Source organism: Hyperolius riggenbachi, chromosome 9 (assembly GCF_040937935.1).
Source record: "Hyperolius riggenbachi isolate aHypRig1 chromosome 9, aHypRig1.pri, whole genome shotgun sequence".
Lineage (NCBI taxonomy): Eukaryota > Metazoa > Chordata > Amphibia > Anura > Hyperoliidae > Hyperolius > Hyperolius riggenbachi.
The window spans coordinates 47,937,103-48,009,191 of record NC_090654.1 but is presented as its reverse complement, the minus strand read 5'-3'; the positions used below and the strand labels follow the sequence as shown (position 1 = coordinate 48,009,191).

Genomic DNA, 72,089 nt, shown 5'->3' with positions numbered 1-72,089 from the left:
TGCATTTTTTTTTCAGTTTTGCATCCGGAACATCACTAATTAAAAGCCCTTATTTTCAAACATAACAGTAATATACACTCTTGACATACATCTTAAAAAAGTTCAGCCCCCTAAGTGAACTATGTATATATATTTTTTAATTGACCTTTTTTTTTTAGGCAAGAGGTTTTTTGGGTAACCATAGGAGAGTGTGGGAGGTAAGGGGTTAATTTTAAATGTAAATGTAAGTCATTTTATTTAAAAAAATGTATGTAGGTGTAATTTTACTATTTGGCCACAATATGTCCTCGCGCATTACTTTACCGTGCGTACTATTAGTAAGCAAAAAAAAAAGTAATGTATGGATGTGTTTCTTCCTTAGTTACAATGACCACAGGCATCTCAACGATGCCGGCAATCATTGACACAGGGACTTAAGCTGTATACACACTTGAAAGAATAATGAAAGATCACAGACCAATTTTACCACCTTCCATGTAGTATGAGAACATACTCTACACAGTCTATTCTGTTGAGCTGAACTCCCCATCAGATAAAAATCTTTGCAAGATGCTGCACACACAGATGATGTACACATGCAAAAGATCAGTATCTGCAAAAGATCTGTTCCTGCAAAAGATCCGTTCCTGCAAAATGCATTCACATCAGCCCGAAATCAGTGATGTACTTCCTGTCCAGCAGGAGGCGGAGCTGTGCATATTACCCTGTTGCCGCTGTCTGCGCTGGGCAATGTGCAAGAGGTAATGGTGTGATGCGATTGGCAATTGCACTGCACCATGTGTGAAATGACCCTCAGTGAATGAGGCTCTTCCTATCAGTGAAATGCACCAGGGCACGCTTTGAGAAAACCAGACTACGCTATTTTCAGTTGATTTAATATGTGAGTTTTATTGTGCAGTTGTTTGCTTGATGCATTTAGGGTTTCAATGTGTCTTTTCAGAGTTTATGTTCTGAAATTCCATTCATTAATCAGCAGAATTCATGCCTGTTGCCATGGAAACTGAGAACTAGTCATGGCCCCTCTCCCCCAACTGTATTATTGTGATCAGCATTTGATTGCACGGTTAAATATATCTTGTTTCACTGTGTTCTTTCTTCTGAAAGGAAACTGATAATAACTAAACAGGAAATGTGCCAGGTTCATGCAAAACAGCTTCTGCACAGCTCGCGTCTGCAGGAATGCTGTTTAAATAAGTATTTTTTTTAATAATCTACAGAGCATGAACCAGCCTGTGTAGCTTTCAGACAAACATTAGATGTGACAGTGCTCCAGGACCAGGGGTGTTGCTAGGATCCTAAGAGATCCACTGCACTTTTGGGAACTCCAGCTGAAAATGGGTGTGGCCATGCACCAGAATGTGGGTGTAGTCATGGGTGGAGCAAAATTTACATGAACTTTACCGTGGTCTAAGTAGGCCTGCCCAGAAAAATGTTGGATGAAGCCCCCCCTCTCCATTAATACAAAAAAATTGCATGATGCAGGGTGCTGTGCGGCGCCATGCTGGGTGCTGTGGTGCCATGCTGGGTGCTGTGGTGCCTCTATGGGGCATGCTGGGTGTTGTAGTGACATGCTGGAAGCTGTGGAGCCTCCATAGGGAGCATGGAATGTTGTGTGTGTCCTCACTGGTCCTCCCACTGAACCCCCCTTCCCAGCAGAGTAGCACAGCAGGAGCAACTACTCATCTCCTCCATCTACTCTCCAAGTCTGGAGAGGTCCTCTCTAGCTGGCGATTCTCCCTCTAGCATCCGAGAATCAGACGCTAGGAGCTCTAATGACTGATTCCTTCTCAGACGCTAAGGGGAGAAGCACAGAAGAGCTGTCTGCAGAATCTGGAGACCAAGTGGCCGGAGGTGGCTGCTGCCTGGGGGACATTCAGGGCACCACAGAATAGATCTGGGGCACGTGACACTGATCTTTGGGGCTAGCAACGCCCCTGCCCAGGACACCATTTATCATTGCCCTAACCCTCCCCATAATTGCCAGACTAAACAGGTGGCTTTCCAGATTTGATTTCAATGTGTCCAGGGTTGGAGCTGTCTTGATTAAGTTTGGTAAGGCATTCCAAAGGGTAGGGGCAGCATGACAGAAAGCTCTGGCTCCAAAGGTTTTTAGTTGAACTCTAGAGGTGGTCAAGTTATTGGATCCTTTTGATCTGAGGTTGTGAGAGGTGTGATGCAGTTGCAACAAATTATTCAGGTATCTGGGGCCTAGGTTGCGTAGGAATTTTAATATTAGCATGCCAATTTTGAAAAGGATTCTCCATTTTATGGGTAGCAAGTGTAGTGAGCAAAGGGTTGGTGTTATGTGGCAATGTCAGGGTTGGCTTGTTAACAGCCTTGTGGCAGCATACTGTACTAGCTGCAGGAGCTAGGAGGTGTAGGTCTTTATTTAGAAGACCTGTATAGAGGGCATTGCAATCGTTCAGCCGTGATGTGACGAAGGCATGAACTATGGTTGGAAGATGCTCTGAAGGAATGAGGTGCTTAATTTTTGAAATATTCCTTAGGTGAAAGGAAGAATGTTTCAGAACAGCTGAAACTTGATTCCTGCAGTTTAATTCCCCATCAATCCGTAAAACCAAGCTGCGCACAGTGTTGGAGCTAGTAAGGTTCCCTAACTTCAGTGGTGTTGACAGTGTCTGGAGCTGTTTTGCTGCTAAGCGATGACCTCTGATGACAAGAAATTGTTACCTAAAGAGGGAAGCCTCAGGATCCTTTTGAGACTCTCCTCAGCGACCTCTGCCGAACCCAGACCCCCTCCACATTGGGGCCACGCATGCGCAGTAGAACAAAGCCACGTGAGCGGCTTACTGCGCATGCGTGGCTGTGCTCATGTGACTACTGCTTATGCAATAGGAACAGAGCAGCCCTGATAAGATTGCAGACAATGCCTTATCAGCAATCTTCCAGGGGTCTGCATTAGATGAGGGGAGATAGCAGAACAAGAAGGGAAACCCCAATGGGATCCTGAGCAGAGGTGTAGCTAGAAGTCATGGGGACCCATTGCAAAATTTTGATTAGGTTCCCCCCCCCCCCAGAATTTTAAGGTACCTTTGTGCCCCAGGCAGCCCCGGGTAGCCAGATCACCCCCCCCCCCCCCAGTATGGGTAGCCTCCCAAGTAAATGGTACCTAGAGTAGCCCTACCATGTACTATAGCTAGCTAGCACCCCACAAGTATAGGCAGCCAGATTAGCCCCTCAAGTATAGGTAGGACCCCCAAGCGTAGGTAGCCGTATAGTATAGATAGCTCCCCCAGTATAGTAAGCCAGATAAGCCCCCAAACTAAAGGTAGTTGGATCAGGTACTCATATGCAGCCCATATGTAGCCCACGTGATGAAAGAGGGTGCAGTAGTCAATGATTTGAGTACACTAGTAGAAAAGTATATTGTCAGTGGAGCCCTAAGAGGTATGTCGCTTCTCTATAGTGCTCTGCTCTAATAATCTGCAATTCAGGGGGCACGCTGTGGATCTTCATGAGGCCCACTGCAGATCTCGTTATTGCCTGCATAGACAAGTGGGCCTCCTTTGGCTAAGGGTTCCATAGCAACTGCTATGGCTGCTATGGTAATCCCTACGCCCTTGATCCTGAGACTTCCTTCTCTTTAGGTAAGTACCTCCTTTTGTTCCCGAGCTTCGGCTTGGGTAAGCTTAAAGTAAAGCCAGGCCCGGATTTACATCACTGGAGCCTATAGACACAGATCTCCTGGCACTCTAGACTTTGCCCTCCATGAATCTACAAACTCCTGCCGAACTGCAAGTGTGCTGACTGACCCAGCTGTCATCTCCCCTCTGCTTCTTGGCGTAGGTAGCCACAGGTGCCCCTTAGTATTAAGTATAGGTAACAAGAAGTACCCTCAATATTAAGTAGCTAGAGGTGCCCCCAAGTATTAGGTAGCTAGAGATGCCCCTGACTAAAGGGAATGCAGAGAGCCGGTTGAGTAACCTGTCATTTATGCTTTGCTCGGGACTCTGCATAGGGAAGGCGGGAGAGAGGCGCTGGGGAAGGGAGTGAGCCACCTATCCATCACCATGCGCCTGTAGGCACATGCCTACAAAGCCTTATGGTAAATCCGGCCCTGAGTACAGCGAATACTTACCTAAGAAGTGTGAAGCCTCTGCATCCTGTAGAGGCTTTCCATGCCGCCCTCCGGTCCACCGTTGCTGAGTGCTGCACTTCCATTGTGTATGAACTATCAGTACTGGGCAAGTATAAGTATGGATGATTATGAACCTAACATGCGCAGGAGAACATTGCTGGGCATGTGCAGTTCATACTCATGCATGCCCAGTATGAATGCACTCATAAAAGACGGTAGCCTGGCCATAATATCATATTTGACAAGCTCTTGTCGTATATGTACAGAGGGACCCAGTGCTGGAATGGGGGGCTCTAAGAGGATCGGGGAAGCCTCTGGTCTATCCAGAGACTTCACTCTACTGAGGAAAGTATCTATTTTTTAATCCACTCCTCACTCCAGGTTCACTTTAAATTGCAGCAATGCAGCCATGAATGAAGTCTCTCCAGTCACCAATAGTGATGGTCGTGTCTAGGAGAACTCACGGAGAAGCATGTGATCACTTTAGTCAGGTGATAAATATGCAAGTCTCTGATTTTCTAGTCATGATCGTGTGCTAAAGCAGGATGTGATCACAGCAAATCAGAGCTTTATAAATATATCAGCTGATCCAACAAGTCACAAGCTTCTCCATGAGTTCTCCTAGACATGACTATCACTAGTCACCAATAGGTAACATTATCATAGATACATAAAAACCCGAAATAACTTTTACCCAAGAATGATTGTTCAGATAGCAGACAACAGTTCAGACAGCCGCCATTTTGCATTACCATGGCACATGTTTATGGGAACCTTACCATAGCCAGAAGAGTCTAGAAAGTCAGCGTTACCCTTTACACACACAACAAGAAGCACACATTGCCACGTTGCTGTTATGAATATGTTCTTGTATATTTCTTTTAGTCTTAGTCTTTACTTTCACAGCATGTATTCCCATGCAGGAGGCCGTCAGTGGTTTTATCCAGCTGCTATATATTTGTTTTCGGTCACCAGCGCCTTTGTGATTACGATCTGGGATAACCTCTCAGTGTCTCCGACGTCACAGTTTATGCTGGAAGAATTCCTAGGCTTCCAGAGTTCCACCAATGCCGTGGGATCTGAGACAGCCTCAGTTAGATCTTTGTCATAGAGGAGTTATGCTCTTGGAGGAAATATGCTAATGGAGAAAGCGATGGGGGGCAATGTATAGGGGTTTGTTTTAAGTTTAAAGGGTGGTCTGAAAATAGTTCAGACAAAGATAGGATATTGTCTTAAATGAACACTATGAAACCAAGTGTTTTAAAATAACAATGTACAAATAATGTCTAAGTAGCTGTGTAAACATTTTCCTACTTTTTCATGTTAAATATCAGAGGCAAAAGCTTTAATTCTTTGTGTGTAGGATTTATCTCTATCGGGACAAATCATTTTGAAAAGGGGTGTCTGCATAGCCAGTATTTTTTTTTTTTTTTTGAATATCAGACTACAGAGTATTTTTCTCTGAAAGGAAAAAAAAAGTGTGATAAGCTGTGGTGTCACAGACAATTATAAATGTTTATAACAAGTTAAATTTCCTCTGCTCTCTTCAGACACTTCAGTCAGAGACACAGGACACAGGCAGCTGCAGCTGCTGAGAGCTTTCTCACACACTCGGGGTTAACAGATGCACTGTGAGGGAATTCCTCCTCCCCTCACGGCTTAAGGGGCCCATACACTCAGCCGATTTTCTGGCCGACCGATCGATCCCGATCGATCGATCGATCGTTTGCAAATCAGTTGGCCAATCGACCGATCGATGGCCGATTTCGATTGATTTCGATGGATTTCCATCGAACTGGCTGGGTGGAAAATTTAGGTCGATCTGATGAGATTGCTTATCAGTTTGCATTGGCCTTAATGGAAATCTAATGGCAAAAAAATGCCATCAGATCGAATTTCAATAGATTTCAAACTGAAATCTATTGGAATTCTATCCTGGTAAAAAATGTTCTAAAAACACATCAGATAGATCATCAGATGCATTTCTTATCTATCTGCTGCCAATCTGACGAGTGTATGGGCACCTTTACTCTGCTGTCAGATTAGAGCTGACTTGCCCTCAGTTTAGAGTGAAAGGAATTTGATACACTAAACAAAATAGATAAGCAAGTGAATTGTATACATTCTTATTTACCAGCACTTCAGGAACTCTCTCAATCCCAGGTTAAAAAAAATGTGAAGCAATAGTGTTCCTTTAAATATGAACTTTACACAAAGATAGGGGGAAATAATATAGCAATACATGCATCTTCTTCATCTACTTGTGAAAAGACAGCTATACATCATGGAATGTATGGCCGGATTGACCATTAGATGGATCCCTCTCAATTCATCATATCTGATCAGAGAGGGATCTATAGCCTGCCCATACACTCCACATCGATTTACAATAGATTTTAGCATTTGGAAAGTAGTGGTGGAGCACTCCTCTGTTTCCCAAGTGGGATGTAACCCGGTGGATCTGGCAGCACTCAGATCAATGTATCCAGCAAGAAAGATTGACCAGCACCATCCAGGGAAGTATAAGCTCTTTTATTTCAAATAGGCATCACAGTAACAATAGAGTGATGTTTTATCAAGTTGTGCTGTGTGTATTCCACAGCTTGATAAATAGGCGGTTGCTTTGAAACGTCGCTCTATTTGTTGCTGTGATGCTTATGTAAAAAAAGAGTATATACTTACCTGGATGGTGTCGGTCAATCTCTCTTGCTCAACAGATTTCAGCAAGAAATCTATTGTAAATCACCCTAGCCCCCCACCCCTCCCCTAAGTGTAAATGTGACCCACCCCCTCCCCTGGTGTCCAATGTCACAGCAAGCACCATGTGACAATGACACATGTAGTTGCGTCGTTACAAGTGCCACATGCTACAGGGACTGGTGGTGACGGACACCAGAGGAATTCGGGATTTGTGGCATTAGAGATGAAGCTTCAACACTGCACACTGGCATGGGGGGCACATATACACCTGGCGGGACACTGGCAAAGGGTCCGTCAGTTGTCATGATATCAAAGGCCATAACCACCGCTCACCCGATTCAGCCCATCCGACCAAGATTTTCCATCATTCCCTAGATTTTCCATTATTTCCGAAATCAATCGAAAGATCGATCGGGTGGTCAGGTTGCGGTACCAATTGTTCTTCGATCCAATGAAATTGTTCGATCAAAAGGTTGATCAGCATACAAAATCCAGTGATGTATGGGCACCCTACAAGAAGCCTAGATCTAGTGATGTTATCTGGATTCCATCTAGTTTCTTTTGCTCCACAACAACTAACTCTAATCAGATTTGGAATGTTAAAGGACACCCGAGGTGAAAATAAACCAATGAAATAAAAAATTGTATCTATCCTCTATCACTAAAAAATTACTTTTTAAGATATTCCAAATCTACTTTTTAAGTTTTTTTCTGTTTTATTGTTTTTGCACAATGGCACATTCATTGAAGTATGGAAGAGCTAAAATCTATGAACTATTAACCCCTTTTTATCTCTTTCCTGCTCTCAGAAGCCATTTTCTGCTAGGAAAGTGTTTTATAGTTGTAATTTCTTATCAGTGGGGATCAAACTGTAGTCTGACCCAGTCCTGAATCAGACAGGAACTGCCACTTACATACCTGATGTGATTTCAGGCAGAGAAAGAAAAAAAGGAACATAGCCTAGTTATTTGTGTGCTAGGCACTGTACATACACGTCTATCTCATCATCTCACACGTCACCTCGGGCATTTAATGATTGATACCTGACAGCTTATTAATTAATCAGCCGTCAGATAATTAATAATTAGTTTCTGTAATGGATTTGCCCCATTTAGAGTTCTGCCCAGGAGAATTCTGCTTCCTGTAGAGCAAAAAAGAAATGGCTCTTACGTCAGAATTCACATTTATCCCTTAAAGAGAACCCGAGGTGTGTTTAAAGAATGTTATCTGCATACAGAGGCTGTATCTGCCTATACAGCCCAGCCTCTGTTGCTATTCCAAACCCCACTAAGGTCCCCCTGCACTCTGCAATCCCTCATAAATCACAGCCGTGCTGTGAGGCTGTGTTTACATTTGTAGTGTCAGTCTCAGCTGCTCCCCCGCCTCCTGCATAGCTCCGGTCCCTGCCCCGTCCCTTCCCTCCAATCAGCAGCAAGGGAAGGGATGCAGGCGGGGACTGGAGTTCTGCAGGAGGCGGGGAGAGCAGCAGACTGACACTATAGAGATAAACACAGCAAGCTCTGACAAGCTGTTTGTCAGCAGCGTGGCTGTGATTTATGAGGGATTGCAGAGTGCAGGGGGACCTTAGGGGGGTTTGGGATAGCAACAGAGGCTGGGCTGTATAGGCAGATCCAGCCTCTGTATGCAGATAATATTCTTAAAACCCACCTCGGGTTCTCTTTAATTATAACAAGAATATGGGGCAATTTTTTCCCCTCTAATGTTAGTGTTAGTAGAAAATACCTCCTGGGCTAATCCAGACTTTGCACTGGGCCAATCAGACTCAGGAAGCTGATTATTATTTACTTGGCATCTTATTAATTAATCTAGCTGACAAATATAAATGATCAAATTAGCCCTCTGCCATCCAGTTCAGCCCAGGGGAGCTACTATTCATTGGAGATAAAAAAAAAAAAAAAGAGCTCCCAAAAAAATAACTCAGAATGCAAATAACACCTCTAATTATAGCACACTCTGGAGACCTTCTTTGTAGTCGTGGTTGAGCTTCAATTTTTATAATAGAATTACAAAGAATTGTAATTATTTTTTTTTTAAAGTGCATTTTTTGGACGTAGGCAGGACGCGGCTACAGGGGTGCAGCTTGGCTCAGGCAAACCAAGCAGCCGCTTGGGGCCTCACCCACAGCAGGGGCCTCTTATGTTGCCAGGGCTGCCCTGTCTGTGACTTGTTTGGACGTCGCTGCCTGACCATCACTCACATACAGACCTCAGATCAATAGCCATGAGAACAGAGGGGACAGTGGCGGAGTCATCATGGAGTACACTGTAGATGGGGAAGTGAGGTCATTGGTCACTTCCTGCATTTGAAGTGTGCCGCCCAGTTACTGTTTGCTACTCTTCTTGCTTTGGGCCACTGCTGATCCACAGGTCTGTGAGTATTGGGGATGGGGAGACAGCAGAAGCTACATTTCCCCACTGACACTATTGCCCTATACCAGGGACACCTTTGGCTACCTATACTGGGGGTGGCTACTTATACGGGGATACCTTTGGCTACCTGTTATTATGAGAGAAGGGGCCTCTGCCTAGGGGGAAGGACCTCAAATTATGTGATGCTAGCTTGGAGACACAAAATCATTAGTAGTACCCCTGTGCGGCTACATGCATACAGGCAGAGCGGTAACGGTTCAACTGGAAACCAGCAGCTGTCTGATAGAAGCCTCTGCAGGCATCTTAGCAGCAGAGCTCACATGTGAGTACGTTTTTTGTATTGGGGCGGAGCTTGCTAGTGCGCTAGCGCTTTGTAAACCTTCAGCCTCCGATGAGCTGAAAGAGTTTGGTGTTTTTAACCATTTTTAACTTTTTTTACATAAATGCAGTAAAGCCCTTTTATGCTATGATGGCGTTATGTCATTAATTGGAAGTGATCCCGAGGACCTGGTCCTGGAAAGTGGAGCCCAGCTGAGTTACCAGAGATGTGAGGAGCGGCCTATACTCCACAGGTGCAGATGGCCCTGTTTTGGCTGCTGGATCCCGTGAGTTGCTAATTGAAGGGGTGGGGGGGTCCCCTATTGATGCGAGTGTTGATATGAAGAATGCAGATACCTGAGCTCCGTTTATTCTAATCTTCTTAAAGTGAACCTTAACCATGTGAACAAAAAAAAAAATCACTTACCTGGGGCTTCCTCTAGCCATCTGCAGACGTCCTGTGCCCACGCCATCGCTAAAAGATGCTCCGGTCCCCCGCAGCCAGCCAGTTTTCACGAGTAGTAGTTGGGGCCCCTCACAGCACTCCGCCCTCTTGCGATCGTAGGCGCTGCTCCCCCGCGCGCCGCAAAAATGGGCGTGGCCATGACATTGTATGGGCGGAGCTAACGTAATGATGTAACAGCGAGGCATAAGAAAGCAGTGTTTACGCCATGATGTGGACAAACGAGACTTTGTATCATGGGTGTGCAGAAACTGTGTGATGCTAATAGTATACCGTAACCACAAAGCAGCAAACATAGCCATCTATGACCATTAAATAATAAATGCAGTAACAGTTACCCCGGACACCAGAAAATAAACGCAATAGGCAACATGTCAGTATAAAATAAATGCAATGCGGGCAAACATGTCAGTACAAAATAAACGCAATGCGGGCAACATGTCAGTACAAAATAAACGCACTGCGGCCAAACATTTCACCAGAAAAGAAACGCACTGCGGCCAAACATTTCACCAGAAAAGAAACGCACTGCGGGCAAACATTTCACCAGAAAAGAAACGCACTGCGGCCAAACATTTCACCAGAAAAGAAACGCAATGCGGGCAAACATTTCGCCAGAAAAGAAACGCACTGCGGGCAAACATTTCGCCAGAAAAGAAACAATGCGGGCAAACATTTCACCTGGAAAAGAAACAATGCGGGCAAACATTTCACCTGGAAAAGAAACAATGCGGGCAAACATTTCACCTGGAAAAGAAAGCATTTACTCACCTGGCAGAAGTGTCCGGCCTCTGGCGCGCTGCTCCGTCCCGGGACCGTCTTCCTCCTCCTGCTCTTCTCTCCCGCGCTGACAGGGCTACGGCAAGATGGCGCCCGAAGCCCTGTACTAGTGACACAAATAGGTCTCCAGTACAGGGCTTCGGCAGCCATCTTGCCGTAGCCCTGCTCGCCTGCCGGTGTCGGAAACAGACACCGGAAGACGAGGCTGGAGCGGGGCTGCGGGCAATGAACTGGCACGGCGTCTATAGACGCCGCTGCCAGTTCATTGAGGAGAGAGTGGCCAGAGTCCCGAGGCCGGGACGTCCCGCTGCTGAAAGCGGGACGTTTCCCGGGACCTCATTAAGCCTGGGACAGCGGACCCCGAATCCGGGACGTGTCCCGGGCAATCCGGGACGTCTGGTCACTCTAGCTCTGACTGAAGTCAGACTGGATTAGCTGCATGCTTGTTTCAGGTGTGTCATTCAGCCACTTCTGCAGCCATAGAGAGCAACAAGGCTGCCAGGCAACTGGTATTGTTTAAAAGAAAAATCCATACCCCTCTCAGTTTAGGTTCCCTTTAAACAGCGGGGGGCGGGGCAGACTGCGACAGGAATCCAGTTGTTAGCCAATTCAATGCAGGCAGAAGACAGGGAGGGAGGGGAGCAGTAGCAGCAGGGCAGAGCAGGGCGGCGGTGGGCCGAGGACGGAACACTGATGTCACATACTCCCGCAGCTGGGACGTCCTGCATCTAAAAGTGGGACTTTTCCTGGGACCCAAGCCAGCCTGGGACAGGGGACCCCGAATCTGGGACCCGTCCCAGGTAATCTGGGACGTATGGTCACTCTATGTTAGGTATAGGGTCTCAGAGAAAATAAACACATATATCAGTAGCTAAAGATTGGCTGTACTTACATTACATATGCATTTCACTGTCCACGTTTGGATTTCACAGATTTTGTATATAGTATATGCAGAGATAGATGCTCCTGACAGCTCATGGCAGGCTCCATGTTTGTGAAGCCAAATGTGTCGTCATGTCCTGCCTGCTTCTGATCACAGATAAGCTCGTTCTTGAACAACACGGTGTGCAGTGAATATTAATGAGCCATGTGGCTAGAAACAATAGCTGACTCCTGCAGTGTAGTCTGCCCGAGATTTATCAGTGCTTCGCGCTGGACTGATTAGAAGCTCCTGTACCGTCTCATTAGCAGCCGAGGGGAGGGCCCCAGAATGCTTTGCAGTTTAGCTGCGGCTTGCGTCTTTATGGGTCTATAAGCACACATCAAAGGTAACTGAAATGTTTATCTTCACTAATGGCTTTTGAGCTTCCTTCTAAACTGTTTAACACAGGAGAATAGAGGTTTAAATTAGCTTCTGCAGCCTGACAGTTACTCTTTAAAGCACATCTGAAACAAAAATGGTCTTATGCGATAATGAATTTTATGTGTAGTACAGATAATAATTAATAAATAAAGCATCAAAAGCAAAGAAAAAAGTCTCATATTTTGAGTGATATAGTTTTATTTATCAGACTTTCCTGGTTGCAGTTTAGACTTCACACTGTATTTTAAGATGTAAAACAAAGCAGAGCTAATGACTCTTTGAATTTTCCTGCAGTAAAACCTTATCTCAAGCTGTCTCTCACTGTTTCTTGACTATTTCAGGATCTCCAGAAAAAACAGGACTGAGTTCCACCAAGTTAGTCCCTAGCTCAGAAAAGCTCTTTTGCATAGATACCAACTCAAATTTTTTACTCTACCTGTACTAGAAAACAATTAGACTTGTTTTTTTATTTTGTTTCCTATTGATGATCTACTTATCATCCATACTACACATACAATTCATTATCTCGTAACTTTTTTGCTTCAGATTTGCTTTAAGCTTCAACACTGTAACACATTACAGGTAGGTGATTAATGCTGTCACTCATAACAGTGTAACAGATTGAGGATAAGGGATTATATTATTTACAGCACACACTAAAGTGTAACAGATTACAGATATGCGAGTATTGCTATCACTAGGGATGATCGGAAAGAGCAAATTCCGTTCCGCCGGAAATCACGGATTCCGACAGTGTTAAATTCTGTCGCTATGAAAATTCCGCCAGATTTGTACGAAATTCCGCAGAATTCCGGATTCCGTTGGAAAAATTGAAAAAAATCACTAAAGTAACCTTGTTTATCCTATATGGTGGCCCATAGTCCCTATTAACTTAGTCCTTCTCTCCTCCCTTCCTCCCTGTTCCCTCCTCCCGGAGGGAGGAGGGTCTCATCTTCCAGGGAATTGTAGTATTTCAAAAGCCAGCTTACATACAGTGTCTGGGAATTGAACCCAGGTCTCAGTGTGTGGTAGGTAACTCAAGGCCATGCCTGGCTACAAATCCTTAAGCAAGCTAATTTTCTCTTGGATTGATCATAATGGTACATGCTAGGCTGGCTTCAGCATGTAATGTTGGTGGTATAGTGGTTAAATCAGTTACCTACCACACACTGAGACCTGGGTTTAATTCCCAGCCAATGTGAGTTGGCTTTTGACATGCTACAAATCCTTAAGCAAGCTAATTTTTCTCTTGGATTGATCATAATGGTACATGCTAGGCTGGCTTTAGCATGTAGTGTTGGTGGTGGTATAGTGGTTAAGTCAGTTGCCTACCACACACTGAGACCTAGGTTCAATTCCCAGCCCAGCCTGGGTTTAATTCCCAGCCAATGTGAGTTGGCTTTTGACATGCTACAAATCCATAAGCAAGCTAATTTTTCTCTTGGATTGATCATAATGGTACATGCTAGGCTGGCTTCAGCATGTAGAGTTGGTGGTGGTATAGTGGTTAAGTCAGTTACCTACCACACACTGAGACCTGGGTTCAATTCCCAGCCCAGCCTGGGTTCAATTCCCAGCCACGGTATGTAATCTGGCTTTTGAAATACTACAATTCCCTGGAAGAGGAGGAGGGAGGAAGGGAGGAAAATAGATAGGTGAGGAAATAAATTTGAATTGCGTAAAATTCTACGGAATTAAAAACATTTCCGCGGAATTCCGTTTTAGAGCTATAGCAATTCCGTTCCCGACCGGCGGAATCGGAATTGGCCCAATTCCAGCCGGAATCCAGCGAGCATCCCTAGCTATCACACAGAACATTGTAACAAATTATAAATATGAGAGTAATGCTGTCACACACAATGTTGTAACACATTACAGATATGTGAGTAATGCTGTCACACATAATATTGTAACACCTTACAGATATGTGAGTAATGTTATCACACATAACAGTGTAACACATTACAGATAGGTGAGTAATGCTGTCATATACAACCATGTATGTAACACATTACAAATAGGTGAGTAATGCTGTCACACACAACATTGTAACAGATTAGACAAGTGACCATTTTCGCCACACTCTACACTATAATGCTGATGGCTCGATTGATAATATCCGACAGGTCCGATGACCTGCCGAATAGATTTCCTGCTCGATCCCCGCCGGCGGACAATAGCGGGGAATCGAGCAGCTGATAAGGAGCGACGGCAGGGATGAACGGTAATCGATCCGCGCGCACGAGCAGGGACGCGGCGGGGATCGATCCGGCGGCTAATCGGCTGCCGGATCGACCCATGTATGCCCAGCATAACAGATTACAGATATGTGAATAATGCTTTCACATACAATATTGTAACACGTTACAGATATGTGAGTAATTCTGTCACACACAACCATGTAACACATTACAGATAGAATCAGAATCAATTTTATTTCGCCAAGTAAGTTTGCACCTACAAGGAATTTGTCTTGGCAGTTGCTTAACAAACACAAACACAAACAAAAACAATACAAGGGCAGACAGTGTGTATATTACAAGTCAAGGACATTATAAGTATAGTGGCAGTAAGCAGTGTGAGAATTGTTCATTTACAGTTCTGTGCTGATTACTATCAAGTCCTAGATAGGTGAGTAATTCTGACACACACAACCATGTAACACATTACAGAGAGGCAAGTAATGCTTTCACACACAACATGTAGGTGAGTAAAGCTGTCACACAAAACCAACCATATAACACATTACATATGTGTACAGACGAGTATCTTGCGCCACACACTACACTGTAACAGATTACAAATAGGTGAGTATTGCTATCACACAGAACATTGTAACACACATTACAAATATGTGAGTAATGCTGTCACACACAATGCTGTAACACATTACAGATAGGTGAGTATTTTTGCCACATGCTATGCAGTATGACAAAACACAGATATGTGAGTAAGGCTGTTAACAATGGAAAGTCATTATTATTTAGCATTTATATAGCGCCGACATCTTATGCAGCGCTGTACAGAGTATATATATTGTCTTGTCACTTAACAGTCCCTCAGAGGGGCTCACAATCTAATCCCTACCATAGTCATATGTCTATGTATCTATCGTGTAGTGTATGTGTTATAGTCTAGGGCCAATTTTAGGTGGAAGCCAAGTAACTTATCTGTATGTTTTTGGGATGTGGGAGGAAACCGGAGTGCCCAGAGGAAACCCACGCAGACACGGGGAGAACATACAAAGTCCTTGCAGAGGTTGACCTGGCTGGGATTCGAACCCAGCTTTGCAAAGCGAGAGTGCTAAACACGCTACGCCACCATGCTGCTCATGTCATTGGAGGATAGCAGAGAGATTTACATGAAGATAGATGTTGTCAGACAAGCGTGCTGCCAGATTACTGTTGGTTTACGAGTATAAGGAGGAGAAGGAGGTGAAACGTGAGGTAACCAGGGCTTTCTGAATTTTCTTCAGAGGGACAATAATGTAGTATAATTGTCTTACTGTTAATTGTCAAGTAGGGTGGTGATTAAAGTCGACCTAAACTCAGAACTTCCTCTCCACTCTAAAAGATAAGATTCAGTATAATAACCTTTTACAGAAAAACATTTCCTTGTTACAGCTTATCGATCTCCTTCCGAGATGTTGCAGTGTGGTTACTTCCTAGTTTGCTGAGAGCACAGAAAGGGTTAAACTCCTGGGTTCACATATTAGCTCTCAACTCTGCAGACTGCTGGGAGCTCAAATGACACTAGTTCAAGACTTGCTGAGAAGGGAGAATACGACAGACTGTTCTCTATAAACACACACAGGGTGAATTTCTCTGAGTTCTCCTTCTCTTCTGTGCAAGAGTTTAGGTCCACTTTAAAGCAAACCTATAACACTAGGAAACAGAAAAGTCAGATACTTACCTCAGCTGAGGGAAACCCCTGGGTCCTCAAGAGGTTTCTCACGTCCTCTGGACCCTCTGGAAGTTTGCATTTTTTTCTCCCCCTCCCAGGGCTCCATGATTTTGTGTTAAGCACTTTTGTAAGCGCTTTTACAGAGCGATTCCGTTTTTTCACTTCCTGACGTCAGTGTATTTATTCTTAAAAAACACGAACGCAATCGCCAAATAGAAAAAAATAATAATTTGTGAGCGTTTTGCGTTGTTCTTATACCTTCCATTGCAACAAAATCGCCCTGAAAATGGTACATGCAGCACTTTTGTGAATGGAAAGGAGACAAAACGCACCGATATGAACTATCCCAAGAGGATTCATTGCACAAGGTATTTTAAGGCGTTTTTCAAAGTCGCCGGCGCTCAAAAAAAGCGCAAAACGCCCTAGGTTTGAACAAGCCCTGAATGGGGCTAGGGTTGCCAGGTGTCCGGTTTTACACCGGACAGTCCGGTTTTTGTGCGTTGTGTTCGGTTGAAAAATGCATGCTAAACCGGACAATTAAGTTGTCCGGTTTAGACTAGTCAGAGCCCCCCCCCCCCCCCGCAGCGCAGGAGGAGAACAGCGCAGCAGAGAGAGAGCTGGGAGCAGCGGTGGAGAAGGAGGGCAATCTCCCCCCCCTTCCCTCACCTTAGGGTGCTCTCTCTCCCCCGCTGTCTCCTCCAGGATGATGTGCAGGGCTGGCGAGTGGCTGCAGGCGGAACTTACCTCTGTGTCGCTCCAGCGCCGGAAGTTCGGGTCCCGCAGCCGCTGAGAATCTCATTCATGAGCCGGACAACGCTAATCAGTCTGAATAGCGTTGTCCGGCTCATGAATGATTCGGATCTTTGATCCGGATCTTTTTTGAGTCGAATCGCTCAGCGGCTGCGGGACCCGAACTTCCGGCGCCTGGCTGCGACACAGAGGTAAGTTCCCCCCTCAGCCAGCCAGCCACCCGCCAGCCTGCTGCACATCATATTGGAGGAGACAGCGGGGGAGAGAGCACCCTAAGGTGAGGGTCGGGAAGGCAAGGGGGGGGAGATTGCCCCCCTTCTCCACCGCTGCTCCCAGCTCTCTCTCTGCTGCGCTGTTCTCCTCCTGCGGCCTGCGGGGGGCACCTGGCTACCTATTCTGGGCACATATAGCCCCTGGCTAGTGGCTATTCCGGGCACATATACCCCCTGGCTACCTATTCTGGGCACATATAGCCCCTGGCTACCTATTCTGGGCACATATAGCCCCTGGCTACCTATTCTGGGCACATATAGCCCCTGGCTACCTATTCTGGGCACATATAGCCCCTGGCTACCTATTCCGGGCACATATACCCCCTGGCTACCTATTCTGGGCACATATAGCCCCTGGCTACCTATTCTGGGCACATATAGCCCCTGGCTACCTATTCCGGGCACATATACCCCCTGGCTACCTATTCTGGGCACATATAGCCCCTGGCTACCTATTCTGGGCACATATACCCCCTGGCTACCTATTCTGGGCACATATAGACCCTGGCTACCTATTCCGGGCACATATAGCCCCTGGCTACCTATTCTGGGCACATATAGCCCCTGGCTACCTATTCTGGGCACGAATAGCCCCTGGCTACCTATTCCGGGCACATATACCCCCTGGCTACCTATTCTGGGCACATATAGCCCCTGGCTACCTATTCTGGGCACATATACCCCCTGGCTACCTATTCTGGGCACATATAGCCCCTGGCTACCTATTCCGGGCACGTATAGCCCCTGGCTACCTATTCTGGGCACATATAGCCCCTGGCTACCTATTCTGGGCACATATAGCTCCTGGCTACCTATTCCGGGCACATATAGCCCCTGGCTACCTATTCCGGGCACATATAGCCCCTGGCTACCTATTCTGGGCACATATAGCCCCTGGCTACCTATTCTGGGCACATATAGCTCCTGGCTACCTATTCTGGGCACATATACCCCCTGGCTACATATACTGGGACATATATACCCCTGCCTACGTATACTGGGACATTTACACCCCTGCCTACATATACTGGGACATATATACCCCCTGGCTACATATACTGGGCACATATATCCCTGGCTACATATACTGGGAACACTGGCTGTTTGTCATTATGTGCATTTAGTGGTGAAAAGCTGTCTCTTTTGTGCATTTACTGGTGAAAAGCTGTCTCTTATTATGTGCATTTACTGGTGAAAAGCTGTGTCTTATTATGTGCATTTACTGGTGAAAAGCTGTCTCTTGTGCATTTACTGGGGAAAAGCTGTCTCTTATTATGTGCATTTACTGGCGAAAAGGTGTCTCTTATAATGTGCATTTACTGGTGAAAAGCTGTCTCTTATGTGCAGTTACTGGTGAAAAACTGTCTCTTATGTGCACTGGACCAGTACTACTGGTGAGGACAGTTAGTGACATGGCTATGTACTCTGTAATGTGCTGCAGAAGATGTCAGTGCGATATAAATACTATACATTTTTTTTAAAAAAAGCCCATTGCTTAGCCCCACTCTACATAAAAGTGCGCTTCTGACTCCGCCCCTAACTCCACCCCCTGTCCGGTTTTCTCCATCAGCCGACCTGGCAACCCTAAATGGGGCACCTTTTTCCCCCACCAGGTACACTTTAAGTATATTTATAAGTCCTCCCGTGTAGCGGCAGGAATACATTTTCATACTACAATTGAGGTGACAGCTGCCTTATCGCTAGCATTGATAAACACTTCCTTTGCGGCGTCACAGCTTTGAGTTGCAGCAGGGGTGAGGGGAGTTGAAGCATGGACAGGGCTGTCAGGCGGGAAATTGAAGGAAGCGCTGACAGGAAAGGTGACGGCTGGCTTCGGCTGATATAACGTGAAATGACTTGCTATGAATTTCTAATACGGATTGTGAATGGAGAATCCCTCCTTCACAGAAGGGGCCTGACGGGAACGAGTGACTCAGCAGGAGCTGCTGGGAAGTGAGATAATTCTACCTGATGCTGCTACCGAGTGATGCTAGTGAGATGCTGAATCGCTAATTGTTCCAGTCAAGCGTTTCCCACCGTAATCGATGCTGCTGACTAAAAAGTACTTGTCCATGAAGGCAATTACCTCAGCAGGTTATATATCGCCAGCATGCTGACGGAGTGCACCACAGAGCCACTTACCTCAAGGTAAGGTGGGGTGAGGTAGGTTTCTCAGGTGGCGGAAGTGGGGGGGCAGCACCTACCTGGCCGTGGGTGAGGGGGGTGAGGAGCTAGCAGCCAGGAATGTGGAGCAGCAAGCACAGCAGTGGGAAGGGGGGGTCGGACTCCCCTCCCTCACTTGGGACTCCCCCTCTAGTTAAAGGGACACTATGGCAAAAAATTGTAAAGTTTAACTACTTAAAGACCGCCCCACGCAACGGGCGTGGTTGCGGCGGCAGCCCCAGGACCGCCTAACGCCAATTGGCGTTAAGTCCTGGGGCTGGGATTTGCAGGAGATCGCGCCCAGGCTACGCGCGCATCTCCTGCTTGAGGGGTGGTGCTCCGCCCCGACTTCAGTCTCCGAGCGGCGATTGCCGCTCGGGAGACTGTTAGACGGCGAAACTGCCGTCTTTACACATCGTACAGCGCTGTGATCAGCAGCAGCGCTGTACTGGGGCAGTGATTGGCTTTCATAGGCCGAAGCCTATGACAGCTGATCACATGGATTGGCCAGCGGGGAAAGGGAGGGAGGGGGAACATAAACAAATAAAAAAAAATAGCAACATTTATTTAACCACTTTACCCCCCACAGTACGGATTTCTCCGTCCCTTTTTCCCCCCTTAAAAAACCAAGGGAAAGAGAAATCCGTACCTCCTGCGCTACCGCCACTGTCCGCGCTTGCGCCGCTAATGCACGCCGCCGCCCACTCGCCCGGAGATCAATGAACGGGAAAATCCATTCCCGTTCGTTGATCTAATCCCCCGCAATGATCTACTGCTTCTATGAGAAACAGCGCGATCATTGTGATTTTCCCAGCCTCATACTGCTTCCTGTAAGCGTCCTTCCGGACGCTTACAGGTCGCATGACAACAAACTCACTGTGGCCATCTTGTGGCCAAATAGTAAAACTACACCCTAAAGCATTTTACATATACAAATACATTAGTTTTACACAATAAATTAACTCCTCACCAATTTTTTTTTTTTTTTTTGTAATTTAAAAAAAAAAAAATACAATAAAAAAAAAACATAAATGGTTACCTTAGGGACTGAACTTTTTAAATATTTATGTCAAGAGGGTAGAACACTGTTACTTTATAAACTACGGGCTTGTAATTGGGGATGGAAAATAAAATATTGGCGCCAAACATTGTGATAGGGAGATAATTTAAACGGTTTTATAACTGGGACAAATGGGCAAATACATTTCATGGGTTTTAATTACAGTAGCATGCATTATTTAAAAACGATAATGGCCGAAAACTGAAAAATAATAATTTTTTCCCACATTTTTCCTATTTTCCCATTAAAACACATTTAGAATAAAATAATTCTTGGCATAATGTCCCACCTAAAGAAAGCCTAATTGGTAGTGAAAAAAACAAGATATAGTTCATGTCATTGCGATAAGTATTAATAAAGTTATAGACGAATGAATGGAAGGAGCGCTGAAAGGTGAAAATTGCTCTGGTGTTCAAGGGGTAAAACCCCTCAGTGGTGAAGTGGTTAAAAAAACAAACATTTATTGAAAAATAAGTAAAAAAATAAACATCCAGGGGGCGATCTGACCCCACCAACAGAGAAAAGGAGATCTGACCCCACCAAGGGAGAAAAGGAGGAGGGAATCACTTGTGTGCTGCCTGCAGCTTGGCCTTAAAGCTGCAGTGGCCATTTTCACAAAAATAAGCCCGGTCTTTAGGGGGGTTTTCCACTGTGGTCCTCAAGTGGTTACAATACGTGCAAACATAGACAAATACGAAGTAAGTTTCTTCCAGAGTAAAATGAGCCATAAATTACTTTTCTCTTAAGTTACTGTCACTTACAGTAGGTAGTAAAAATCTGACAGAAGTGACGGGTTTTGGACTAGTCCATCTCTTCATAGGGGATTCTCAGCAAGGCTTTTATTCTTTATAAAGAGATTCTCTAAAAAGGATTTAAACAATGATGCTGGCCAGCTTCCCTGCTCGCTACACAATTTTTTGGCCGTTGGACAGAGCAACTGACATTCACTAAGTGCTTTTAAAAATAAATACATCCCTGAGAATCCCCCATAAAGAGATGGGCTAGTCCATAACCTGTCGCTTCTGTCAGATTTCTACTACCTACAGTAAGTGACAGCAACACGGGAGAAAAGTAATTTATAGCTCATTTTACTCTGGAAAAACGTACTTATTATTTGTCTATGTTTGCACATATTTTAAATTTTACAATTTTTCGCCATAGTGCCCCTTTAATTGCGCTGCATTTCTATGCAAAGCAATGACTCACCTTCTTGCGTTAAACCGCATGCGTCACTACATGCGTATAGTGGACGGCATTGCAGAAAGTGACATGAGCGGTGGAACGCAAGCAGGTGAGTCATTCTTTCCCCGCTTGCTGCCTGATAGAAACACTGCACAATTAGCTGGAGGGGGAGCGTGGACGGGGGAACCCCAAGTGAGGGAGGGGGGTCTGACTTTCCTCCCCACCGTTGTGCCCTCTGCTCCCCCTTCCTGACTGCTATCCCCTCCAGGCTACCCATACTGGGGGCAATTATTCTACCTATTGGGTGGTGGGTAGGGGGCATCCTCACAAGTTAGCCTTAGGCCCCGTTTACACTTAAAGGGGAACTTCAGCCTAAACAAACATACTGTCATTAAGTTACATTAGTTATGTTAATTAGAATAGATAGGTAATATAATCTCTTAAAAGAACAGGCAAATGTTTGTGATTCTTGGGGGCTGCCATCTTTGTCATGGGGGCAGCCATCTTTTTGGTTGAAATGAGGTGACAGGGAGCATAAGATACCGTTCCAACTGTCCTGTGTCCTGATAACCCCTCCCAGCTGCATGCGCTAGGCTTCAAATGTCAAATTCAAAATGTAAAAAAAAAAAATTGCACCAAAACAGCAGAAAGAGAACAACAACATCAGAAATTCCATCATGCTTTGCACAGCATCGGGGGAAAAATGCCCGGGCAGTTTTCTTCTGTGCAGCTAAAAATGAGGCTTGAATAAGAGAAACAAAGTTCTGATGCTGTGAAATCTATGCATTAGTACACGTTAGTGCGCGTTTTTTCCATAGAAGTGCATAGGGAAAAAGATTTCAGTAAAAACGCGTTGAGTGTAAAAGGTGCCATAGGAAAACATGGGCATTACTTTGAAAATCAGGTTTTTTTCAGTTATAACTGAGAGCAACTGATTAAGTGTAAAAGGGGCCTCAGCCTCAGGTGGCAAAAAGTCTAGAAGCGGCCCTGGACCTATGCGGTCAGGTAGAGATTGTCAATGAGATGCTAATAATTCAAGCTCTCAATCAAATACACTTTCTGTAAAATGTGATTGGCCCCAAGGCCGGATTTATACTTGTTGCGCCCCTAGTCCAAGTATATTGTTGCTCCTCTTTCTTGTGCACCAGTGCCCCTCCCGTTCCATATGAAGCCCCCACTTCCATGCGTATCAGCCACGCACTATAGTAGCATCTCACTTTCGTGGATACCTCCCTTGGGCATCAGTTTCCCCTTTTCTTGTTTTGCTCCCCATTTTCAGCCTCCTCTTTCATACGTAGCAACCCCTCTTTCATGTACAGGTGCCCTATTGGTCTGCAGTCACCCAAGGCCTGGACCTTTGTGGCCTTCCCAGAAATCCGACCCTGATTGGCCCAATTCCAAGCTGCATACATATTGCATGCAAGCCAGACTAAGCATGTCATTGACTAGTGCGGAGTAGATAATTCCAGGATTTGCACTGGACCAGTTGCATAAAAATTACATCTAGCGTTTGTCACACTTATTAAAAATCGAGTGTGAATTAGCAAAAACTCGTTAGCTGCAAATGGAAAATTGCACTCAATTGCAGAATTGCATTTGCGTTTTTTTGGTAGCCTGAAAAAAAACTTATGGCATAATTTCACACATCACATGGGGATTCTCATTGACTCATTAGCTACTCTGAAAAAACATGTGTGGAAAACACATATGAACATGAATACAAATGTGAAAAACATGCAATTTTTTTTTCAATTTTGCACATTGATAAGTGTAAATCCAGCCTAAGGCCCCTTTTACTCTTAATCATTTGCTCTCAGTTATAACTGATTTTCAAAGTAATGACCATGTTTTCCTATGGCACAGTTCCCACTATGGGCTTGATTCACAAAGCGGTGCTAACTGTTAGCACGCCTGTGAAAACCCCCTTAGCACGTCTAAACGAGCTTTTCGCGTGTAAAACTTTATGCGCGTAAAACTTTACGCGCGCACTGTACAGAGCGCTGGGCGCTCCGCGCGAAGTGCCCATTAAAGCCTATGGGACTTTGCGCGTGCAAAACTTTGCACACAAAACTTTGTGCGCGATCTGATTGAGAAATCTGGTGCTAACCTACTTAGCACCCTGGTTAGCATGTCTAAAGACTTTAGACGTGCTAAGTAGGTTAGCACCGCTTTGTGAATCAAGCCCTATACGGGTTTTAACTGAAATCTTCTTTCCAATGCACTGCTATGGAAAAAACACGCACTAACTAGTGTAAACGGGGTCTTACTGGTGTTAACTACTGAAGTGGCGCAACTATAGCCACTGTAACCATTGGGGGCGCTGGGGCTATAGGGATCCGCTCCTCCTCCCTCCCACCATAGTGCAGAATACCGCAGGGAGCGCTGTTATATTTTTCAAGTCCACTTTGAGTCTCTTATTGTCGGGTTTCCTGCACTCTATGCCAACATATGCCGGCTTCCGATGCACAATGTCATTAGGAGCCTCAGGGGGGCGACATATAGCACAGGACTTCCGGCAAGAGGAGGGGACCGGGAGATAGCATGGACTTGGTAAATATAACAGCGCTTCCTGTGCTACTCTGTATGGGTGGGAGCAAATCTGCTAATTTCGGCTGTGTCAATCATTTAGGCAACGCCATAGGCTGGAAAGAGAATTACGGCTATAGCGGCGCTCCGTGACTAATTTGGGCACCAGAACGTAAATTAGAAAAAAAAAATGGCGAATCGGCCGCCGGCAATAGCCGATTCCCGAATTAACACCACTCCGGACTTTCAGCAGGCAAAGGGTGAGCTTTCAGCGAAATTTGGCCGCGGCAATTTCAAATGTACGTGGGGGACGGGGACGGGGGGGGGGGGGTGTTTGTCAAAGGCTCGTTGTTATGTGCAGGGGGACCCTCAGTCTTGCTGGGAGGCCCGGGGCACTGATGGTAAACAGGTACATTTCTTGTTTATCCGGAGTACAGCTTTAACTTTCGGCTTTTGTGTACTCCATGGTTCTGTCTTCTGCAGTGACAATCTGTTCTGTGCTGTGCATGTCTCGTGTCTTGTTTGTCATTCTCGGAGTGGGCAGAGGGGACAAGCGATGTGGGCTTTTTCTGTGACGATGGGAATGTTCCTGGGTGAAATCACACAACTATTCACAATTGTGCCTTCTCTGTTTACTGGGAACACTGTGTCTCTTCTATGGAAAGAGTCCAATCAGAGACAGAAGGAAGGGGCCAAAGGAGAACTACAAGTCAGAAGATAAATCATCAGTAATCTTACATAATACCACATTGTGTGCATCTGTTGCTTTAGCTTCGCATCAGAAGTGAAAAGAGCAATGCTGGCAGCCCACCTTGGCAATTCCTCTCCTTTCCAACAGGCACATGACATCCCTAGTATGCCCCACTTGGCCATCACAGGCCATCCCTCCCTGTCGTGCATGGTGGCCCAGGCAGCGAAAGCTATGCATGCTATGGCCAGCTCAGCTCTCCCTCTACAATTAACTTAACTGGCTGTTCTATGTTTTGCATTTTTTGATTAGTGTATGCATTTTATCTATTCATTTAGTAGACTTCTTCTGCAGTGATTTACACAGTAAATAGTCTTGTCACTAGCTGTTCCTTTAGATCGGCATGAGCCGGTGGTCATTCTGAAAATGGAAGTAAAAACACATACATGATACTTACAGTGTACTGTTCACAGTACACAGGTATAAAGTGTGGGGACATCTAGCTGTCAAAAAGTAAAATGACACCTACATACATTTAAATAATTGAAAACTAAATACCCCCCCCCCCCCCCCATTTTATTTATTAGCCCTTTACCTCCTTCCCCATAGTAACTAACATAAAACACTTGTTAAAGAAAAAAGTGACAGCATTTAAAAAAAATACACAGATAGGGACTCAACTTTTTAATATGTATGTCATGGGGGTATATTACTATTATTTTTAGAAAATAAGGGATTGTAATTAGTGATATACTGTAGTTTAACCACCTCGGCGTTCTGATTCCCAAGGATTTCTGTGCAAAAAGCGGTACATTTAATTTTCAGCACCTTTTTCCTGTAACTTACCAAAATGAGCCAAGCAAGAGTTTAGTATACATTCTGAGTATAATAAAAGTGTCAAACACTAATTCTTGTCAAAAATAAAATAAAATTTATGAATAACTAACTGAAATACCTTGCATTTTTCCTCAATGCAGAAATATAAAGAAAATGCAGAAATAAATAAATCAATGCAGAAATAAATAAATGAAGGCAGAAACAAAATTATACAGGCTACAAGTGTACCTTAGAACACTTCTTTAGTGTGGTAGATCTTGAAGCATGGTAATGCGCAAAGTGGCACGTCACAATCTGGGCAGTAAGTGCGGGTCTCCTTCCGCATCTTTTTGCCATCCTTGTCCTTCTTATTGCAGCAAACAACGCACCTTCTTGTAGGGTTTGCTTTCTGTGGGGTCGGTGGCAAGTACTCCACAAAGTGTCTCCCTGAAAGCCGTGCCGGATTCACGACATATGATGCCCTGCGCCCCGGTCTAGATGTTGACTCTGGTGCGGGGTACTTCGTGCAGATTGCTTCCGTCAGCTGCCAGACAAAGTCATGGTGGGGTACAGGCCTTACACACCTTTTCTTGTAGAGCACATAGCCATTCCACAAGCACTGCTCAAGTAAGTGGCGGAAATTTTTTTTATAATATTTCCGCTGCTGCTTGCGGACAGCCGGATAGAAAGTCATGGCTCCATCAGCCCTGTCCACACCCCCCATAGTGTTGTTATAATCCAGTATGGCTTTGGGTTTATCCACCTCCTGTTTACTCCTGTTGGTGGTGCGGACAGTCTCGGCATTATGAATAGTGCTGAGGACACAGACATCACGTTTGTCCTTCCACCTTAGAGCCATCATTTTGCCTTTCTGCCAGGCAACGACCTCCCCCTTTTTCAGCTTCCTGGCAGAAAAGGCCGGCGGCAGATTCCGACGGTTAGCCCTCAAGGTACCATAGGCATCGGTTTTATGCTGGACCAGGTAATCAAAAAGTTCAGGGGAGCTGTAGAAATTGTCTGTCGTCAGGCAGTACCCCTGATCCAGCAATGGCTCAATTAGGGTTAGGACAGAGGAGGTGGCACACCCAAACTGGCTGAACTGAGGGGCAAATTTGGTGCCTTTGCCCGTGTAAATTACAGAGTTCCAGATGTACCCGGAGTTGGCCTCACAGAGCATATACGACTTCACCCCAAAGCGTGCCCTTTTTGAGGCAATAAATTGCACCCAGCTCAGTCTCCCCTTATATGCCATGAGGCTTTCGTCAACCGTGATGTCGCGATCTGGAACATACACAGCCTTGAAGTTCGCAACAATCATCTGGTATATGTCCCAAATTTTTTTCAGCTTGGGTGCGGGATGGGTGGCCTCATCAAACTCCTCGTTGTTTCCGAAGTGCAAATACTTCATGATGAGGGTATACCGTGGCTCGGACATAACAGATCCAAAGAAGGGCGTACTGAGGATCTTATTAGTGGTCCAGTACCACTTCTGCAGCGGCTTACCAACAACTCCCTGGAGGATGACGAGCCCCAGGAACACCCAGATGTCGTTGCTGGTCACAGGTTCCCACTTCCTGCTCCGCGAGAACCTGGGTAGAGAAGATCCCTGCTGATGTTGCGCTGCATAGCGATTCGTCTCCTCAACAATCTTGCGGATGACGTCATCAGTCAGGAAGAGCTCCAGAAAGGACAGCGGACTCTCGTCGCACGCGATCTTCTGCCCGGGTGCCCCTGTGAAGGGGAACCTGGGTGGCGGAGCTTGAGTGGGGCTCCCCAGCTCACACCAGGTGCGTGCGACCGTCACTGGCTCCTCGGCTTCCTCATCACTGGTCTCCGTCTCCGAAGACAGGTTACCGGGAACATCGCTGTCTGTCGATTCCTCTAGGAGCTCGTCTTCGCTGTCGCTTGCCTCGAGGACATCCAACAACTCCTCGTCACGCACACGCCTCCGGGAGGACGAGGCCATGACCCCAAGCAGGGTACGGGGTCACGAGCAGCGACAAAAAAAAAAAACAAAAAAAACCAGCAAAAGCAAACGCACAGGGATCACAGCGTCTTGAAAAAGACGGAAAGCAATACGCAATCTGACAGTAATATGAACGAAGCTAAGGCTGGAAAAAAAGCAGTAATCGCACAGAAATCGCACAGAAATCACAGATGATAGCTGTAAACAGACTAACACTGGACGCTGAGGACTCTGAAAGAGGGAGAGCCAGTAACTGTTCAGGGCTTTTATTGAGAGCTGACAGGTGTTTGTGTTTGTGCAAACAACTTTTTGAATTACTGTAGCATGATTGGATTACATAGAGTTTGTGTACCTATGTAATCCAATGATGCAGTCGCCGCGACGGACACTAGGGGGCGCAGGAGCCGGCGTCAGAGGAAGTGGCTGGGCTACGCCATCTTCCCTGACTGCCAGATCTCCGTAGGCTTGCGGAGAGGAGGGGAGCAGGGACCGGAGGATCGGGGGAGCCTGGGGAGCGGGGACCGGAGGATCGGAGGAGCCTGGGGAGCCTGGCGCCGGCGATCAGAGCCAGCAGGAGGGAGAGGGAGCCCCGCAGCAGCCGCAGCAGCACAGAGGAGGCGGCGGAGATCACGCTGTGCACGCTGGTGAGTGGGGACAGCGCTGGACGAGCTGAGCTCGTCCTAAACACTAACAGCAACTTTTTCTTGGACGAGCTCAGCTCGTCCAGAACGCTAGGGTGGTTAAACAAACACAAAGTAAAAAAAAAAATACACCTTTAATTCCAAATAAAATAGTGTTGCCATACATTGTACTACGGACATAATTTAAATGTTGTAATAACTGGGATAAACGGGCAAATAAAATGTGTGGGTTTTATCTACAGTTGCATGTCTTATTTTTAAATGATAATGGCTGAAACTGAGATATAATGATTTTTTTCATTTTTTTATTATTTCCATTAAAATGCATATAGAATAAAGTATTTCTTAGCAAACAGAATTACCCAAAGAAAGCCCAATTTGTGGCAAAAAAAAGCAGTGCATGGATCATTTAGGTGTGATAATTAGTGATAAAGTTATTAGCAAATGAATTAGAGGTGAAAATTGCTGAAAGGTGAAAATTGTTCTAGTCCACAAGGGAAACACAACCTGCAGTGGTCAAGTGGCTAAACCACAGGTGGGAAAACAGTAAGGACTTGTTTATTACATTATTTTCACTGTAGTTCCTCATTAACTACTTACCCAATCTGCCATAATTGGGGCACAGGTGACGCTCCGCCCCCTCCTCAGGAAGGCAGTCACAGCCATGTGTTCAAAACTCTTCGGAAACCTCCAATCATGCTGCAGCAGTGCAACCCAGCTTGGCAGCCACCAATCAGTCCGCAGCTGCCGAGCTGGGGGCAGGTCACAACAACACAGATGGGCATGGCCAGAGCCTCCGCATAAATGTAAAAAAAAAGGCAAGCTGCAATTCCAAGGGAGCGGAGCAACACCTGCCTGAGGGCTGGAAGTTGGAACCCACAAGAGCGTTTTTTTGAGCATTTTGGCAGCGCTGCGATATGTTAGCGTTTTGCCAAAACGCTCAGCTGATGTTAATGGATGGGGCAACTTCCACAGGAGCGTTTGCGTTTCCCAGAAACGCAAACGCAGGACCTGCAGCATTTTGGGAGCGTAAGGGCCCATTCACACTTGTGCGTTTTCAGAGCGATTTCAGCTTTGCTGAAAATCGCTAGCGATTTGAAAAACGTGTGCACAATGAAAGTGTATGGAAGTGTTCTCATCTAAGCGTTTAGCGATTTGCTGAAACGCAAACGCGTTGCATGCAGCGTTTTCGGAGCGATTCTGGAGCGATTAGCGTTTCAATAAAAGTATTTGAATTGAACTAGAAATCGCAAAACGCTAATCGCTGGGAAAACGCTCTCTATACAGTGAAAAATCGCTAGGAAAAAACGCCAGAAAAACGCTCAGCGTTTTGCGTTAGCGTTTAGCGATTTCTAGTGTGAATGGGCCCTTAGCGCTTCAATGTAAAGTATTGAAACGCTAGCAGAAACGCTCAGCAAAACCTAAACTGAGCGGTTTTGCTAGCGTTTTGCGGTTCAGCACACTGTAACAAAATTAAAAATAATTCACAGGACCAATCAGGATAAAAACGCGAAACGCAAAACGCTACACAACCGCTGAGGAAAAAAATACACTGTTGCAAAACGCAACCGGAAACTCGCATGAATCCGCTTGCAAACCGCTCAGGCAAAACGCTAGCGGTTGCGTTTTGCGTTTGCGGATTTCAGTGGGTTCCAGGCCTGAATGAAGTATGGTGGATCAGGTAAGTATTTAACCGCCCCCCCCCCCCCCCCCACAGTCCTGTATTCAAGTACTCTTTTAGCATGCCTCCTCTACAGGCACACTATCATTACTTACTTTATCTTTGCTCCACCTCTTGCCACTATAGCTCTCCCAAAATAAATATGGAACATCAGCATTATTACTGCCACACCCCTCCCAAATACCACCCACATTTTTGCAGCCCCGTTCCCCACTTATTTAAAGTGGACCTGAACTCTTGCACAAGACAGAAGGGAAACAGAAAATGCACCCTGTATGTATTTAGTGAGTTTAGCCTGTGTAATTCCTCCTCATCTGTGACTAATCACAAGTGTAATTTGATCTCTCAGCTGTGTCAGCTGCCTGCCTCGCAGAACAGTTCATTGGTGAACACAGGATGTCTGCATCCATGAAAGCAGGAAGTAGACACATTGCAGATTTATTGAAGGATTTTTTTCAGCTGTAACAAATAATTGTTTTTCTTTAAAGGTTATTATGCTGTTGCTTATCTTTTAGAACAGAGAGGAAGTTCTGAGTTTCAGATCAGAACTCCTCTCTGCTCTAAAAGATACACAACGGCATAATAACTTTTAAACAAAAAACATGTATTTGTTACAGGAACCAGTCCGACGAAGGCTTTTTATAAGTCGAAAGCTCACTGTTTATCCATCTCTAAGTTAGCCAATAAATGGTATCATCCTGATTCAAAACTTCTTACAGCTGATACAAATCCTAAAATTAATCTGCACAGTTTCTACTTCCTGATTCATGGCAGCAGACATATTGTTTAGAGCCTGTGCTTTCAAATGGGCTTATCTGCCATAGGCAGTCATGTGACACAGGGGAGAAATCAAATGACAACTTGTGATTAGATACAGATGAGGGGGAATTAGACAGGCTAAACTCTCTAAATACATACAAGGTGCGTTTCTCTCTGTTTTCCTTCTGTCCTGTGCAAGAGTTCAGGTCCACTTAGAATGTGACACGTACTGTACCGGGCAGGCACAGATCTGCTAATATAAAGACTGCTGAGCAAAGAGTCCGGACGTAATAACTATCATTACACATAGATGTCAGAGGAAGACAGATTCTTCTTCATTCTCATCCCCAGGCACAGAACAGGGACAATGGCCAGACTGAGAGGAAAGGCCACCCCTCCTCCACACAGGACAGCGTCAGCAGAGTTGGGTGAAGATGGGCAGGGTCCTGATATGGCACAGCGCTCTGAGGCTGGACAGAGCAGGACATTAGGGGCATTCTTCGAAGTAAAAGCGCCCTTTATCAGAAAACTGGGACTTGGTGTACTGGAGAGTAGAAGAGATGGGACAGCCAGTGTGGGGGCCGAGAAAACAAGGGGCACAGTGCCCGCTGTTTTCTGTGTACCCTACCCTGCAGAATTCAACATATTTAACCCTTCAGAGCTCCCATGCGGCCAGAGCCAGTTCATCCACAAGGCAAACCTAGGCAGTTGCCTAGGGCCTGGAGAGAGCCTAGGGGCCTGGTGGATGCTAGTTCCCACCAAATCTTACTAAACAAGCCAGGTGACTATCAGCGGTGGGCAAAAATTGCTATCTTGCCCACGGGCACCATTTCATCTTAATTCTTTTCTGCAAGCAACCTAAGGGCTGGGGACCCACTAGCGCTTTTTTGGCAGCGTTTTGAGATCGCTGACAATCGCCGGCGATTCCCAAAAAACACTTTGCCAAAGAAAGTGAGGGAACCCACTTGTGCGATTGCGATTAGGGGTAAGGGGTAGGACATGTAGCATTTTGAGCATGTTTGCGCTCAATGTTAAGTATATAAGCGCTGCAAAATCGCTTTGTCTAGCAACTTTGCAGCGCTTTGGGGGCCGAGCGATTATGATTTAAATAAACCTTATTATACTCACCAGGTGGGAGTATAAGATTTCCTGCTTCTGTCTGTAGCCCCGCCCCCTAAAGGAAGATGTCACGGCCAGGCAATTTTCTGATTTGTCCTAGAGAAGCACCTATGACCTCTTCCTTTAGGGGGCGGGGCTACGGATAGAAGCCGGTCACCTGGCAAATATAATAAAGTTTAGTGGAAAATAAAACTGAATCGGAAGTAGTGATGGGAATTCCGGCTCTTCTCAGAGAATCGGCTCTTCTGAATCGGCTTCCATTAAAGAGCCGGCTCTTACTGCTCTGAATCGGCTCTTAATTAAATATCACTAGACACCACTCAGAATCGGATTAAAAGCCCCGCCCCCGTCTCCATGCCAACTCCAGACTACTTCTCTGACTGAGGCAATCCCTCCTGCTACTGCTCTGCTCCGCCCCAAACACTCCTACAAGCTGCAAGAGGAGGACTACATCTCCGAGAATGCCTCAGCGCCCTTTATTACGGAGCAAAGCAGAGCTAAAAGGGGCGGCTGAGGCATCGGCTCTTCTCAGAGTGAGCATCGGCTCCTCTGATTCACTTCAGAGCCGGCTCGTTCGCGAACGACCCATCACTAACCGGAAGCGATGTACAGTTTTCGCTTTTCGTTGTTTGGTTGCTGCCCCGTGTTTTGACCCCCGCAAGGGGACACTGAAGCACCAAGTGTAGCCGGCGAAATGAGACTACAGTATTGAGTACAGCACTTGCACGATTGACAGGCAACAACGGTACCAATGTTTAAAAAGCGATGTCCATTCATTTGAATGGAAAATGCAGTGACCAACCTTTAACTCCTGTGTGCACCGGCCAGTGCCTCGCATTATATAGGTATTACCTTACTGTCACCTGAAACGATTGTTTGTGATCAGATCAAGTGACAGGCTTGCGTCTTTGCAGGTGTCCCACTGTCCCTCATTCAGCGTTCCTGGTGAAATAGAAATCAGCAAAAAATACCTTACGTACTTCTTACATAACCTATATATCTCTTGTACAACATGTTCTACCTATGCTGTATTTGATGTGTACACTTTATGTACGCAGTTAAATCTAATTATTATTCTTACACAATTCTTCCCTTTCATGCATCCGTCTGACCTAGTTGTCCGGATTTTGCAAGGTGTCACGAGTGATTGATGAACATCAGAAACTTTAGTGAATGCAGGGCTAAAACTTTATTTAGAGTGCCAACATATCACATTGCTAAATGGATATTAATTTAAAAGTTTAGATAAACAGTCATAAGACAAGACATAATGAGGGGAGGAACATTTGCCCTGGTCTTAACCACCCTGGCGTTCTGATAAGATCGCCAGGGAGGCTGCGGGAGGGGTTTTTTTTTAATAAAAAAAAAACTATTTCATGCAGCCAACTGAAAGTTGGCTGCATGAAAGCCCACTAGAGGGCGCTCCGGAGGCGTTCTTCCGATCGCCTCCGGCGCCCAGAATAAACAAGGAAGGCCGCAATGAGCGGCCTTCCTTGTTTTGCTAAGATCGTCGCCATAGCGATGAGCGGAGTGACGTCATGGACGTCAGCCGACGTCCTGACATCAGCCGCCTCTGATCCAGCCCTTAGCGCTGGCCGGAACTTTTTGTTCCGGCTATGCTGGGCTCAGGCGGCTGGGGGGACCCTCTTTCGCCGCTGCTCGCGGCGGATCGCCGCAGAGCGGCGGCGATCAGGCAGCACATGCGGCTGGCAAAGTGCCGGCTGCGTGTGCTGCTCTTTATTTGAAGAAAATCGGCCCAGCAGGGCCTGAGCGGCAGCCAGAGGCGTATCTGGGTGATATAGCACCTATGGCAAAAACTTAAATTGCGCCCCATATCCAATTGCGCACCATATCCAATTGTGCCCCATATGCATACTGAAGGTGTCCCTCCAGTATTGATAGCCAGAGGTACCCCGAGTATGCGTAGTGAAAATTAGCCCCCTAGTATTGTTAATCAAAGGAAGCCCCCAGTGCAGGTCACCAGAGTTAGCCACCCAGTATAAGTAGCCAGATAGCCAGAGGTCACCTCATAGTGTAAGTAGCCAGGTCGCCCCCTAGGATAGATAGCCAGATGTAGCCCTTCCTGTATAGGTAGTCAACAAGTTTAGGTTGCCCTCCCAGCATAAGTAATTAGATGAGTGCTCCCCCCCCCCCTCTGTAGGTAGTCCCTCCAGTATAGGTTAGCCCCCCAAGTGTAAGTTATGAGCTGCATTTCTCAGTATGGTGGTGGAGCATGTGGGACTAAGAGGCAGCCATGGGTGCCCATAGTGTTGTGGCGCCCATGGCACAAGCCATGCCTGCACCCCTCTAGATACGCCTCTGGCGGCAGCCTCCGGCGGTGATGGACGAGCTGAGCTCGTCCATACCGCCAGGCTGGTTTTTTAAAGGGAACCTGAAGCATTACAAAAAAAACTAGTTTAACTTACCTTCTACTGGGCCCCCTGCACCCGCCCTGTGTCCGTGGTTTGCCAAACCGATCCTCAGTTTTGTTTTGCACCGACTGGCCAGTCGATGGCCACAGCGCCTACACGGCCCTGGCCGCACACGTCCTCGTTCACGCTCCCGTCGGCAATAGCGTCCTGCGCAGGCGCAGTAAGAAAAAATCTCTACTGCGCCTGCACAGGATGCTCCAGGCGATGAATTCCCGACTTCCGGCGGATTGCATTGCACCGTGCCAGGTATGAAATGCCCCAAAGACTTTTATTGGTGTAATGTTACCCTGCGGCAAAACAGGGTAACGCGCCAGTGTGAAAGAGGCCTAAGGCTTCCCTAGTGGTCTATTGGTTTCAAGTGGTTGACTAGTGGTTGGCTATAGCAGTACAGGCAGTGGCGTAGCAATAGGGGTTGCAGAGGTAGCGACCACATCGGGGCCCCTGGACCAGCGGGGCCCACTAGGGGCCCTTCTTCATACATCAAATTATCTTTTCATTGGAGCTATGCTGGGAATGAACACCTCTATATGTGCAATGAATAGCGGCAATCTTTAACCACTTGAGGACCTCAGTGTTAAACCCCCCTAGTGACCAGGCCATTTTTTAGTTAATTGGGCCACTGCAGCTTTAATGCCTAGTACACACCATACAATTTTCTGTTAAGGTGGCCATACACTGGTCGATTTGCCATCAGATCAACCAACAGATAAATCCCTCTCTGATCGAATCTGATCAGAGTGGGATCATATGGCCACCTTTACTGCAAACAGATTGTGAATCGATTTCAGCATGAAACCAATCACAATTTGTGGTGGTGCTGCCGCTGCCGCCGCAGCCCCCCTCCCCCGCATACATTACCTGCTCCGGCTGGCCCGAGTCCCCCCGGTCATCGCTGTCTCTTCCCCGCTGGCTTCCGGACCGGCAGGCTTCACACTCTTTCTGTCCAGGGAAGTTTAAACAGTAGAGGGCACTCTGCTGTTTAAACTTCCTGCCGGGACAGGAAGTTCAGTGAAGCTGCAGCTCTGGAGCCCAGCGGAGAAGAGACAGTGGTGACTGAGGGGACTCGCGCGGGCCGGAGCAGGTAATGTATTGCCGCTGTATTGCGTCGGTCGTCGGGCTTTCGTACACCGCTATCGACGCACTCCCGACCCGCCAGCGATCAAGCAAAATCTTCCGCACGGACAGAACAATGGGAATCGACAGGAACGATTGATTTTGGACAGAAAACGATCATTCTGTCAGCGTTTGCGCAACGATTTCACAGCAGATTCGATCACAGTGATCGAATCTGCTGTATATCGGCGGGAAAATCGTTAGGTGTATGGGCCCCTTTAGATTTTTCTGTTAGATTTTCTGTAAGATTTTCTGTAATTAGATTATTTTCTGTAAAGTACTGGTAGAGACTGGTCATTATCTCTGGTGCATTGTCTTCTGGTTATCTCCTGCTGAGTAGAACAATGCCTAATTGCTAGTCAGATAGATAGTTAGATAGATAATTTCCAACATGTTGGAAATTATCTATCTGGCAGGTAAATCTAACAGAAAATCTTACAGAAAATTGTATGGTGTGTACTAGGCATTAGGCCAAGCTGCAGGACCACACAACACAGCAAACGAGTGATTCCCTCCCACCTTCTCCCCCCCCCCCCCCCCCCCAACAGAGCTCTCTGTTGGTGGGGCCTGATCACCCCCATATTGTTTATTTTTTTATAAATGTTTATGTAAGTTATTTCATAGGCTTCAGCCTATGAGAGCCGATCGCTCTCCTGTGGGCCAGGGGGACAGCCGTGTCACACAACTGTCCCCAGTAAATCGCTGCTGCAGATCGCAGCGCTGTACAAAGTAATTAAAAAGCGTTTTCACCGTCTAACAGTCTCTCGAGCGCCGATCGCTCGGAGACTGAAGGCGGGGCAGAGATCGTGCGCGCGATCTCCTGTGAGCCCTATAGAAGACCGTTCATGCCAATTGGCGTGGGGCGGTCCTGGGGCTGTCGCACTGACTGCTCACGCCAATTGGTGTGGAGCAGTCGGCAAGTAGTTGAATAATTGTTTCTCTTATTACACCTCTTTGACACTGAAACTGTCCTTGGTAGGTTTTGGGGATCAATACCAATACAGTGGTTGGGGGCCCCATGTAAAACTCGCACTGGGGCCCCAAGCTCCTCAGCTACGTCACTGAGTACAGGCTGTCTGTAGAGCCCGCCCGAATGATCAGTTAATGATCGTTAAGGGTGACGGTCATTGAGCTTGTGTTGACATACAGTATTAAATGTTATAAATGATCGATCATGCCCCACCTTGCCTTACCGGAGAATAGATCTCGCAAGCAATTTTAAATTGCACAGTATTTCACAAAAGTGATCCTTTAGGTAGTGGGGTACCATAGAATACAATTAATAACAAAGATTAGGGTAGAGGGAGAATAGATGAAGAGATTAGAAGGCAGCTGTGAAGAGGTGGGATTTGAATCTGTTAAGGTGCCCATACATCAGAGGATTATGGGCAGATTGGACAAAGATACAAATTTATCTCTAATCGAATCTAATTAGATATAAATTTGACACTTCGTCAAAGCTGCCCATATACTGCAGGCCGATTCCTGTCCGATTTCAGCATGAAATCTTCAGGGAATTGGCTGAGCCCACCACGTCTGCCCTGCCGCCGTAATGTATAAATATGCCCCCAGTGTGCGCACTTATACATAACCTGTCCTGTGTCAGCCTCCACGCGGTGTCCGTAACCTCCGGGCGGCTCTCCGTACATGCCACTGGCGTGTGTCAGCTGACACAGGACAGGCTATGTATAAATGCACACACGGCGGGGGGGTTGTATTAGGGGGCGCAAATGTTTACATCACGGCAGGAGCGGTGTGGGTTCCATTTTTTTTGGGACAACTGATCGTAATTATTGAATTGGTGTACAATTGGATCTTTTAATTGTATGGTGTGTGGCCACCTGTAGGGCTTATTTCCACTGGGAGCCGCGATCAATTCGGCTGCTGCTCCTTTTCAGCTGTGTAGCCACAGCCTGAATTGCTATTAGGCTGCGTGCTGCATAAATCTGGAGCTTGCCGTCCAGATTCGCACTGAAATGCTATCTGGACGGCAAGCCAAGCTGCAGCGTTTCCCCGTGCATTAAAAGACCATTAGTAGCAAAGAAAATAGTCTCTTATTTTTATTTTCAGTTATATAGCTTTTTATTTAAAACATTCCATTATTCTCTAATATTTTACAGTTTACACTCTACGCTCTGCATTTTAAACTATGAAGCACAGCAGAGCTAATCACCCTTTGAACTTCTCTGCAGTAAAATCTTATCGGAAGTGGTCTTTCACTGTTTCTTTAATGTATACGTGCTCCAGAAAATAGCACTGTAGCCGACCAAGTTTGATCAAGAGCTCAGAGAAGCTCTTTTGCATTGATAACAACTGAAGTTTTTAAATTCTTTCTGTACTTGAAAACAATATGAGACTGTGTTCTTTGCTACTAATGTTCTGTTTCTTAGCTGTACTACCCATACAATTAATTATCTCATACATTTATTTTAACTTCTGGAATCTTAAGTAGTCGGAAGTATTAATTGATTGTTCCCAGAAATGGGTCCATTATGGCACTTTGTCTTGATACAATCGTAAATCCAACATTCCAATCAACACATTTTTGTATTCCAAACAACCACAGAATCATTTCACAACGATTTTCTCCACATATTGCATGGTTTTCTGTTCAATGCGTGTGTAAGGCATCGATTGATCACCATTAATGGGCACCTTAAAGGGAATCTGAAGTAAAAAATAAACTTTCGATAGAATGATTTGTATGAGTAGTACAGCTAAGAAATGGAACATTAGTAGCAGAGACATAAGTCTAATATTGTTTCCAATACAGAAAGAGTTAAGAAACCTCAGTTGTTATCTATGCAAAAGAGCTTCTCTGAGTGGCGGACTACAGTGCTGTTTTCTGAAGCACTTATCTCAACCGGTCTCTCAATGTTTCTTGTTTGTTTAAGGTTTTTCTGCCAGGAAGTTTGAAAGGTCATTATTAGCTCTGCTCTGTTTTATCATTTAAAACACAGAGTGTAATTTGTAAAATGCAAATATTAGAGAATGATGGGATGTTATAGAAAAGCTATATAACTGAAAATAGAAATATGAGACTCTTTTCTTTGCTACCAATGTTCTATTAATTATCCATACTACACATACAATTTATTATATCATAAATTTGTATTTGCTTCAGTGTCTCTTTAAACTTGATATACACTCTGTGACATTTTCATTTGAATACTGTAGATGAGACATCAAATCTATCAAAAATGAATTAAAAAAAAACAAAAAAAAACAACCAAATAGTGTTTTTTTTTCTTACAGAATTGACCAAGACTGAGGCTGAATATCAAAAACTGATCATGTAAGGTAATAATTTTTGTTAATTGTATTGAGACTGGATGATGATAACAATATGGTCATTCAACAGTTAATGATGTCCACAGATCTTCAAAGACATGGTTGACCTTAAAGGATTTGCACTTGGAACTTTTGCTGCAGTAGCTGTTTGGTTTCCCTTTGAACTGCTCTCAGAATCTATCCCAACCAGATGTGGTCCAGGCCAACATGATGAGCATCCCATCCCCCCAACACCACCAAATAAACTTGGAACTTGCCATTGCTCTTGAAAGAATGGATGGAATGTAGATTGTTATTGAAGCACCTAGTACTCCCTGGCTCTGGTTATAGTTCTGTTGGGCCCTAACAACTCACATTTTCAGTGCCCATGTCTTGCAGAATCCCGCTAGGATACCCCGTGTGGGCTACTTGCGAATGAAGATGAGAATGGAAGAAAAGAAGGCAAACACAAAAATCTGAAAACATAAATAATTTTTTCATAAATACAACAATTTGACTTAATGGAAACCTGAGACTAAAAAAGAGAATGTATACATCCTTGGGGCTTTCTCCAGCTGCCTTCAGGCTGTGGGCTCCCTTGCCGTCCTAACAGGCCACCTCGATCCTCCACTGGCCATACTGGTAAATCCTTCAGTTGCTGCATACCCGCAGGTGCAGAACGCTCTCGGCAATAGGAGTGCGATCGGGGCATGCATGCACTACACATGCCGAATGTGCATGGGCTGTACGCACCAGGATCGAGGTGGGGTTGGGAGGACAAGAATGGAGCCAACGGCTCGATGGGGGTTGAAGGAAGCCACGGTATGTATATATGCTTTCATGTGTTTAGTCTCAGGTACACTTTAAAAAGAAAAAAACGAATTCATCATATGTGTAGTACCGATGGTCTACAGAACTTTCTTGGTGTCTCAAATTCTTATTTTTACTTTTAGGGGTTACATTTGATGTACAGTATGAAGTTTGCACAGCATATATGTCAGTGTGACATAAGATCTGGCTCATTCAGCTCCCAACAACTAACTCTTGCAATGCAAAAAAAAAAAAGTGGACAGGCAAGTTCCCAACAGGCTGTTCATGTCATGTGTCAATTCACGTACACTTTAGAATCCCCACCCATGTAAACATTTTAATAACTGGTTCCAAACTGATGCAGTACACATCTATGTCCAGCAGGTGGTGCTTTGGCCCTGACTGGACGTAGATTAGACGTCACAGTGAATCGCACCTCTCCGCTCTGCACCCGCCGCAAATTGTAGGAAACAGCAGTAGTTGCATAGCCATTACTACCTCCCAAGGCAGGCAGGGCCTTGCTTGCAAACTCTGAGAGCCTGCCATCCAAACATGGCTCCCAGACTTACCCCGCTGGCTGACTTTCCTTACATTGACCCATACAGGAGGTGAGTTACCAACATACCAATATACAACAATGTATAAAAGTAGGAAATGTTTCTGATGCTGAAACTCAGAAAATGAGCCTGGGCATCCTGAATAATTTACTGCATTATACTATATGTCACTACGGTGCCTCTTAAAGAACAAGCGACACCCATGCTAACCTAGAAATAAAAAAAAACACATATATAAGTAGATAAATACTACTTCTACTTACATAACAGAAGTATTGTGCTATCCACGTAATGATTCCTTTGAATTTTATAAAGGAAAAGCAGAAAATCCTATTTTAGGCAGTGGCCATCTTGCCAAGCTAATGCTGACATCATATCCTCCCCGACTCTTGTTTACCCCCCTCCCTTCTCTTGCTCATTGTGTATTCATTAGCTGCCCTCCTCCCAGAGTCTTCAGACACTCCCACTGAGGTGTATACTAGGAACTGCACTGTCTTTTTTTTCTTTTCTCCTCCAATCGCTAAGTCACCTCAGCCTTGTTTGTAAACACAAGTGTGCAGAGGATCATGTGTCAGATAGGCTAAGCAGGGAAATAAATAGAGGAGGAGGAACATATTATATTATAGATAAAAAGAACCCCCAGCATTCAACTGTCTGGCACTGACTACTAAAGGGCCAGTACTCTTAGGTATGTGACAACTCCAAACCATAACAGCAGAAAAGTTTTGCAAGTTTTGAGTGCAGGAGTAGCATCTTTCTCACTTAAAGAGACTCTGTAACATTAAAAAGATCCCCTGGGGGGTACTCACCTCGGGTGGGGGAAGCCTCCGGATCCTAATGAGGCTTCCCACGCCGTCCTCTGTCCCACGGGGGTCTCGCTGCAGCCCTCCGAACAGCCGGCGACAGAGCCGACTATCAGTTCAATATTTACCTTTGCAGGCTCCAGTGGGGGCGCTGTGGCTGCTCTCGGCTCCGAACTACACGGAAATACCCGATCTCAGTCGGGTCCGCTCTACTGCGCAGGCGCCGGAAATTTGCGCCTGCGCAGTAGAGCAGACTCGACGGCGATCGGGTATTTCCGTGTAGTTCGGAGCCGACAGCCGTCAGAGCGCCTGCGCAGGAGCCAGGAAGGTAAATATTGACGTCATTATTCTCGGAGGGCTGCAATGAGACCCCTGAGGGACGGAGGACAGCGTGGGAAGCCTCATTAGGATCCGGAGGCTTCCCCCACCCGAGGTGAGTACTCCCCAGGGGATCTTTTCATGTTACAGATCCTCTTTAACCAGCTGAGCGGTCTGGACGAGCTCAGCTCGTCCAACACCGCCAGCGGCTGCCGCTCAGGCCCTGCTGGGCCGATTTTAATGAAATAAAAAGCAGCACACGCAGCCGGCACTTTGCCAGCCGCGTGTGCTGCCTGATCGCCGCCGCTCTGCGGCGATTCGCCGCGAGCAGCGGCGAAAGAGGGTCCCCCCAGCCGCCTGAGCCCAGCGTAGCCGGAACAAAAAGTTCCGGCCAGCGCTAAGGGCTGGATCGGAGGCGGCTGACGTCAGGACGTCGGCTGACGTCGATGACGTCACTCCGCTCGTCGCTATGGCGACGATATATGCAAAACAAGGAAGGCCGCTCATTGCGGCCTTCCTTGTTTATTCTGGGCGCCGGAGGCGATCGGAAGATCGCCTCCGGAGCGCCCTCTAGTGGGCTTTCATGCAGCCAACTTTCAGTTGGCTGCATGAAATAGTTTTTTTTTTATTTAAAAAAAACCCTCCCGCAGCCACCCTGGCGATTTAATCAGAACGCCAGGGTGGTTAATACACTCAGACCAGTTGCTGTTGAAATTTGATTTTTATGGTGACAGTACCGCTTTAACCACTTCAGTACCACAGGTTTTTCTCCCTTCAAAACTAGAGAAATTTTCACATCACGATCCTTCCATTCATTTGTCAATAACTTTATCGCTACGTATTACACTGAAATGATCTATATATTATTTTTTTTGCAGGACAAAGTAGACTTTCTTTGGGCAGTACTTTTTGCTAAGAATTATTTTATTGTATATGCATTTTGCAGGGAAGAAGAGAAAAAATTTAAAAAATTCACAATTTCTCAGCTTTCAGCCATTGTAGTTTAAAAATAAAATGTGCTATTGATAATGAAATAGACATATATTTTATTTGCCCATTTGTCCCAGTTATTACAACATTTAAATTGTGTATGGCAATAATATTTCATTTGGAAATACAGGTGGTTTTTTTCATTTAGTGTTTTTTTTATACTATAACAATAATTGCAAGCCTTTATTTACAAAAACAGTAATATACCCTCATGACATACATATTGAAAAAGGTCCCTAAGGTAACTTTTTATGTCGTTTTTTTGTAATAATGTAATTTTTTTGTTTTATTTTGTTTTATTTTGGTAACTATGGGATAGGGGTGGAAAGGGTTAAAATAATAAAAATGTATTTAATTTTTCTATGTGAAATTTTATTTGGGTGCATTTTTATGTTTTGGCCACAAGATGGTGCAACACTAACTTTTATGTTCCATAAATAGAACATGCAAACAAAGTGTTTACATGTGTTTACGTTTGTTTTGTTGTGCTGCTGCCGGAGGCTCTGATTCATCACAAGCAGGGTGATCTGGTTTGGGAATAGCGGTTTCCCAATCCCCAATCACAGAAAGAAAGTATTGCGGTGAAGGTGAATGGAAGACATGCAACGATCTCGAGCAGCAGCAGTACGTCAACAGTACGCACATGTACGCCTCAAGTGAAGTATACAGGGTTGTAGATATGCATAGCAAGGGAGCTGAAGAGGTTAAAGTGGCAGGCCAGCCATGTCTCCCTCACATGTCCTTATGGTGCTGATCAAGTGGAAAAGGAGAGGGAGGGGGGGGGGGGCATCCGGGCATATTTACCTGGACAGCAGATTTAACTAAAAGGTGTAAGGAATAGTGGAGATGCCGCCGCTGAGACTAGCGGCATGGCGGCTATCTCCGCGTGTCAGTCTGCGGCCTCTGCCGCGCGGTTGCATGCTCAAGTTATGCCTGCTTCTTCCATTGCTCACAGGCTAAGGGCTACGCGCGCGCGAGCAGAGCGACAGGACCTTTATGCAGCTAAGAGGGGAGTCAGCTGATCATGCGGTCAGCTGACTCCAGCTAGCATCCGGATTGGCTGAGTGACTGGTGCGGCGCTGTGGAGCATGTTGAGTATATATAGAGCAGGCCTGTCAGTAGCTCTGCGTCTGCTGTTGCGAATGCTTTAGTGTGTTAGCGCTCAGACCCTAGTTAGATCCCAAAGTGTGCTAGAACCAGCCGGAGCTGGGGATCCACACTTAGTCAGATTCTGTTGATAGCTTTAAAGTACTATTGCATTGTTTATTTGTTATGACCTTCTGCTTGCTCTGACTATTCTGATTCACGTTGCCGACCCTGCCTGTCCCTGACGTTGAATCACTCTTCCGCTCCTGTACTGTATCTGTCCGTTCGTTGCCAAACTCTGCCTGTCTGACCTCGTCACCCGCACCAGTGGGCTCTGCCACTGGTGAGGGAATCTAGTTCCTTACACCAACCTCTCAGGTGTGGGATACTGATACTTAGTTTGTGATACCCGCATTCAGGTATCTACAGGCTGCAGTACTATCTGTGTCTCTTGCTCCTAGGCTGCAGTACTGTCTGTGTCACTTGCTCCTAGGCTGCAGTATGATCTGTGTCACACGCTCCTAGGCTGCAGTACTAGCTGTGTCACTTGCTCCTAGGCTGCAGTACTGTCTGTATCACTTGCTCCTAGGCTGCAGTATGATCTGTGTCACACGCTCCTAGGCTGCAGCACTATCTGTGTCACTCGCTCCTAGGCTGCAGTACTGTCTGTGTCACTTAAGCTGCAGCACCAACTGTATCAATTACTCCTAGGTTGCAATACAGTCCGTTCCACCTGCTCCTCAGGGGATCCTTAGTTCAGCATTACCGTGGTTACTCTTCCTTGTACTGTGCACCAAACACTACCCGGTTGCAGTACAGTCTGAATCACCTGCTCCACAGGGGATCAGTTGTACAGCACTATTGTACTCTTTCCCTTTATTGTGGTACATACATTACTCCTTGGCTGCAGCACGGTCTGTCTCACTCGCCCATTGGGTGAGCACCGGCTGCAGTACAGTCCGAGTCACCCGCTCCTCGGGTGAACTCTCTCCTCCGTATTACTGTTACACCAAGCACTATCTCCCATTAGTTGTCTAGTGTCAAGCTATACTAGTATTATTGGTGATACTGCAGATCACCAATAATCAGAGATCTGTGTGCTGACACCGATCGTTACAAAAGGTGTTTTAAAACTACTGAAATATTATGTTTCAATAAATTGTTTATGAGCTATGTTTACTTGGCATAGTACCAGATCTGTTTTTGTATATACTCCATCTTATTTCCTGAGGAAGCAGGTCACTCCTGCGAAACGCGTTGTATTTTACTAGAGTATGTAAATAAAATGTCTTGCTGAAAATTGATCAGCGTCTTCTTGTGTCTGTCTGGAGGAGGTAAGTTCACCACCACTACCTCCTCATTTTTAAGAGTTTTAGATCTTTTTATCCTTCTGGTGCCTCTGTATCCATACTACGCCATACATATCTACCCTTTGTGGAGGGGTGTTACCAGGGCCAGCCTTAGGTTTGAGCTAAATCTGATTTTTGTGCACCCCCCCATCCTCTTTTGTGCGTGCACACACACTTATGCATGCGCGCACGCACGCACACACACACACAGGCCCACATGCAATTCACCGTTTCTCCTAAGATATCTCCTAGGACAGTGGTTCCCAACCTTTTTGAAGTCATGACACATCACGCCAAATGCTCAGATCTGACTGTGACACGTCATATATGTATAATAGAAAAAATACTATTAATAACCACAAAATGGATGGAAAGAGTGCATTATCCTGAATACACTTAAAATGAAGGCTAGACCCTTTTAGGAATATGAATAAAAACAATCAGTGGGACAGTTAGCCCCACCCCCATTTGGAATGATAGCACAGCACCGAGAATTTGCACCACATGTTATAGCAGTGCAACGCCACCAGACTCTGTATAGCTAAGTAGCCAAGCATAGGTGCCCCCAGTATAGAAAGTCAGTTGTAGGTCTCCCCCCATAGGTAGCCAGGCAAAGGTGCCTCCAGTATAGGTAGCCAGGTGTTGGTGGCCTGAGTATAGGTAGCCAGGTGTAGGTGCACTCCCTCCATATAGGTAGCTAGCTATAGGTGCCCCCAGTATAGGAAGTCAGGTGTAGGTGCCCTCAGTATAGGTAGCCAGCTATAGGTGCCCACAGTATAGGAAATCAGGTGTAGGTGCCCTCAGTATAGGTAGCCAGCTAAAGGTGCCCCCTTGGAAACCGGTGCCCTGAGCGACTGCTCCGGTTGCTCAGGTCAAAGGCCAGCTATGGGTGTTACCGCTTTTTTTCTCGAACTACAAAAAATGACTTCTGAGTCCTGAGTGGGGACAGGTCTAATCTCCCCACCTGCCTTTACAGTGGTTGCCTATGCGGTAACCCTGACTTGTGAGTATATTGCACATACGCTTCCCCCACACCTTCATTTACTAGTGCGTACTACACTATATTGGGCTCTCGGCGTCCCTCTTTATGTTTACTTCTCTGTTTATTTTTGGTGTGTGCATATTCCATTAATTTACTTTCTATATGCCCTTTCTTCTTCTGTCGCCCTGTGACACGGGTCACATTTTGGACAAAGCTCTCTGCCCGTGACCCGTCCATTGTGTCCTCACACCCTTCCCCTGCCCCATGTCTGTAGTGTGCTCGGTTACACACAGTATCTGATTCCTAGTTTACAGGAAGAAACCGCACACACTCTGGTATTGATTGGAAAGTGTGATGTATTGTAGGGAATTGTGTGGGAGGTTGTGATAATCTTCTTGCAGGTAATTCTCCTTCACTATCTTCTTGTGATGCAATGTGGGCTTTTCCCACGTCTGTCAGAGAATGAGCGAAGTGCATGCGGGAACCTGTCACTAGCATTAACCAATAACCACCTGCATGACACCTCTTCTGCCATTGCTAGCCTTATAAGGCAGCTACAATGAAGAAGCGTGATGAAGTGATGGACCTAATGTTCTCCTGAGCCATACTGGAAAGCATTACTGACCTTCCATACCTGGCCTGTATTTGCTTAAAGGACAGCCGAGGTGACATGATGAGATAGACATGTGTATGTACAGTGCCAAGCACACAAATAAACAATGCTTTCTTTTTTTTTCTTTCTCTGCCTGAAAGAGTAAGAGTTAAACATCAGTTATACAAGTGAGTTGCTCTACGGGTGGGTACAGGGTTGGACTGAGTCAGACTATAGCATAACCCTCACTGATAAGTAATTACAGTCATAAAACACTTTCCTGTCAGTAAATGGCTTCTGAGAGCAGGAAAGAGATAAAAAAGGGTCAATAATTCATAGATTTGAGCTCTGGCATGCTTCAATGAAGGTGCCATTGAGCAGAGACAATGAAACAGTAAAAACTTAAAAACTAGATTTAAATATAAAATAAAACTGTGGGATAGCTAAAAAGTCAATTTAGGAGAAGGAAGATGGATACAATTGTTTTTCTCATCAATTTATTTTCACCTCGGATGTCTTTTAAAGTGGACCTGTGGTTAGGATAAAAAGAAAAGTTACCGCAAATACTTACAGCTCTGTTGATACACCTCTCCCGGTATACTAGTGGTTAAACATGATCTTCTTTTTTTTCATGCAGGTTCTAAAGCTAAAGAAGGAGAACTCGATTATACAAATGAGCCCAAAATGTAATGCTTGTTAATTTATTAATTGAGGGAAATTATCCAAATATGTGTAGTAAGCCTAGAATTATCAGCCTATTTGGAGGGGAATTTAGAGTCAGGTGTGCCCATGAACGGAATGATAATGATATTATTGTGACACATTTATAGAGTGCTGAGTGCTGACACTTTCACAGCACTTTGCAGAGCACATTAGATGAATCAGGACAGTCAGGCTGGGTAAAGTTGGGGTAAGTGTACAGCTCCTTTTACACTGGAGCATTTTCATTGCGTTGTCGCACAGTAACGCTCGGCAATGAAAGTCTATGGCATAGTTACATAGTTACATAGTTATTTTGGTTGAAAAAAGACATACGTCCATCGAGTCCAACCATACCTCCCAACTTTTTGGGATAAGAAAGAGGGACACTTAAGCCACGTCCCTGCCACACCCCTAATCACGCCCCCGACACACCCCTATTAATGCATCCCATAAAGCTTTCATTGGAAAAATGTGTTGTTTTATAATTCAAATCACTTTGGTGCTTTTTATCCTGGTTCATTTTAATTTATATTAACCACTGAGGGGTTTTACCCCTTGAACACCAGAGCAGTTTTCACCTTTCAGCGCTCCTTCCATTCATTCGTCTATAACTTTATTATTACTTATCGCAATGAAATGAACTATATCTTGTTTTTTTCCGCCACCAATTAGGCTTTCTTTAGGTGGGACATTATGCCAAGAATTATTTTATTCTAAATGTGTTTTAATGGGAAAATAGGAAAAAATGTGGGAAAAAAAATCATTATTTTTCAGTTTTCGGCCATTATAGTTTTTAAATAATGCATGCTACTGTAATTAAAATCCATGAAATGTATTTGCCCATTTGACCCGGTTATTACACCATTTAAATTATGTCCCTATCACAATGTTTGGCGCCAATATTTTATTTGGAAATAAAGGTGCATTTTTTTCAGTTTTGCGTCCATCCCTAACTACAAGCTCGTAGTTTATAAAGTAACAGTGTTATACCCTCTTGACATAAATATTGAAAGTAACTCAATAGATCAAAGTGGTAGGTGTGGCACATCCCATACAGTGAGCGGAGAACACAGACAACACCCTCACCGTCCAGCTGGTCTGCACAGGCCTGTCTGGAGCCTACTGTCACAGAACGTGTGCTACGCCAACAGCGAGAAGGAACAATTCAAACATTGATAAAGGAAAACAGGAGCGTGCACCTTCCGTTCAGGTTTTAATCTCATGCAGTGACAGCAGAACAATCCAATAGTACATATCAGCGCATCAGCGTGCAAAGTCCAACATCGTAGGTGAACATAGTTGTGAAGCTTACGTGTCCATCTTTCTGGCTGGTCGGTGGGAAGGAGGTGGGTGGGAGGCACAGAGGTGGCGAGCAACGGCCGTTTCGCATCTCCTGACGCTTGGTCACGCTACGTGCCACTAATGGAGGTTCCCTCCAAACAAAAAAAAGAGACGGCACTCCACTGGCTGCAATTCAAATTGCTATATTCAGGAACAAGACATTACATGTTACGGATAAACTCCTTCATCAGATGTTTTTTTTTTTTTTTTAACATCTGATGAAGGAGTTTATCCGTAACATGTAATGTCTTGTTCCTGAATATAGCAATTTGAATTGCAGCCAGTGGAGTGCCGTCTCTTTTCTTTGTTTGGAGATCATTGCTGGGGGGCTGAGAGCAACGAACGGGAACGTTTTTCTCGTTCATTGAGCTCCGGGCGAGCGGGCGGCGCCGTGTGCGGGAGCACGCGCACGAGCGAGCGGGAGCGCGGACAGCGGCGGTAGCGGTGGGAGGTGTGTATATCTACTCTCCTGGTAGGGAAAGGGTGTTAAAAGGAGCATAGAAATAAGCATGCGTGGTGGTAAAGTGGTTAAAATTTGAAAATAAGAAATATAGTACCGTGTTTCCCCGAATTTAAGACATCCTCTGACAGTAAGCCCTAGTAAATATTTCGAGTGTGCTCGAAATATAAGACCTACTCCTAAAATAAGCCCTAGTAATATTTATCCTGCATGCCTCTAAAAGAAGTCCCGAGCGGCAGACCTGTTCTCCCCGTCCCCCCGCCTGCCCTCCCGGCTGCTAGTGCTCCTGGCCCCGTCCTGCAAAGAATCCACATCCTCCTCTTTATTGCCGGCATAATTCACACACCGCAGATTAGCGGTGACGTCTGGTAAAGGCTAATGTATCCAATGAGAGCGCTGCCCTATACAGGAAGTGATCTTTGTTTACTTCATGTATGGGGCAGCGCTCTTATTGGATACAATAGCTGCCTTTACCACACGTCATGCCGGCAATAAACAGGAGGATATGGGTTTTCTGCAGGACGGGGCCACGAGTGCTAGCAGCGTTAGGGTAAAGCGAGGGTGGCGGGGGGACGGGGAGAACAGGTCTGCCGCTTGGGCTGTGTTCAAGCCTGCGAGCGGGCGGGTGGCCGGGGGCTGAGAAGGTCTGCCGCTTACGACTTCTTTTAGGAGGATCTAAACTTTCTGCAGGAGGGGGCCAGGACAGTGTAAGTTGTAAAGCGGGCAGGAGCAGGTGTGCTGCTTGGGGGATCTGCAAGTCTAACAGCCACAGGGGCTTATTTAGCAGGGAGCAGAGGGGGAATCAGCCTATATACACTAAAGGTGATGGCTACCCCCGGAAAATATAAGACCTCCCCGAAAATAAGCCCTAGCACATTTTTTGAAGGTTAAATTAATATAAGACAGTGTCTTATTTTCGGGGAAAGACGGTATGAGCATAAAGTTTAGAGTCAATAAAACATTTTTCTGCAACTGGCATAACCAGGGAGCTGATAATTTTAGAAATAGATTGGGGGGGGGGGGGGGGGGGGGCTGAAGATTAGGGTGTTTGGGGAGTTAGGACTGTAGTAGGGGTTCAGTTCAGAAATCTTAGGGTGTTAAGGGAGTTAGGACTGTAGTAGGGGGTCAGTTCAGAAATCTTAGGGTGTTAAGGGAGTTAGGGCTGTAGTAGGGCGTCAGTTCAGGAATCTCAAAATACATTTTCGGTGCTGAAATCTCTGTACCAAAATCATTCAGATTTACAAAATAATTCAGGAATTTCAAACTAAAAATTAATGAACCGGAACTATCAATATACCTTATCAGTAGTGATGGTCGTGTCTTGGAGGACTCACAGAGAAGAAAGTGATCAGTTTGGTCAGGTGATAAATATACAAGCCTCTGATTTGCTAGTTATGATCATGTGCTAAAGCAGGATGTGATCACAGCAAATCAGAGCTTTGCAAACCTATCAGCTGATCAAGCAAATCACCTGCTTCTCCATGACTTCTCCTAGATATGACCATCACTTCTTATCAGTGATGGTAACATAGAAATTATCAGTAAATCATACTCTATGACCCTCCAGCTGAATTCTCATGATCTGCTCATTTAATAAGTATTCCCAGGAACTGATCCTACATTATAGCCAAGAATGCTAAAAAACATAACCCTATGTTAATGGATATTTTCCAAGTAAAATCCCTGCAAACTAGAATAAAAACAGCCCTTCAGTTTCCATGCATGTTTCTTGGGAAATCGCGCATATATAGAGTGGTGTAATTTTGCAAGCTGTTTTATAGTTTCCTGTGAGTCAGTCTCTTGGCTGCTGCGACATCAAAGGCTCTGCTGAGGCTTTGAAACTGATAATCGTAATATGAAAGCACTTTCCAGGTTGTGTTGGTTGCAGCAGGGCCCCCAGCCATCCCGTTCTGACCGGGGAATACACGAGGAAAATCATTTCATAGCACTCTCCTGCTGGCGATAATAATCTATGTGTCATGCAGCAATTAATTGCTCAATGTCTAATGGAATAAAAAAATCATAGTGCTGCGTTGGTGTAGCCTGGAGAAAATAAACACTATTGCACCAATTGGCTCTCATATAAACTCTTTCACTAGAATAAGGACTTATGGAGGCTAATTGGATGCTATAAAAGTTCAGACTTGTGTCTGAAGCCAAGCATCCACCAGCAGATCACAGCCAGATGGATTGGGGATCTCTGCCAATGAACAATCGTTCCCTGATCCATCTGGCCGAATCTGCAAGCGTTGTATGTGGCATTGGAAACAAACGGCAGCAAGACCCACAAAAGTAAATGAGGCTCAGAAAGATCCTCCACGACTTAATCGGACATGGCAGTCGTTCACAAACAATTGCCGTGGGTAGCGTCAGGGGCGTAACTAGACTTATTAGGGCCCCCCTGCAAAATTAATAGCATGGGGCCTCCTTGGTCCCCGAACCTCATGCGGGTTACGTGACCGGGTGCCGGTGAATGGCAGCAGGGAGTGTTCTGCTGTGAAGCAGCCTCTGGAAGCAGGAAAAAATTACACACGCCCCCCTGCACACGGTTTTTGTGAGCGAGCAGGGAGGTTTTTTGCTAATTGGCTGCACTTGTAGCTGGGGAGAGGGAGGAGGAAGGGCTTCCAAAGCCCCCGGGCCCCCCTGAATTGCAGGGGTTATTGCCACGCCCATGAGTAGCGTGCATCATGAAATATTGTTTAACCCCCCTGGCGGTATAAAAAAATCCGCCAGGAGGGAGTGCCGCAGTTTTTTTTTTTAAAAAAATTTCCTATATCATGTAGCGAGCCCAGGGCTCGCTACATGATAGCCGCCCTCTTCGATCGTCTTCGGCGATCTCCGATCAGGAAATCCCGTTCAAAGAATGGGATTTCCTGGAGGGCTTCCCCCGTCGCCATGGCAAAGGGCGGGATGACGTCACCGACGTCGGGACGTCATTGGGAGTCCCGAACCACCCCTCAGCACTGATTGGCCAGGCACTCAGGCAGTGCACGGGGTCTGGGGGGGGGGGGGCCGTGCGGCGCGACGGATAGTGGCGATCGAGCGCGGGGCTGCGGCGATCGGTGTGCTGACGCAGCTAGCAAAGTGCTAGCTGCGTGCAGCAAAAAAAAATTAAACAAATCGGCCCAGCAGGGCCGGAGAAAACCTCCTGCGCGGCTTACCCCGAACTACGTTCGGGGTTACCGCCAAGGAGGTTAACACATTTTTGGGGTGTGTGACGGGAGAGTTGTGGCAGCTGGACGGGTGAGATTTAAAATGCACGGGTACCGGGGAGGCACATTTACATTTGGGGGGACAGCCGTGTTACCGCCATGCGCCCAATCAACAACCACGTCGTACCAAGATTTTCCATCATGCTTGATCGATACATCCGACCAATTCGGTCTGAAATCAGTTGAATCGGCGATCAAGCATGCTTGAGGTGGCACCAATTTTCATTTGATAAAATAATTAAGTAGGATGGTAGATAAGGCCACAGTATCAGTAAATGCATGGCCACCTTGATGTACCCCTAACCTCGCTGTAAAATAACATACTTTTAATGTTATTTTATTTGCTGTACTGTGACATAAATCACAGCACCATCCCCTCTCTTTACAACCCCCCCCCCCCCCCTCCCCGTGCCTGTTCTGCTCAGCCGAAATATTCTACTTGAGCAGGACATCGATAATGGGTGGGGGAGGAAGTGTCAGTACTTCCTCCTCTCTGCCTGTCTTCAGGAATGCCACCTCTACTCGCCACGTTTAGTTCCTATTTGCACAGCATGCTGGGGAGCTGCTGGGGATAGTACACTATTGGATTGTACCTCATTAATTGATTTTTTTGAAAGTATTTAATCTCACTGTTGGTTGTTACCTATTGTAATTCAACACTGTCATGATGTCTTGTTGTTGTTTTGTTTCTTGTTGTTATTATCTTTGATAAAACAATAAAAAGAATAATAAAAAAAAAATAATATTACACTATTGTTCTGAGCTAAATTACCTCAAGACCGCACACAGCGCAGCTCCCCAGTGCGCTGTACACATAGGAACCATTAGCGGCGAGTGGCGGGGCGTTCCTGAGCATGGGGAGAGAGGAGGAAGTGCTGACACTTCCTCCCAGTCCCAACCCATCATTGAGCGGCTGAGCAGAGTGGGGGACGAGGGGGGGGGGGGGGGTCGCTAAAGGGGGCAGATGGTGTACAGCAAAATAAAATAAGCATTACAACATTTTATTCAAAAACAAGTTCAGGGGTACTTTAAGTTTTGGTGTTTATATTCACAGCTGAGCTAAAAAAAAAAAAAAGTACAAGAAAAAAAAAATGTGTTCCAGTTTAGAACATACATAGCAAAACAACACAGTGAATGATGGTGTAATCTGAGGCAACAGCGGGCTACCCCCTGGAAACATGTTTCTCATCCCTGGCATCAGGAGAGAGAGAGAGATTCCAGATCGGGGCTCTCTGGAGAATAGAGAGATTATGTGTGAGAACATGAGACCAGCAATGTTCTTTACTGGTCCCTGGGCAGATCTGCAGACAGCAGGGAAAATTACAGGGTGTATTGCAGGTTATCAGCCTGACATCTCCAGGCAGAGAGCAGACAGCTGACTATCTCTGCCTAGTGCAAGAGCCTAGTGTAAACACATTGCACAGCGCAGAGGGCTGGAACGCCGTACACAGGGGGCTGCTGCTGTGTTTTCAAAGGTTGTTTACTTATAAAAATGCTAATTCAACTCCCAATTGTCTGCGGATCAATAATGCAATTCTTCTGTTACACTGTGACGACGAGAGCCGGATCATCCACAAGGCAACCCTAGGCAGCTGAGAGAAATGGCAGCGCATCCTAAAACAGGCCGCATCTGACAGACTACCTCGCCTGTCCTACCTATATACCTCAGATCCGAGTGGCCCAGCGCGGCTTCCATAGCCCCCCTGTATACCGGTAGTATTACTTCCCGTATACGCACGGCTATGGGAGCTATGGCGGGTCACGCGGATCTGAGGTCTACAAGCAGGACAGGCGAGGGAGACCCGGTGAGCCTGTCCTGCTGCAGGAGGTGGCCGCCGCTTGCTTCAAGAAGGTAAGCGGTGGCCAGGGAGGGAGGGGGCCAGGGGAATCTTGCTAACATATACTGGGGCAACTATACTACCTATACTGGGGGCAACTATACTAACTTCCTATACTGGGGTAACTGTACTAGCTACCTATACTGGGACAACTCCGCCCCTGAATGAGTCACATATTGTGACGAAACGCGTAGGGCGGAGTCGGAGGTGCGCGCTGACGTCACACCAGGAAGCAAGGAAGGCGGATGGTAATGTGCTGCTCTGTTTGTCCGCGGCTGGAGCGAGTGCATCCTCTGTAACCCATGTGCATATGAGGTAATAAACTGAATCTGCTTTTACATCTGGGTCTTCTCCTTGGCTGACATAAAGAGGCTTGATGTGCAGTGATTCAAGACGCGCTTTTGGTGAGTGCTCCCACAAAGGGGTAATAAGCTGTGATCCCTGATTCCTGATCCCACTACCCTCTGGAGTGTGGCACGGGGTGCTAAATATGGAGACAGTAAATTCGGGCGCCTGAGGCAAGTGGACAAAAAGGGCGCCGCCATTCACGCCCATAATAAATATCGTTTAATGGGCGCCCAACAGGAAAAAAGGGTGCCGGAGAAAAATACCGTTTTACAAGCGGCGCCCGGAGACTTTTACTGTTTTATAACTGCTTCTCATGATTACACATTATTTAATGATTTATAATTTTTTAAACATTATTTTTAAATGGAAAACAGTACAATCTTTTTTTAGGCCCAGACCAGTGCACACCAAAACCGCTAGCAGATCCACAATATGCTAGCGGTTTTGGGAGCTGATTTCAGAGCGATTCTAGGCATGTTTAGAGAGGTTTTCCTATACTTTACATTGAGGACGAAACGCTTCCGAAAACCGCAAACGTGCAGCAGGAGGCACGTTTGCGGCTTGTCAAAAACCTCAAACCGCCAGTGTGCACCATCCCATTGCAATACATTAGCCAAGCGTTTTTACAGGCGGATGCGGCCGGCGGATCGCTCCAAAAACCGCTCGGTGTGCACTAGGCCTAAAACATTATTTTTAAACGAAAAACAGCACAATTTTTTTTCAAACGTTATTAATGCTTATCACAGGGGGGTCTTAGGTTTAGGCACCACCAGGGGGGTCTTAGGATTAGACACCACCAGGGGGGTCTTAGGTTTAGGCACCACCTGGGGGGGTCTTAGGGTCAGGCACCACCTGGGGGGGTCTTAGGGTTAGGCACCACCTGGGGGATCTTAGGTTTAGGCACCACCTGGGGGGTCTTAGGGTTAGGCACCACCTGGGGGGTCTTAGGTTTAGGCACCACCAGGGGGATCTTAGGTTTAGGCACCACCTGGGGGATCTTAGGGTTAGGCACCACCTGGGGGGTCTTAGGGTTAGGCACCACCTGGGGGGTCTTAGGTTTAGGCACCACCAGGGGGTGCCGATTTCATACACATTATTTAATAATTTATAACTTTATAAAACATTATTTTTAAACGAAATATAGCACAATTTTTTTAAACGTTATTCATGCTTATCATTTTAAACCCTGCGCCCTTTTTTCCCCGACGCCCTTTTTTTAACGTACACGCTAAATATGGCTTGTTGAAGGCAATACTGGGCACTATGTGCATATTCTGAATTTGTGTTACAGGGTATTTGAGCAAGCGCAGTGATCTATTGGATATATACTGGGACAACTATACTACCTATAATGGGGGCATCTATACTAACTACCTATACTGGGGCAACTATACTACCTATACTGGGAGCAACTATACTAGCTACCTATACAGGGGGCAGCAACATTGGCTAGCTATACTGGGGAAACTATACTGGCTACTTATACTGGGGGCAACTATACCTGGCTACCCTATTCAGGGGGCACCTATACCTGCCTGCCTGCCTACCTACCTACCTACCTACATGCATTAGTGGCTGGACAGTGTACTGGTTAAGGGCTCTGCCTCTGACACAGGTGACCAGGGTTCGAATTTTGGCTCTGCCTGTTCAGTAAGCCAGCCCCTTTTCAGTAGGAGACCTTGGGCAAGACTCCCTAACACTGCTACTGCCTATAGAGCGCGCCCTAGTGGCTGCAGCTCAAGCAATTTGAGTTTGCCAGGTGAAAAGAGCAATATAAATGTTCTGTGAGGGTGCAAATTTTCGGGTGTTGTCGGATCATTAGCATTCTTTTTAGCATCTTCACAAGTTTGCTTTAGGCAGCAAAAAGTCTAGTACCGGCCCTGGGAACAATTTTCAGAAGTCCCTTTCTTTTTTCCAGTACAGCAAGAGTTAAAAAAACTAGAGTTGGTATCTATGTAAAAGAGCTTGTCAAATTCAGTCTGGTTTCCTGAACAGTGGATAGAAGCCAAAAGAGGCCCCCAGACTCTCTCCAGGCCCTAGGCACTGCTTAGGTTTGCCTTGTGCTTGATTCGGCTAAATGTCCACTGCGCACCGCGAATAAGAACAGAGGATGTTCGCAGAATACTGCTCGGCAGCGAACTGTTCGGGCCATCTCTACTAAACAGGAAAGAATTAAACAAAGGGAACACATGTACGTTTCTCTGTTAAAACTCTACCCTACCAAGAGGTGAATCAGCTTCCTATAAATGCTCACTCAAGTCTCTCTTCAATCCCTAACATGAAACCGAGTTGATAAGAAATCCGTGGATGCTTAGATGTGAAAAGGCTGATTACAGCTCACAAGGCGAGCGGGAGCTGAACGCTTATGTAACATCCAGCTTACAGAGCACAGTAATGGACACATGCTCTAGTTCTGAGTCATTTTGGGAGGTTGTTATTAGGCTAAGTATGTTCTGTAACTTTCACAGTTCACTAAGACTTTAATTTAATAATCCGGTATAAAAAAAAGCAGCGATGGGCTCCAGGAGGTGAGCAAAATAACTGAATTCCACGCGGCCGGCTGATAGAGAGAATCCTTCCCACGGCAACCCTCTGGGATCATTTCCATGAAATGTAATTTCACCGATTGGAATGAAGCTAATTTTTGCAGACAGATTTAATGCAGATTAATGGGGCGGGGCCTATGAAAGTGGACCTGAACTCTTGCGCAGGACAGAAGGGAAATCCACCCTGTATGCACAAGCATGCGGATCGGGGGCTCTGACTCAAGTCTGACTAGATTAGCCACAGGCTTGTTTCAGGGTTGTGGGACTCAGACAATACTGATGCCAGAAGATCAACAGGACTGCTGCAAACTGGTATTGTTTAAAAGGAAGTAAATATGGCAGCGTCTACATCCCTCTCTCCTTTGGTTCACTTTAATACCTTTTTTTTTTCCTGCTGAAGTTTTAAATGTTCTCCTAAAGATTATGTCTATTCTTATCATTCTCCTACATCTGGAGGCAGCACAGGTTAAATTCCTATCTTTTGGATTTAGTAGGACATAAGCTGAATAAATAATCTTATTAATATCACCCCCTTATAGAGAACCTGTACTGAGTACAAATATTTAAAATAAACACATAAGGTAACGTCAAATGAACATTACAGAGTTACTTTGCCATCAGTTCCTCTCAGAAGCTCACCATTTTCTTCTGACAATGATCCCTTCCAGTTCTGACAATATTTTGTCAGATCTGAAATATATCAGTTGCTGTCAGTAAAATATCAGTTGCTGTCAGTTATAGCTGAGAGGAAAACGGATGTACCAGGTAATGTTCATGTTTCCCTATGGCTCAAGTGGGCGATGTTACAGTTTAACTGTGTGCTGACCAGAAAGCTGTTATGGGGTAATGGCTATTTTCAAAATGGAGGAAGGAAAATTCCCTTGATCATAGTGAACAAATAGGACCCAGGACAGGAGAAAGACACTGAGGAGTAGACTACATGGAAGGTAAGTATGACTTGCGTATGCTTATTTTGACTTTTATTTTCAGTACAGGTTTTCTTTAAATACACGGCCTGACCCATCGTCTGCAATCAGGGACGGATTTACCATAAGGCACTGTAGGCCCATGCCTACAGGCGCCTGATGGTGGAAAGGTGGCTCACTCCCCTCCCCGAGAGCCTCCCTCCCTCCTTCCCTATGCAGAGTCCTGAGCAGAGTGTTAATGAGAGGTTACTCATCCAGCTCTCTGCATTCCACTAATGAGATCTCCTTTCAAGCTGGGGGCACCACTAGCTACTTAATACTGAGAGTGCCTCTCAGTGGCGTAGCTAAAGAGCTGTGGGCCCCGGTGCAAGTTTTACATTGGGCCCCCCCCCAAGCACTCTATACATAACAATTGATACGGCGCACCAAAACCTGCCAATGGCAACTACAGTGTCAGAGGTGCAAGAAGGGAATGGGGAACAGTGTGTCAAGGATTACTACTATTCAAAGCATCTATAGAAGTGATTATTACCAGCACAGGACCAATAGAGAACTAATACTGTGATAGAAGGTGGACCCTTCGGGGCCCCTCTGGCCCAAGGGCCCCGATGCGGTCGCTACCTCTGCACCCCCTATTGCTACGCCCCTGGTGCCTCTGGCTACCTAATACTTGGGGCACCTCTAGCTACTTAATACTGAGGCTACCTATAATGGGCAGGGAAAGTAAGGGAGAAGTGACAGGTGGTCCAGCCAGTAGATTTGCGGTGCGGTTCACAGGGTGTTTGTAGTTTCACGGAGGATGAAGTCTAGGGTGCCAGGACATCTGTGCCTATAATAAGCTTGTGTGATGTAAATCCAGGCCTGTCTACAATGTTATTTTTTTTACTTTATTTTTTTTTTTTTAAATCCTAAGGAGGGTTTAGCCAGCACAGTGTGGGGTGTCTAAGCCTGCCAATAATAGTTGGGTGAGATCATTGAGAGTGACTTGAGAACTTCCTTCTTCAGGGTGTTCTCAGGTCTCCATGGCTCCTCTGTCCTTGGGACCCGCTGGCATATTATCATTGTATTTAGTCATATAGATAAGCGCTCATCAATGCTTACATAGGCTGCATATATGTTCTTATCAATAAAACAGGTAGCCCCCCCTTAAGGTTTGAACACACCGGATGTTGCGGCCTATCCAGGCCCAAGATCGCGTTTGGGGTATTGGCCACCCCCACAGCCTCACTAGCAATCCACCTCAAGGGATATTCCAGCTGCATACACAAAGAGGCTCCACATCGCGTAAAAGCGCACAGTCTTTATTGTAAAAAAGTTGCGGTAGTGACAAAAATTATAAAAAAAATCAAGCCAGCTATACCCCTTAACTTCATAACAGGAAACCGCTAATATAGCGGGGGAGGGGATGCGGTGAATGATCTGCACTCAGCCAATGACCACGCCCGACCAGTGTCACGTGTTCCAACGTCACTCCCTAGGGAGTGACTCGACCAGTGTCATGTGTTCCAACGTCAGTTCCTAGGGAGTGACGTTGGAACACGTGACACTGGTCGGATGTGGCCGGGTCGTATCGCGTGGGAGCTCAGACTGTTGCCAGCGGGTGATTGCACAGCAAGGAGAGTGGGCAGATCAGCATCATTGGCGTCTTTCTTGACACAGCCATTGGCTGAGTGCAGATCATTCACCGCATCCCCTCCCCCGGTATATTAGCAGTTTCCTGTTATGAGGTTAAAGGGTATAGCTGGCTTGATTTATTTTAAAGATATTTTTATAGTTTTTGTCACTACTGCAACTTTTTTACAATAAAGACTGTACGCTTTTACGCGATGTGGAGCCTCTTTGTGTATGCAGCTGGAATATCGCTTGAGGTGGATTGCTAGTGAGGCTGTGGGGGTGGCCAATACCCCAAACGCGATCTTGGGCCTGAATAGGCCGCAACATGCAATGAGTTCAAACCTTAAGGGGAGGCTACCTGTTTTATTGCTAAGAACATATATGCAGCCTATGCAAGCATTGATGAGCGCTTATATATATATATATATAACCAAAGACTTTGCTATAGTTGATGCACACAACTGAGAGGAGCGCTCCATTGATCACTGTCAACCAGAGACTGTTTTTTATATCATATCTATGCTTGGGGCATACTTGTATTTTTATAGACACCGTGATTGTATGAGCTCAGTATCTAGGTGCTACTATTTGTGTATATTATCGTTGTATACTGTACATGCCTGTGGGGAACAGAGAAGGCTCACCAGGGATGAGATACAGGAGGCCTGAACCTGCTGCGGATGGAAGGAGGAGGACGGACCGCAGGACAAGAGGCCCTGCTGTGCTCTCTACATTGTTGGGGTGACAATACTGCTATCAGAAAAACTAGTGCAATAGTATTTATTGACATAAAAATATGCATCTATCTACAAGTGAAAAAGCAATGCTACAACCACCAGAGTCATTGAAACCAACCTGGAACTGATCAAGAAATCACCTGTTTAATAAATGCACAAGCCAGGCAGACAGAACAGCAGAGTCTGGCTCAAACCAGATCAAGGAACGAACAGCAGGGTCAAGAGCCAGGGAGTCAGAGATTGGGGCCAATACAGCAAGCACAGCAGAGATCAGGCCAATCTGAGCAGAAGGTCTGGCAAAGGTCCGGAATACAGTGTTTACAACTGTGAACATAAGTTCATACTGCAAAGGCCACCTACTGATGGCAGGTAGAAGATTGTGATAGTTCAGGGACTCAGTGATGCCGATGAAGTGAAAAGTTGCAGTATGCCCAGTGCCACATGTAGACACCCACCTGCTGGCGGACATTAGAAATGAACCACAGTCCAGGATAGGTGAGGCAGGATTAAGCAGGATCCCTTATAACCCACTGATAACTAATAGTAAATTACATTTATGTAAACCACTATGACAGCTCATATTGGTTGCTGATAGCTTCATTTTGTTGAGAAAGTTAGCAAAACATCTCCTGGTTGGGGACCGTTTGACACGTCTGCAGCCCACCAGTGGTTCTCACACCACAGCCTGACTCATGCCTGTATCCTACCAGTGGTACAGTTGAACACTAGTGGAGTATGCGATAACATGTATCACATTATACATACCTCCCAAAATTTTGAGTTGAGAAAGAGAGACACTTAAGCCACGCCCCTGCCACACCCCTGATCACGCCCCTGCCACACCCCCGTCACACACACACCCCGGTCACGCATACCATAAAGATTTCATAAGAAAAATATGTTGTTTTATAATTCAAACCACACTGGTCCTTTCTATCCTGGTTCATTTTCCTTCATATTAACATTTTAAAATTGGGATGGGAATAAAGTTTAGAGTCAAACACATCTTTTAGTAGCGAAATATATATATTAACATAGAAAGAGGGGGAAAGTCCTGAAAGAGGGACAAATAAGGAGGAAAGAGGGACAGTTGGGAGCTATGCATTATAGGCTTGGGTACTGCTCAGGGCCGGACCGAGGCAGAGGCAAGAGAGGCTCCAGCCTCAGGGCGCAGTGTAGGAGGGGCGCACACAACTCATTCAGGTATCATTACCCTGTTGTGTTTGAAGCAGAGATAAATAAGTAAAGGGGATACATGGCAGTGACTGTAAGCCAGATAACTAGAGATTAAGGTGTTGGGGGCCCTGGGGCACCTCTTAGTCTCATAGCAATCAGTGTGTGACGGCTGGGTTGGGTGGGAGGGATGGAGGGGCGCTCTGGTGTCTCAGCCTTGGGTGCTGGAGGACCTTGTCCCGGCTCTGGTACTGCTCCTCTGTGTTCTTGCTTTTTGGGGACCTGCTGCTGCTGGGATGAAGATCCAACGTTGCCATGCTTTGGTTTATGAGGTTGTTTCCTGGGACTGGCCTGCAGTAGAGACGCTCAATCTAAACTGTGAGGCATTATAAATGTTTGCTCCCTCACAGCTGCTCCAGCGTTTCACTCAGCAGCACACACCCTCTCCCCCCTTTTTGTCACAGGATTTAATTTATTGGGGGTGACGTCACTCGGGTTGGGTGGACAGATGTCACAGGCGGGTGATTTCTGTGACGGACACTTTCTGGATGCTGCCCGGGTTTTCTCATCTGGCAGCTGTGTTGTTTATGAAAGGATTTTGTGTGTGATTTTATGAAATTAATAATTTTAAACCCTGATAAAAGATCGCTGCCATTTTTATCCACTAAGCTGTGTGTGGTTATTTATACACAGGTTTATATAATTTTAGAGTATACAGGTAGTCCCCGGGTTACAAACGCCCGACTTACGAACAACCTGCCGATACGAACACCCGCCGCGATGACGACACGCAGCCCGGGGACTACCTCTTGTGCCCCCTTTTCTAAAGCAGAGTATGCGCAGCAGAAGTGACTACAAGTCTCACCTCATCCATGGCAGCTCCGGGCCAATCAGCGGCGTCCTCTCTCCCCTCAATGTTCCTCCCAGCGGCTTCCCTAGCATCGCATAATGACGCAATCAAAAGGAGACCCCACGGCTCCTTCTGATTGCGTCATTACGTGACGCTACTAGTGAAGCCACTGGGAGGAATAGCGAGGAGAGAGAGGACGCCGCTGATTGGCCTGGAGCCGCCATGGATGAGGTGAGATTCGCTTCTGCTGCGCTTACTCTGCTTTGGGGGCACGAGAGGCACAATAAACACACAGAGGGGGGCAGAGATGACATTGGGGGGACACTGGAAGCACAGGGGACAGAGAAGGCTCAGCGTCCCGATTTAAGGACGTATTCAGGTTAAGAACGAGCCTACAGTCCCTATCTTGTTCGTTAACCGGGGACTACCTGTATATAGTATACGGTATATATACTTACTTTAGAGCATAAATGTCAAACTCCGGCCTGCGGGCCAAATTTGTCCCTCAGAGCCATTAAATTTGGCCCTCAAGTGGTTTTCCCACTCTGCATTATGTTTGGCCCACTCTAGACCGCCAGGGAAGCTATATTGGGGGTGAAGCCCTAGATCACCAGGGAAGCAATATGGGAGAGGTAGGGGAAAAGCACTAAACACTAGGGAATAGAGATGGCCGGAACGGTTCGCCAGCGAACGGGAACCGGCGAACTTCCGGGGTTTGTGATCGCAGAGAACCGCAAACTTTTCCGGAAGTTCGATTCGCACCCATAGTGCATCATCAGGGTCAACTTTGACCCTCTACACATCACAGTCAGCAGGCACATTGTAGCCAATCAGGCTACACTCCCTCCTGGAGCCCCCCCCCCTTATAAAAGGCAGGCAGCGTCCGCCTTTTCACTCACTCATGTGGCTGTAGTAATTAGAGAAGGGAGAGCTTCTGCAGAGAGCGCTATAGGGAATGCTTATTTAGGATCTTGTAGGATTGTTAGCTTGCTCCTTGTTGATTCTTATTTGCTAAAAAGCACCCCTCAACAGCTCTTTTGAGAGCTAATCTTGTTCTTGTGATCTATTTTTCTTTTTTTTTTTTGTGTGTGTGTGGCCCACTTGCATTATATACAGCCCTGTCAGTCAGTCGCAGCTGGCCTTTGGCCCGCTGGTGGTAATTCCTCCTGTGCCACTGTCAGGCCCAGCACATTCAGTGAGTGACTAGCTGTGTGTGTGACAGGCAGCTGCACATTTGTAATCCCAATCACAGCACCTGTTCACTGTTTCGGGGACTTTTGGCGTGTATCCCACTCCTCCTCCATGCAAAAACTCAGATGTTAGACCCCTTGAAACATCTTTTCCATCACTTTTGTGGCCATCATAAATGTTTCTAGTTTTCAAAGTTCGCCTCCCCATTGAAGTCTTTTGCGGCTCGCAAAAGTTTGCATGTTCGCGAACGTTTGCGGAAGTTCGTGAACGCGGTTCGCGAACCGAAAATCGGAGGTTCGGGCCATCTTTACTAGGGAACTGTACAGGGTGGTGGGGGCTTTAGACACCAGGGAACTGTATAGGGGTTGGAGGGGGCCATTAGACACCAGGGAACTTTATAATTGAGGAAGGTGGCCATTAGACATTGAGGTTGGCCCACGACTAGGCCTCTGTGTACAATTTTGGACCACTTTTGTATTTGAGTTTGACACCCTTGCTTTAGAGTGTTAGGGCCCATTCACATTATAAATCGCAAACCGGTATAGCTTAGCGCTACCGTTTTGTGGGCATGATTTTACCGTGATTAGCGATCAGAGCGATCGCGGTCAGCGCTTTAAACACTGCACCATGATTGCTCCAGAATCGCAGCAAAATGTTGCATGTACGCGTTTTGCAGTTGGCGTTAATTGCAAAATGCCATGATCTGCGCCAATCGTGGCAGTGACATCAGTGCTATAGGGTAAAATAGCACTAGCGCTTTAAAAAGCGCTAGTGCTTTGGCGAGTAGCAGGATTAGCCTGTATTTTTTACCAGTTCTCCCTGTGCATCCTTATGCCCCCCTTCCTACCCTCCCTCCAGTCAATGAAGTCAGGTGTTTCAAAATGCCTCTGCAAAGCCGGCGCTACCATAGAGGCAAAGGAGGCAATTGCCCCAGGGCACCACAGCCTGTAGGGGCGTCCAAGGTGTTCCCCCCCTCCCCCCCCCCCCCAACTTAACTGTTGCTTCCAGGGGCCTCTGCAGAGTCTTTGGCAGAGTAGCATCTTACCTGTGCTGGCGGGCAGGCGAGACGCTACACTGTCAAAGACTCTGCAGGGGTTCCAGAGAGCACATTTAAAGGACCATTGTCGCAAAAATCTTAACATTTTAAATATATGTAACCATATACAGGTAAGAAGTACATTTCTTCCAGAATAAAATAAGCCATAAATTACTTTTCTCCTATGTTGCTGTCACTTACAGTAAGTAGCAGAAATGTGGCATTACCAACAGGTTTTGGGCTAGTGATAGGCAAGCTTGGCTATCGCGATGCAACGTCTTCTGGCTATTTTTTGTTTGGTTCCTCAAAACTACCATGCAAAACTCCAACATGGCATTTTTGGTTTTTTTCCCAGCACTCAAATGAAGCTAGCTTAAGAAAACATATAATGCAACTAATGGCACTAATGAGATTGAACTAATTACCAAGCACATTGAGCTTACTGCTGTGTGTGGGAGTCCCCCTACCCCTGCATGGTGGAGATGGCTCTGACACGAGTCTTGCTTCCTGAAGGTGCGTCGACATGTCCCTCAGTTACAGCCAAATGACACACACAGTGGAGCTATGGGGAGGAGGCAATGGGTGTGGGAGGGACAGGTACGACAGAGCAGCTTTTGGCAGCAGGGTAAGAAGGGGAACAAAGTGGTCAGCCGTTGCTGTCACTTAAAGCTGTGTACGCACTCTACATTTTTGTCCGAAAGGAAACTTCAGCTAAGTTACAAATAGTCTATGTGGGTAGCAGGAAATTTGGGCACCTGTTAGTGGCGGTAGTTTGAGCACCGCCACAGACGCACATTGAAATAGCGGCATTGTGGGATAATTTGGGCATCCACATCACCCAAATTACCCATCAGGGCCACTATTTCAATGGGCGCCTATGGCAGCATCCGAAAATGTTTTTGATCTTTTTACCAGTGATTGGCAGCGGGGGTGGTTAAGGTTAGGCATGGGGGAAGAAGTGGTTAAGGTGGAGGGGGGGGGGGATTAGTAAAGGTTTGGTGTGGGGTGTTGGCTAAGGTCAGACATGGGGGGACAGTTAGGGTTAGGCATCAGGAAGGGTGCCTGTGCCGGCGGGGGGAGGGGTTAGGGTTAGGTGCCAGGGGGAGGGTTCTGTGTGAGAGTAGGGTTAGGTTATCTATAGTAAAATATTGATATGTAATACCGATTTTTTTACGATACTTCTTTACACTTTAACCTCCTTAGCGGTAATCACTTGCGCAGCTTGGGTAGGAAAAACATGCCAGGAGCAGTATCCCAGAGCTGAACTCGTGGTAGCCGCTGAGAAGTCTATGTAGAGCAATGTGCGCAGCGGGCGGTTTAACTCACCTCCCGGGGGATAGCGATGTCGGCCGCCATTCTTCTTCCTCTCCTCCGAGGCTCTGCTTCCCTATGGTGAGATCGCTGTCTGTCGTCATGATGACAGCCGGCAATCTCACAATAGGGTTACAGCGCCACCCGGAGGACGGAGGGAAAACTGCAGCGCTGGATCCTTGGGAGGTGAATGAGTGTTGGGCTGCTGCAAAACTTCCTGGCAGCATGATTTTTTCCAGGTTTTACAATCTAAAAGCATGCAAAAAAATTGCACTGCTTTTAGACCCTAAAATCTGAAAAGAATAATAACGCCAAGGGGGTTAATAGTAAAATATCGTAAAATTTACCAACATTCTAATTTCCAGGCGCCCTTTTATTACTTACACGTCTATGTGTACCTAGTTTAAAGTGTACCCAAGACGGTATTAAAAAAAAAGTATAGTTACCTAAGAACAGGGGAGTTATTGGATCCTGCAGATTATTTACACATACTCCTGGCCCCACCGTTGCCACACGTAGACCTCCGGAACATATCCTACAAGATCACTGGGAGGGAGAAGGCGCCCCCAAAAATATTCATGGATGTAATAAACATAAAATGGCTTACCTCTAAGAAGAAGGGGCAACGCCAATATACAGTGGCTTGCAAAAGTATTCGGCCCCCTTGAAGTTTTCCACATTTTGTCACATTACTGCCACAAACATGAATCAATTTTATTGGAATTCCACGTAAAAGACCAATTCCAGAAGTGGAATGAAAATCATACATGATTCCAAACATTTTTTACAAATCAATAACTGCAAAGTGGGGTGTGCATAATTATTCAGCCCCCTTTGGTCTGAGTGCAGTCAGTTGCCCATAGACATTGCCTGATGAGTGCTAATGACTAAATCAAGTGCACCTGTGTGTAATCTAATGTCAGTACAAATACAGCTGCTCTGTGACGGCCTCAGAGGTTGTCTAAGAGAATCTTGGGAGCAACAACACCATGAAGTCCAAAGAACACACCAGACAGGTCAGGGATAACGTATTGAGAAATTTAAAGCAGGCTTAGGCTACAAAAAGATTTCCAAAGCCTTGAACATCCCACGGAGCACTGTTCAAGCGATCATACAGAAATGGAAGAAGTATGGCACAACTGTCAACCTACCAAGACAAGGCCATCCACCTAAACTCACAGGCCGAACAAGGAGAGCGCTGATCGTAAATGCAGTCAAGAGGCCCATGGTGACTCTGGACAAGCTGCAGAGATCTACAGCTCAGGTGGGGAAACTCTCCATAGGACAACTATTAGTCGTGCACTGCACAACGTTGGCTCTTATGGAAGAGCGACAAGAAGAAAGCCATTGTTAACAGAAAAGCATAAGAAGTCCCGTTTGCAGTTTTCCACAAGCCATGTGAGGGACACAGCAAACATGTGGAAGAAGGTGCTCTGGTCGGATGACACCAAAATGGAACTTTTTGGCCAAAATGCTAAACGCTATGTGTGGCAGACAACTAACACTGCACATCACTCAGAACACACCTTCCCCACTGTCAAATACGGTGGTGGCAGCATCATGCTCTGGGGGTGCTTCTCTTCAGCAGGGACAGGGAAGCTGGTCAAAGTTGATGAGAAGATTGATGGAGCCAAATACAGGGCAATCTTGGAAGAAAACCTCTTGGAGTCTGCAAAAGACTTGAAACTGGGGCAGAGGTTCACCTTCCAGCAGGACAATCAAACTAAACATAAAGCCAGGGCAACAATGGAATGGTTTAAAACAAAACATATCCATGTGTTAAAATGGCCCAGTCAAAGTCCAGATCTAAATCTAATCGAGAATCTGTGGCAAGATCTGAAAACTGCTGTTGACAAACGCTGTCCATCTAATCTGACTGAGCTGGAGCTGTTTTGCAAAAAAGAATGGGCAAGGACTTCAGTCTCTAGATGTGCTAAGCTGGTAGAGACATACCCTAAAAGACTGGCAGCTGTAATTGCAGCAAAAGGTTGTTCTACAAAGTATTGACTCAGAGGGCTGAATAATTATGCACACCCCACTTTGCAGTTATTTATTTGTAAAAACTGTTTGGAATAATGTATGATTTTCGTTCTACTTCTCACGTGTACAAATACCACTTTGTATTGGTCTTTCATGTGGAATTCCAATAAAATGGATTCATGTTTGTGGCAGTAATGTGACAAAATGTGGAAAACTTCAAGGGGGTCGAATACTTTTGCAAGCCACTGTAAGAAAGACATTTTTATCATCAGACACAAAAACGATAATGCGTTTCGTGGAGCACAGTCCGCTCCCTCAGATCAAATAAAGCAGTGTCTGGGTAGCCAAGGTGCAGAATCCAAGCTCTGCACCTTACCTCCCCACAAGAGCTTGTTGGATACATTATCTGGCCGTGCTCCTTTTTATGCATGGGCCCGGCCCTACTGCTTTTGCGGAAGTATGGTTGCACCTGCAGAGGAAGTCACAGTCGTTCGTCCATGAGCTGTTCTGTGTTGCTGTGCAAGCACAGCCATGCTTGTGCATAAAGCGGAGCGCAGATGCGATCTTCAAGAGGGTTCTGGGCAGCTACAGTGCTCTGTAGGAGTTCACGGAAAGCCTCTGGAGGATGCCTTCTTATTGACTTCAGGGCCAGATTTCTGAAAAGGCCACAGAGGCCAGGGACTTGGGTGGCAGCAGCCCAAGAGAGCACCGGAAATGAAAGAGGGGTTTCTACAAGGCTGAAAATGGGGAGCAAAACATGAAAAAAGGGAAACTGATGGCTGGATGTTGTAATGGTTAAAGGATACCACAACTGACATGTGGCATAATGAGATAGACATGGGTATGTACAGTGCCTAGCACACAAATAACTATGCTGTGTTCCTTTTTTTCTTTCTCTGCCTGAAAGAGGTAAATATCAGGTATGTAAGTGGCTGACTTAGTCCTGACTCAGACAGGAAGTGACTACAGTGTGACCCTCACTGATAAGAATGTCCCCCTTTTTTATCTCTTTCTTGCTCTCAGAAGCCATTTTCTTCTAGGAAAGTGTTTTATAGTTGGAATTTACTTATCAGTGAAGGTCACACTGTAGTCACTTCCTGTCTGAGTCAGGACTGAGTCAGCCACTTACATACCTGATATTTACCTCTTTCAGACAGAGAAAGAAAAAAAGGAACACAGCATAGTTATTTGTGTGCTAGGCACTGTACATACCCATGTCTATCTCATTATGCCACATGTCAGTTGTGGTATCCTTTAAGGGCTCTGCCTCTGACACAGGAGACCAGGGTTCGAATCTCGTCTCTGCCTGTTCAGTAAGCCAGCACGGTAGCACCTATTCAGTAGGAGACCTGAGGCAAGTCTTCCTAAACACTGCTACTGCCTATACAGCGCGCCCTAGTGGCTGCAATATAAATGTTATTTGTCTTGCTATTTTTCAAAGGAGCTGTTCATGAAGCAGAGGGACTGCAGTACATGGAAGATACATATGGAAGAGGGGGCTGAACATGGAAAGGGAGGGGCGCTGCTGTACATAAAAGGGGAGCCACAGCATACTTGGCCTAGGGGTCTGGCCTGGATTGCCGCCTCAGGTCACTTTAAGGTTCCCTCAGATCTACAAGGATCCCAATGGCAGGTTTTGCAGAGAACTTTGATTCACGCAAACTCGCTCACTCTTCTTATCTCCACTATGTGCTGCCAGAGATGACGTTCCAGTCCTATGAGAGCTATAAAGAAAAGATCCCGGCCATAGATATCAGTGATGTAGCTCCACGATGCACATTATCTATATGGCTTAATGAACAGTCACAGGACACCTCTGACATACAGCTGGAGATATGCTGTCATCTGGGATTCCATTTACCTGATTTCCCTGATGTGTGTGACTTCACTCTCCATCAACAGCTATAGATGATTAGATTAATGTTCAAAGTGAAAATGTCATGATTTAAACTGTGTAGCAATAACTGAAGGTATATTTCTCATCCTTCTCTCCAGGTTATGATATTTTCCAAAGAAAAAATAAAGTTCCCTTCAGCTGGACACCTTCTGCATTCGAGATATTTCCCTTACTCATCCTTATAGAGGTACAGACTAACCAGCAAGCTCATGGTGAACCAGAACTCATTGGAGTGTGTAAGGGGCTACAATGGTCCCAAAAAAACCCTTACTGAAATGCATGGAAAACAAAAGTTTGCTTTCTTAAAACAGAAAGTATTTGTGATAATTCAGGTTAGAGTGAGCTCTGAAATGTCTCCCACAATGCATCACTGCTGAATATATGCAAATTAACCATTGTCATCCCTAGAAGTTAAACACACCTCCAGAACCGCTGGAATGCAATGATGTGTCAGCTTGTAATTAGTACAGAGCCATAATAATCCAACATGCATACAGACTGCATACAGACTGTTTCGGATTGGTTAATCCTCATCAGTGCATGGCATGGATAAGTTTGGCTCTATGGAGTAGGACTTAAAAAACCCAGAGGTACAGACTAACCAACAAGCTCATGGTGAACCAGAACTCATCCTTATATAGGAACTCATCCTTATATAGGAATACCCACATAGCTCATGGTGATCTAGAACAAAGAAAAGCATAAAGGGATAAAAGAGACCAAAAAGCCCTCCATTAAAGCAAACCTGAAGCAAAAAAAAAATACTGTATTTACTCGAGTATAAGTCTAGAAATGTAGATCTGATTCACTTAATAAAAGTATAGGGGTCGACTTGTACATGAGTCACAGGCACCACTGAGCACACTGAGTAATGTGTGTATTAATAGTGACATTCCTAGGGCCGGCCCGCTCATGAGGCGGGGTGAAACTTTTGCCTCAGGCGGCAAATTTCTAGGGGCGGCATCCGCTCATCGGTGGGTGCGGGGAGCCGGCCGCCCAGCTGGAGGGGTAGCGGGCAGGACGGGGGTATTGGGCCTAGCGGCAGGGAGGGGGGTCGGACCCCCCCTCCCTCGCCTGGGTCCCCCGTCCTCCGCTCCCCTCCAGCCTTAAATAGATAAGAAGCGCAACTCGTAAGAGGCAGTGGGCGGGGAGGACTCACCTCTTCCTCGATCCAGCGTGCACTCCACTGACGTCACTTCCTGCAACGCCGCCCACTGTATTGTAAGTGGACGGCGCTGCAGGAAGGGACGTCAGTGGAGCGCACGCTGGAAGAGGTGAGTCCTCCCCGCCCACTGCCTCTTACGAGTTGCGCTTCTTATCTATTTAAGGCTGGAGGGGAGCGGAGGACGGGGGACCCAGGCGAGGGGGGGGGGGTCCGACCCCCCTCCCCGCGGCTAGGCCCAATACCTCCGCCCTGCCCGCTACCCCTCCAGCTCAGCGGCGGCGGTCCCCCCCACGGGGGGGCGGCGGCAGCAATCATTTTTTCCTCAGGCGGCAAAAAGTCTAGGGCCGGCCCTGGACATTCCCATTTGCAGCAATTTACCTAGTGGGAAAACACAGGTCTGAAGGTCCTGGCCACAACAATTAACAAGAAAAGGGGCAGGGGGGAAATACTGGGCTGCATAAAAGGGAGTGGATTATTGCAGCACTTGGGGGCCTGGAGGAGGTATTGGCTGCACTTAAGGGACAGGAGGGGTTAATGGCTGCAATACTGTATACAGTGCAGTCAATAACCCAGCCTGGTCCCTTTGCTGGGTAGACTTATACTTGAGTCAATAAAAAATCCAGCTTAAAGCGAACCTTAAGTCAACTAAAAAAAATGAGATTTACTCACCTGGGGCTTCCCTCAGCCCCCAGCAGCCGATCGGTGCCCTCGCAGCTCCGCTCCGATGTCCCAGGACCCGCTGGCGAGCACTTCCGGTTTGGCCGTCACCGGCCGACAGGCATGAGAACGCGAGTGATTGTTCGCGTTCCCAGCCTGTATATCGCCCCCTATGCTGCTATTGCGGCCTCCTGGCCTGTGTTCCTTTTTTCTTTCTCTGCCTGAAAGAGTTACACATTAGTATGCAAGTGACAGTTTCTGTCTGGGTCGGGACCAGGTCTGCCTGGGTCAGACTATAGTGTAACCCTTACTAATAAGTAATTACAGCCATAAAATACTTTCCTGTCAGTAAATGGCTTCTGAGAGCAGGAAAGAGATAGGGTCAATAATTCATAGATTTAAGCTCTGGCATACTTCAATGAAGGTGTCATTGAGCAGAGACAATGAAACAGTACAAACGTAAAAACTAGATTTAAATATAAAATAAAACTGTGAGATAATTTAAAAAGTAATTTTTAGGAGAAGGAGGATAGATACAATGTTTTTCTCATCAGTTTATTTTCCCTTCGGATGTCCTTTAATTTTGTAAAAAATATCCAATTTCATTCATTATGTTATTCTCACTACAGTTTTTCTTTCAGGCCAGGTGCACACGTGGCAGAAACACTTGTGGAGCAGTAAACGCTGCGTTTTATGCAACAATGTAAGGCCCCGTTCACACTTGCGTTTCTGTGCCAAACAGACCGGATGACCGGATCCGGATCGGATCCGGATCCAGTCCGGTTGCATCAGGTATCTATACGGCTGCGATCCGGATCCGCTTGGTAAAAGTAATAAATAAAACTATATAATTGTTGGGGTCTGGGAGGTCAGCAGAAGGTGCACCTGTAGAATCAGGTCCTCTGCTGTGTAGGACCTCACCTCCACGTCCGACATATACTGCCAAACAGCTCCAGCACGTCTGTCACTGCTGCTCCACTCCAGAAATGCTGGGCCCATGTGTCCCCATCCGAAATGGCTGCTAGAATACGCATAGGAAGTGGGGTAGAACGTCAGGTGTTTGTAGCCAGTGTGTTCTGTGCTTTCCGTTTCCCATTGGTTTTTTATTTCCGGATGGTGCAGTCAGGCTCCAGTCCGGGTGCGTGGGCCGGATGATCCGGACCCGAAAAATAGCGCATGTTGGAAAAGTGTCCGGAGTTCTGTACGGAACGGACGCATGTGAAC

General features: G+C 46.1%; 1 long non-coding RNA gene across 1 annotated transcript; it reads left to right on the top strand.

The window, feature by feature from the left end:
- Positions 1–32,023: 32,023 nt before the first annotated feature.
- On the top strand, positions 32,024–40,462 carry LOC137531580 (uncharacterized). Its single transcript, XR_011023676.1, has 3 exons — positions 32,024–32,424; positions 38,380–38,424; positions 38,502–40,462. It is a non-coding gene; the product is annotated as an uncharacterized lncRNA (long non-coding RNA).
- The last annotated feature ends 31,627 nt before the right edge of the window (positions 40,463–72,089 follow it).